Raw genomic sequence first — 72,089 nt, 5'->3', positions numbered from 1 at the left:
CCCCTGGGTGTGGCACACTCTAGTACTGCACCCCACCCCCTGGGTGTGGCACACTCTAGTACTGCACCCCACCCCCTGGGTGTGGCACACTCTAGTACTGCACCCCACCCCCTGGGTGTGGCACACTCTAGTACTGCACCCCACCCCCTGGGTGTGGCACACTCTAGTACTGCACCCCACCCCCTGGGTGTGGCACACTCTAGTACTGCACCCCACCCCCTGGGTGTGGCACACTCTAGTACTGCACCCCACCCCCTGGGTGTGGCACACTCTAGTACTGCACCCCACCCCCTGGGTGTGGCACACTCTAGTACTGCACCCCACCCCCTGGGTGTGGCACACTCTAGTACTGCACCCCACCCCCTGGGTGTGGCACACTCTAGTACTGCACCCCACCCCCTGGGTGTGGCACACTCTAGTACTGCACCCCACCCCCTGGGTGTGGCACACTCTAGTACTGCACCCCACCCCCTGGGTGTGGCACACTCTAGTACTGCACCCCACCCCCTGGGTGTGGCACACTCTAGTACTGCACCCCACCCCCTGGGTGTGGCACACTCTAGTACTGCACCCCACCCCCTGGGTGTGGCACACTCTAGTACTGCACCCCACCCCCTGGGTGTGGCACACTCTAGTACTGCACCCCACCCCCTGGGTGTGGCACACTCTAGTACTGCACCCCACCCCCTGGGTGTGGCACACTCTAGTACTGCACCCCACCCCCTGGGTGTGGCACACTCTACTAAGTACTGCACTACAAAACGATATAGAAAAATATAAATTTCTAAAAAGACACAAACACTCGACCAGACAAGACCCAGTATCGAAGAATGTGCCACACCTAGTGGATGGGTTTAAAACAAGCGTGTATCTTGTTTAAACTCCACCCCCTCGATGTGGAACATGATACTGAGTCTTGTCGGGTCGATTGTTTTGTGTCTTTTAAGAAATTTATATTTTTCTATATCTTTTTGTATAGTCTTGTTTACTACGTGATATGGGACACGCCACGCAGACACACCAACACACACACACACACACACACACTTGATTTTGAAATCATTTTGTATACTGTGATGTATAAAGTGAAGTGGATGTCGTATTTCACGCTATGCACTTTCACAACACACCCGAAATTACAATCCTGAACAAATGATTTTTATTTTCCATTTCATTTTGTATGCCGAGTATATAAGATAAATATATCAAAAGTGCAGAGGGTACAGACCCCAGGGGGTGTGCTGTCACAGTGCCGACTGGGTGGGCACCGTGATAGCATACCCCCTGGGGTCTGTACATTCTGCACTTTGACATATTTTATCTCATATACTCTGCATACAAAATGAGATTGGTAGTGTCACTTTTCAGTCTGGGCACTCTGAAAATAAAGACGAAAACCGGTTCTGAAAATAAACTTTTATTCTAATTTCGTAACATTCTTCTTTATTGCAATCAACTGTACAAGATATCTACAAGAAGTCCATCAATCTGTATTTATACCAAAGATTTGAAGCTTGACCAGGTCTTTTGAGTTATTTTCAAGTTTTAAGATGAAGCTGTCGTTATTAGAGGGTAAGTCGTGTTATTCAGCTAAATGTCTCGAGACAACAGGGAATACTGTTGTACATACGACATACAAAGCATGTCGCCAGCTATTTTGTTGCTTTCTTCGGAAGAGAATTAAAACCAAAAGAAAGGTATAAATTCATTATTGGAGAGCCTCCATGCAGTCTTGTGGTTTAAGATATTAGATTTATATTGTCTGTCAGGAAATACCAAAATGGATTGTGGATCCAAATATTATCTAACCTTACTTGATGTACAAATATTTTTTTAACTGCAGTTTCATCCAAAAGTATATAATTAAAATTGAAATTTGTTCGCAGTCATTTGCCTTCAAAGATTATTCAAATCTTATCATAAAGGAATATTATCATAAAGAAATAAAGTTATCTTGGATTAAGCAAATAGGCCCTACTAGTAAGCAGCCAGTCCCCCAAAAGACAGCCAAGTCACTTAAAGATCAAGATTTTAGATGCATTACCCGGGCGTAAAAGTCGTCCCCACCGTGCTGACCAATGTGAAGTTCGGGAGTGGCGGCCCCGGCCGTCGAAGATGGCTCTATTTGGTCTACTCTAGAATGGGTTGTTTGAGCGTGGATTAGTCTCGTTGGTTGCATGCCCCATAAAGGCGATGGGATGCTCGGCATTCTGGGTCGAAGACTTGACAGGTAACCTGTAGAAGTCTTATTAACTAGAAACATAAAACACAACATCGATAAACTTTTCCGCAATCTACATCTCACTACACTGATCAGAATTGGATTGGTCTCACTGGCTGCACGTCCCCCATAAAGGCTGTTAGGAACACTCGGCATGGTGAGGTTGTCGACTAGCATTCACCTTTGATACGACAGTCATAGAAAATATAAGACCAGTTAATACAGTTTCCACACAAACGATGTTACATAACATAACTTGTAAACATAAAAAACCATTGGATGCACACATTGTGTGTAGTTTTTCCTAAGACAATACATCTTTATAGTCTACAGATATTTCATGAAGCAAATAAATAGATGAATAAATAAATGAATAAATAAATAGAGAGCTAAATGTGTTTTACTTATAATAGCTTTGAATGCCGGTACAAAGGAGCCAGTAGACAGCTGCCCGACTCCTGGGGGAGATGATGTCCACGAAACGGCCGTGTGGTCCTCACCGCTCCTCACCGGCATGATGTCGGATGTCTTGCTGCAGAGGAAAATGACTCGTTCCTCAGCATGCACGACTCCTCCATGAAGCAAAGACTCTCCTTCAGAGGTGATACAGGCTGGTCTCTATCCACGCTGTCCCCTTTAATACTTTTCACCAGGGAGATGGTTCCACCTCCCTGTTTTCACTGAATCTACCCCCTATAGCCAATGACAGGAGTAAAAACTCTCTTCAACGCCCAAATAAGATAATCCCTCGTTTTCATTGGTTCTCACAAAATCAGCAGTTTCTCAATATATCCTGTCACGCCACCCAAAGTGGGTGCGGTTAACATTCTCAGTCAAGGGATTCCAATCATAGAAGTCTAATTTTATTGAAATGCATGCGAATTCCCGCCAACTGATGTTATGTGGGGCAGACTATACTAGGAACAATACAAAAGGGGCAAAATGTCCACTGACTGCTCTATTGACAAAATACCGTGTCTTCATTGGTGCTACGAAAAAAATCAGCTGTTCCTTAGGCTGGGTTCACATAGGAGTACACTATTCGGGTATTTGGTGCACGTTTTCGAGAGCACACGAATAGCTTGAATCGAACGATAGGATTTCCTAATGTTCGAAAATGCCGTACAGCTGCGTATAGCATGGTATAATGGGAATCGTGCTTGTTCGATTTTCATGCAGCGTATACAATCTCGTCTCGTTTATGAAAATGATGAAAATTTTGGTCTGGATTTGCCCTTTAGCAAAAATAAACATGTAGACTGATATTCTGATGCAGTGTTGTGTATCATGATCAAATAATGTTATTAAACCAATTAGAAATAATCAGTTTTAGTTGATTTACCCAAAATGACCCCAGGTTGGAGTTGGATCAGTTTTTTATTCATATACTCAATTTATAGCTTTCTTGTCACAAAAATGGTACGTTCCAATGTAATCTCAGTTTAGAAACTCTTGATAAGATGGTTGTGTAGGAGGAAGTATAGCGAATAGCAAATAAGGAATAGCGAATACCGTATACCGTGTACTCCTTATGTGAACCCAGCCTAAGGCTGCGTTCACATAGAAGTATTCGGTATTCGGTATTCGGTATTCGCTATTCGCTATTCGCTATTCGGTATTCGGGCACCGAATACACCATCACCCGCACCGTCAACTCACCATCCCATGCAGTGAGGATTTCTTCCTCCTACATCCCAGCAAATCTTATTAAAAATTTCTAAACTGCATCAGAATGTCAGTCTACATGCTTATTTTTGCTAAAGGGCAAATCCAGACCAAAAGTGTCATTATTTCATAAACGAGAGACGGTATACGCTGCAAGAAAATCGAACATGTTCGATTCCCACTTTGCTATACTATTCGCAGCTATTCGGTACTTTCGAATAGTGCCCTCTTATGTGAACCGGTGTGAGGAAATCCTATCGTTCGATTCAAGCTATTCGCGTGCCCTCGAAAACGAGCCCCGAATACCCGAATAGTATACTTCTATGTGAACGCAGCCTTAGAGTAGGCCTTACGTATCATGCCTATCACACGAACCAAACTGGGTGCGGTTAACATTCTTAGTCAAATGATTCTTTTCAAAAGCTAAAATATATTCGAATGCATGCGAATTCTCGCTAACTGATGCTGGGTGAGGCAAACTACTACGAACATTACAAAATAGGCAACCTGACCACTCGATCGATGCCTTATCGAGAAAATGCCGTGTTTTCATTGGTGCCAACAAAATCAGCAGTTTCTCAAAGTAGGCGTAGCTTGTCACACGACCCAAATTGGGTACGGTTAACATTCTTAGTCAGTTGATTCCTTTCAAAACCTGAATCGTATTCAAATGCATGCAAATTCCCACCACCTGGTGCTATGTGCGTCAAGCTACTACTAACATCACAAAAGGGGCAACGTGACCACTCCCTGCCCCATTAACAAAATACAGTGTCTTCATCGGTGCTATCGAAATCACGCAGTTTCTATAAAACAAAAACAAAAACAAAACTGGCACAAGGATCAAAACTGGGGGATGTTAACATTAATGTGTTTGCTTTCAAAACCTGAATCGTATTCAAATACATGGAAACTCCCGCCGCCTGATGCTATGTGAGGCAGGCTCCTATCTACGGACGGTACAAAGGGGCAACCTGATCACTCGCTGCCCTAATGACAAAAAAATACCATGTCTTCATCAGTGCTATCGAAATCTGCAGTTTTTCAAAGTCGCCCAAGAATCCAAACTGCGTGCGGTTAACATTTCTAATCATGATCCCTTTCAAAACCTGAATCCTATTCAAATGCATGCAAACTCCCACCACCTGGTGCTATGTGAGGCAAGCTACCACGAACATTACAAAAGGGGCAACTTTATCACTCGCTGCCCTAATGACAAAATACCGTGTCTTCATTAGTGCTGTCGAAATCAGCACTTTCTCAAAGTCACCCAAAGATCCAAACTGGGCGAGGTTATCATTTCTAGTCAAGTGATTCCTTTCGAAATCTGAATCGTATTCAAATGCAGCAAGCTCCCTCCACCTGATGCTATGTGAGGCAAGCCACTATCAACGCATAGCAAGCCACTATCAACAATACAGAAGGAACAAAATGTCCTCTGGGTGTCCTATGGACAATTCCCCGTGTCTTCATTTACGCGCTTCACATCAGCCCGATGTTTCGAAATAGCGCGCTATTTTGCTGACTATTTTCTGCGAAAAATATCTCGAGCTTGGATTTTTATCGGGCTGATGTGAAAACGCCTATTGGTGCCATCGAAATCAGCCGTTCTTGAAAGATGCCTATCACGAAGTCCGTCTGAGAGGTGTTACAGAAAAAAAAAATATATATATATATATTTGAACAATCTCTCCTTTCTTTTTTTATACCCCAGATTGCTCCGTGTCGCTTAGAAGTTACACGCGCTATCGCAGGTATTATACATGTACTGACTTGCTGTGACCATGGACATTCATCACCCGTTAATTACATTAGGCGTTGTCACATCAGCCCGATGTTTCGAAATAGCACGCTGTTTTCTGACGTGGGAAATTAACCCGATCACAAAATAGCGCGCTATTTGATAATGCGAACACAAATTAGCGCACTAAATAGGCGTTTTCACATCAGAACGATAAAAATCCAAGCTCGAGATATTTTTCGCGATTGCGAATTAGCGCGCTTTTTCATTTCTTATTCACATCAGCCCGATGTTTCGAAATAGCGCGCTATTTTGCTGACTATTTTCTGCGAAAAATATCTCGAGCTTGGATTTTTATCGGGCTGATGTGAAAACGCCTAATTAGCCCGATGTTTTTTTTTTCGAGCTAATTCGACAGCTGAGTATGCGAAAAACAGCATCAGTAATGTGTGTGCCCTCTCGAAAATTCCTCATGATTTGTGTGCAGTTTGCCTCGATCGATCGGGTTACACACGCTACGCATGATGGGATGCATCGCGCTAATATCTCGAGTCGTTTTCACATTATCAAGTAGCGCGCTACTATCCCGCTATTTCAGAAATTTCCCGAGTTGGACTCGAGAAATTTTCTCGATCAGAGCGATACAATCAGCACGCTAATTTGTCTTCACATTATCAAATAGCGCGCTATTTCGCTATCGGGATAATTTCCCAAGTCAGAAAATAGCGCGCTATTTCGGAACATCGGGCTGATGTGAAAACGCCTATGGTATCTCTCTGGTCGAGAAAATTTCTCGAGTCCAACTCGGGAAATTTCTGAAATAGCGGGATAATTGGCGAACTAGCGCGCTATTTGATAATGTGAAAACGCCTCAAGAAATTAGCGCGATGCATCCCATCATGCCTAGCGTGTGTGACCCGATCGATCGAGGCAAACTGCACACAAAGCATGAGAAATATTTGAAAGTGCACACATTACTAAAGCTGTTTGCACATGCTCAGCTGTCGAATGAGCTCGAAAAATTTTCGGGCTAATTCTCTTCGGGTGGATGTGAATAAGAAATGAAATAGCGCGCTAATTCACAATCGCGAAAAATATCTCGAGCTTGGATTTTTATCGGGCTGATGTGAAAACGCCTAAATTCTGTCAAAAGCATTACAATAACATTTTAAACATGCTTTCCCACTTGGATCCCATCATAACCGCCGACAACCTGCCTGGATAAAAACAAGGAGGCGTTTAAAGAGCGGTTTGGAACATGGAACACCAAAGCCAGAAGAAATGCTACTTTTTCAATAGTCATGCTATATGGGCTACGCATAAATTTGCAAAAGAGCGAAGAGATATCACTTCTTTTCCAGTAACCACCTGCCTGCGCCACCAAACTGAGTGCAGATAACATTTTCTAGTTAAGTGAATGGTTTCAAAAGCTAAATTTTATTCAAATGCATGCAAACTCTGACTGCCTGTTGCTATGTGAGGCAAGCAACGGCGAGCATTACAAAGGAGGAAAACAAACAAACAAGTCTCTTCCTTCAAGACAAATTCCTCGTCGTCTTCAGTGCTAACAACCAGAGATTCAGCAGATTTCATACACTATATTACGCAATCAAAACAGCTTGTGCTACATAGTATGAACCCTGCAAACTGTGAAAAATTGAATTCTATGATTACTCAAGCAATTATCGGCGCCTGTTACCTTTGAGACCAACTTCTGTAGACATAACCAAAGGAGCAAGCTGTGTAGACCTACTCCCTGCCCTCATGACAAAATCCTTTTCTTCACCGATGCAAATTGAATCAGCAGTCCCCCCTCCCCGCTCCTATTATATTTCATCTAATTAGTCGTAATATTAGCCTTAGCAGCCATATTGGAATTCAAAATGGCGGGCAAACCGCTTGTCAGACAGATTATATTATTCCATTTCCTAACCAAGCGTGTTATGATATTTAGGTGCAACCAATTTCAGCGACATTCGCCATTTAGAACTTAAGATAGGGATTTTCAACATTTTGGTCGAGGCGGCATACTGAAATTCAAAATGGCGGCCATTCGATATGTTTGTCAGACATTTCAAAGCCATCCGTCACATGAATTTGAATTTAGCATGTCCAAAAGCCCTTGTGTACGAAATATTAATGCCACAAGTCATTTAGAAGCCAAGACAAGAATTTTTAAGCCCTAATTGTTTCTTCATTGCGGCCATGATATTGGAATTCAGGATGGCGGCCGACCCAGTGGTCATGTCTTTTGGATCCTGCTATTGTTTTTTAAGGTGCATTCTAATGTCTTTTGTTAATCAAGTAGTTCCTGAATTTGGGAGCTTTGTGAATGTCAGGGGGGCTGGGAAAACAGAGGTAGGCCTACATATGTACTGTATACAACAGTTTCGAAATCAAAACGTCACTCTGTTATAGCGATCGCGTCTAAAATAACAGCTAATGCTCTCCACTACTATACCAAAAAAAAAGTGTTGGAGAAAAAGTGGAGTCTCTTCGCAATTTGTGCGAATAGCATATGGGTTCTATAGCAAGACAAACCCTATGGCTAACCCTTAGCATTTCACTGGCTCTGATGTTCCGTGCTCCACGCCGCTGTTCCATAGGGTTTGGATATGGAGACCAAAGAAGAGGTTCTTGATTTTAAGAATTTTGAACTGTATTTCAGAGGAAATTTTGAAATCTTGTATGCAACTTGGCGGTAATCGTGTATGGAATAATAAGTTTTTTTTTCTTCTTCTTCAAATCTCCTTGTTATTAATACCTTCGGACTGAATATTAATATCTCATAAAAAAGGTAATATTTAACAATCTTGCGTATATCAAGTGCATAATATTGTTTGCCGGGTTTAACACTCAATTATCAAATCTTTCGAATTTAGTACTTGGTAATTGCGTGTTTCTGCCTGTTTAGTCAGTTTTACAGTTAAAGAGGTACATCTTTTTAACTACATTCCTTCGTGTGTCCTATATAAATTTATATTCTTTGCACATTGTGCCAAGGAGGTTTAAGAACCTCCTTGATTGTACGCACAATTGCTGCTGAAAATATTGGACGGGCAGCGCATTGCTGCTGGCTAGGTATGTTGTATTTTAGGAATGATGCATTAAACAGAAGTGCTGTCTTAGGTCAAAGCAATTTATCAACACCTGCGGTAGAGTGCATAACTTCTCGGCAGCATCGGGCATGGGCAAAAGAAAAGATTCTCGTTTCTTCTCCTTCTCTGACACCCCCATGCTACTGTCAAGGACGCGTAATCCCGGCACGTAAAGTAATGCGTAATTTGCCAAAGCGGGTAACGTTTCTTTATTCAAATGAAGCCTTTCGACCGTCGAATATCACGCAAATGCATGTAAAGCTCGGGGCTGTTGCTATGCTGTACAGGGATTCGCAGTGACACGCCGGAGCTGACTTTTATTTTGAACATGTCAAAGAAAAAAAAAAACACCTGCTCCAGCGTATCTCTGCGAAACTAGCTACTGGAAACAAAGAACGTCAAACTTGGTGATTGTTATGAACTATTCTTAAGCATTAGCAACGGATCCGAACGCATCTCCATTTTTGTTTAATTCGTTCGGGAATTCGTTGTCTCGATAGGCCTTTAGAGAAGGAGCGAAATCTCTTCGCACTTTGTGCAAATTTTTCGTAGATTCATTGCATGACAATTCTTGAATGCTTACAGACATTCCACACTGTCTTTGGCAATGACAGTGCTCTAAGCCGCTCTTTTACAGAGTTTGAATATATCACGGAGACCTCCGGTCAGAAGAAATGTGGAAATCCTGTGTGGGACTTGGGGGTAATATGGCGGCGAACAAATCCCTTCAGTTTTTCTTCATAAAAAATCGATCAACTACCTTGCGCACAAAATGGCTTCGTTGGGGAAGTTTAGAACTTGAATGTGAAATATTTCTAATTATGAAATGTAATTGGCTAAAGCAGGGCCCTACTTTTGTGTATACTTAAGTATCATGTTACAGTTAACGATCCGAAGTATGCCTACATTTTTTTAACTGATTTTTGTTCACGTGTCCTGTTCTCTATACACATTGCTGCCGAAAGTATTGAAAGGGGCATCGAACTGCTGCTCGTTCGGTTTACTGTGATTGAGGAACTACGCATACTTAAACAGGAACGCTGTGTTTCGTCAAAGCAACTCATCAACACCTGCGATAGATCTCATCAATTCTTCCCTGCACGGAGCAACATTCGTCATTTAGAACTTAAGATAGGGATTTTCAACTTTTCGTCGAGGCGGCACACTGAAATTCAAAATGGCGGCCATTCGATATGTTTGTCAGACATTTCAAATCCATCCGTCACATGAATTTGAATTTAGCATGTCCAAAAGTCCTTGTGTACGAAATATTATTGCCATTAGTCATTTAGAAGCCAAGACAAGAATTTTTAAGCCCTATAATTGTTTCTTCATGGCGGCCATGATATTGGAATTCAGGATAGGGGCCGACCCAGTGGTCATGTCTTTTGGATCCGGCAATTTTTTTTTTCTTTTTAGCGCCCCCAAAATACCTCTGAGAAAAAAAAAATCATACTCTCCGCCGATGCATCATCTCGACCAATCTTTATAGCTACATTATCTGCGCCACTACCAGTCTTATTATATACATACCAACAGCATGCATGAATTCCTGAATCTATAATGCCTAATACATCTAACAAGCATGCTATGTTTGGTACTTTTCCAGACATGAGGAGTCTGCAATAAACATTTGAATCGAGCACACCATTTCTAATTGTCCATTTTGCTACTCGTCCATCTATTTCCATTTGCTTTTCATCCATTTATACTACCGTGTATAAGGTTTGGAAGAAATCGTTCCATAGTATAGAAGTGACTAATTACTGTACTTGCTTCATTCAAATAGCTAACAAATCAGAGATTCCGTTAGATTTTACATTACTCAGCTCAAACTGCCCGTATTATGGTATAACCCCCTGTCAGATAAACCCTTGCAATGTCGAATGTCATAAAAGATTCTATACTGAGAATAGATTCTTTGATATCATGCGAAATCAATGCTCACTCATTCTCGGTTGCCAGTATATGAGGCACTTGTATAGACCAATTCGGTTTGGGTACTGTTTTTATGCTAATTTCTAACCAGGGGCTTCAAGTATACTGATAAATAATTCATGCACTGACATTGCAACGCCCTGACTCATCTCATAACCCATTGAAAGTGTTTTTGTTCTTCTTTTGAAGCCCCCAGTTATGGCTGGCTGCCATAAGCTATACAGTGCTCTGAAGTCAGATTTATCTATAGGGCGGCTTGCCCTCGGGAGTGCTGACATCGCTACACACTATCTGTAAAGGGGGTATCTCACTGAGCGGCGAACGTTTGCGAACGTAGCGAATTTGGGATTTTGCCAGGGTTCGTAAAGGGTTGCAAAAGGTTCGTTAACATTCGCAAGAAAGTTCGCAAACGGTTTTTATTGTCGCAAACAGTTTTTCTTGTCGCAAAGAAATTTTGAACATGTTCAAAATTTCTTTGCGAATTTGTATTTTCGCTAACAGTTGCAAACATTCGCAAAACACTCGTAAGGATTCGCAAACGGTCGTAATACGGTTCGCTAAAGGGGGTATCTCACTGAGCGGCGAACGTTTGCGAACGTAGCGAATTTGGGAATTCGCCAGGGTTCGTAAACGGTTGCAAAAGGTTCGTTAACATTCGCAAGAAAGTTCGCAAACGGTTTTTATTGTCGCAAACAGTTTTTCGTCGCAAAGAAATTTTGAACATGTTCTTTCTTTGCGAACCTTTGCGAATTTGTATTTTCGCTATCGCAAACATTCGCAAACATTCGCAAAACACTCGTAAGAATTCGCAAACGGTCGTAATACGGTGTCGCTAACATTTTTATATGATTCGCCACTGCTAGCGAACAAGTAACCACATGGTTCCTATATAAAAGCTTCTGAAACAGACAAGGTTCCACTCTAAGAAAGTTCTTGAAGCTCTTGATATCTCCATCATGATTGTAATTGCTTCAAATCTTTTCATATTGACTAAAGTCTGTCCTCTGCAACAAGCACTTTCTGACTCTCTTTCTTTTCTTCTTCCTTTCTTGTTTTTCTTTATTTTATTTCTCTTATGCTGCACAGCTCTCTAAAAAAGAAAGAGTGAAAATGTTCACTCTTGAAGGAGTGAATTACAGAAAAGAGTGAGTTTTGAGTGAAATTGGAGTGAATTTTGAGTGAGAATGAACATTTTCACTCCAAAATCACTCTAATTTCACTTGAAACTCACTCTTTTCTGTTATTCACTTCTTCAAGAGTGAACATTTTCATTCTTTCTTCTTTAGAGAGAATAGCTGTAGCAGCAGCCTGACAAAGCAGCTCTTCAAGGATAGCAACACCTTGAGCCTCTTCTTGGCAGAAATTTATTTCCATATCCTGGAAATCCATCTTGAACGGTTGTCACAAGAGATCTGAATTCAGTGGAAGGTTTTATGTCGTTTTATGGGTCTTACTATACACAGTCGCCTGGTACTTTTCTAGGTCTAAGAACATTCGCAAAATTGTCGCAAAGGATTTGCAAACAGTTGCTAATATTTGCAAAACTGTCGCTAACATTTGCAAAATTGTCGCTAACATTTGCAAAATTGTCGCTAACATTTGCTAACATTCGCTAATAGTCGCCACCTGTGTTCGCAAACACTTTCGCAAACATTCGCTAAAGTGTTGCTAATTGTCGCTAAACATCGCTAAAAGTCGCTAACTGTCGCTAATGGCAGAAGCGAACTTTGATTTTTCGCAAACATTCGTCAGAAAAGTTGGCGAATCTCAAATTCGCTACGTTCGCAAACGTTCGCCGCTCAGTGAGATACCAGCTTAATTCGTGTGCTACTGTCACGCATAGTCCCTCATCGTGCTTTTGCCAAGGTGGACCGATCTCGAAAGAACCCTAAACGAAGCACCACGATGACTAAATATGACTTGCGCATAGAAACGAAGATACTATGACAAACGTATTTTCGCTTGCCATCTTCTATGCGAGGGGAAACTAAGATTGACTTTTACTAAATTTGAAAGGCGATGCATACACGAAGGCAAGTCTAAGAGATACTATGACAAACTATGGATTGCGAAGTGATACGAATACGAGCGAATGACCTGACGAAAAAATTGGCGAATGCTGAGCTGCTCTCTGTGACCAGCCACTCGCCACGCTGCTCATATATAAACATTCCACCTGAAAGTTTCAAAGTTTCTTCAGAAAAATGGAAGATGCAGCCCGCCTCAGAGTCCAGTATTTACTGGCAATGGCTCAGAATGATATTATACATGAGCAGCTGAACCTACATCAGTTCATCAGAGGCCGATTCAGATGGAGACGAGGCTTCAGACGACGTCGTATCTGGAGAAGGACGTGACTGAACCCTGCCAGAAGAAGGGCTTTTGGAATCTACGACCAGCTGTTGGTTGAGCTCAGAAGAGAAGACCCTTCGACTTTCAAGAAATTTCTCTGCATGCCCCCTGAACTCTACGATTAAATCCTTGGAGAGGGTCTGAGGAAGAATCAGGAGGCAGTATACCTGGTACAGGGAGCCGCTGGAAGAAGGTCTCAAGTTGGCAGCTACTCTCCGTCATCTTGTGTCTGGCACCAAGTACTCCGACATGCAGTATGGGTGGAGGGTGCCTGAAAACACCCTATCTGTAGTGGCAAGGGAAGTGTGTCAGGCCATAATATTATGTGACGAGTATGCAGATGAAGTCATGACAGCCCCTTCAACCCCTGATGGATGGAAACAACTTGCTGGTGGATTCTACAAGCGGTGGAATTTTCCCCACTGTGTGGCAGCTATTGATGGCAAGCATGTGGCCATCAGAAAGCCTCCTCTGTCCGGCTCGCTATGCTGCAACTACAAGGGCTTTTTTAGTATAATCCTGTTGGCTATTATAGTGGACAGTGACTACAAATTTATCTGGTGCGATGTTGGTGGTAGGTATGATACAATAGGGGAAAGAGGGTAGGTCGAGTCAATTTAGGGGTACGTCAGATTTGTTATCACCTCACCTCCATTGTTACTGTTTCAATATTTATTTTTTTTTTGCTAAAATGATAGCAATTGGGGCAATTCATCTCAGTTTTTGCTTGATACCCTTTTTCTTCTTCAAAAACGTGCTTTAAGAATAATTAGTAATATTGGATATTTATTTCACACAAAATGATCTTTTGTGTAGAAGCAAAAATCTGAAATTGATTGATTTGTTTCATTATAATGTTGGTATTTTTATGTATAAAATGTACATTTTTGCACATATGTTCACAAGAAATAACTCTTCATATCTACCCAACTCGTCATCGTGATGACTATCACCTTCCACGTACTCGCACAATTTTTGCGAAAAAAACATTCATGTTTACAGTGCCAAAAATACTGGAATCTTCCGGCTGATTCTACTGTTTATCTTTGTCGTCCTTTAAATGTTAATGTTGCGCGGATGATTTCTCTGGCCGCACTGAAATCTGGACGGACCTGGTCGCTTTTATACTCCCCGAGGAGCGCACACACACGTACGAGAACGCCTGATCTATTCTTTCGTCTTCGTTTCCAATCGCACGTTATATCAAACCATTGCTCATTGTTCGTTCGTCTTATCTGGTCATATCAACCCTTCGCTCGCCTTCGGCCGCAATTTACTCAGAGAAGTGAACCGAAAAATCGTTATCCTTCGCATGTCATATCTATCCTTCTTTTACCGTTCGTTAATCATATTTGACTTTAGTTTATAATCGGATGATTTGAAGGCAATTTTATTTGAAATCGTTGAATTCGCGCGCATTTCGTGCGTTTTTCCCATTCGTCCCCCTTCGTCCCCCTACATTCGCTCCGTTTTATTCAATTCGCCACTGCTAGCGAACAAGTAACCATACGGTTCTTATGTAAAAGCTCCTGAAACAGGCAAGGTTTCTTGAAGCTCTTGACATCTCCATCATGTAATTGCTGCAAAAGCTTTTCATTGTAATTACCAAAGTCTGTCCTCTGCAACAACCACTCTTTGATCCAAACAGTCTTTCTTTTCTTCTTCCTTTCTTGTTTTTCTTCACCTTCTTTCTCTTCTTTCAATAGGGGAGAACAACTTTTTCTACTAACACGCATAACTCAATTAGAAAGAATATCGATATTTTTATGTATATCCAAAAAATGGGCCCTTTCGGGCATTTATCCCCTATTGGCCAGAGTCAAACCTTGGTTATCAACAGATATGAGTTATATTATATGATTATACCAATATGAAACTGGCCAATAGGGGATAGCAGCAACATTTACAAGCGATATTCCTCTATTATGGAAAATACATAAATTTCCAAATATATCCCAAAATAGGCCTATTTGGGCATTTATCCCCTATTGGCTATGGTCAAACCTTGTTTATTAACATTTATGAGTTATTTGACGTCAGTTATAGTAATGTAAACCTTGCCAAAAGGGCAAAACAGCTTTTTCTACTAACACATATAACTCAAGTACAAATAATATCGATATTTTCATGTATATCACAAAAAGGGAACTTTCGGGCATTTATCCCCTATTGGCCAGAGTCAAACCTTGGTTATCAACAGATATGAGTTATATAATATAATTATACCAATATGAAACTGGCCAATAGGGGATAGCAGCAACAATTACAAGCGATATTCCTCTATTATGGAAAATACACAAATTTCCAAATACATCCCCAAATAGGCCGTTTTGGGCATTTATCCCCTATTGGCTATGGTCAAACCTTGTTTATTAACATTTATGAGTTATTTGACGTCAGTTATACTAATGTAAACCTTGCCAAAAGGGGAAAACAGCTTTTTCTACTAACACATATAACTCAAGTACAAAAAATATCGATATTTTCATGTATATCACAAAAAAGGGAACTTTCGGGCATTTATCCCCTATTGGCCAGGGTCAAACCTTGGTTATCAACAGATATGAGTGGTTATATTATGTCAATTATACCAATATGAAACTGGCCAATAGGGGATAGCAGCAACATCTATAAGCGATATTCCTCTATTATGGAAAATACATTTATCCAAATATATCCCCAAATAGGCCGTTTTGGGCATTTATCCCCTATTGGCCAGGGTCAAACCTTGTATATTAACAGGTATAAGTTATTTGATGTCAATTATAACTATGTAAACCTGGCCAATAGGGGAAAACAGCACTTTCTACTAACACATATAACTCAAGTACAAAGAATATCGATATTTTCATGTATATCACAAAATGGGCCCTTTCGCACTTTTGTCCCTTATTGGCCAGGGTCAAATCTTGGTTATCAACAGAATGATATGAGTTATATTATGTGAAATATACCAATATATGAAACTGGCCAAACGGGGATAGGAGCGACATCAATAAGCGATATTCGTCTATTATGGAATATACACAAATTTCCGAATATATCACAAAATAGGCCCTTTATTTGGGCATTTATTGGCCAGGGTCAAAGCTTGTTTACTAACAGGTATGATTTATTTGATGTCATACCAATATAAACCTGGCCAATAGGGGAAAACAGCTTTTTCTACTAACTGATATAACTCAATTACAAAGAATAGCGATATTTTCATAAATGAGCCCTTTAGGGCATTTATCCCCTTTTTCCCAGGGTCAAACCTTGGTTATCAGGTTATCTTGGTTATCGATATATAGCTGTAGCAGCAGCCAGGCAAAGCAGCTCTTCAAGGATAGCAGCACATTGAGCCTCTTCTTGGCAGAAATTCATTTCCATATTCTGGAAATCCATCTTGAACGGTGCATGGTCACAAAAGATCTAAATGCAGTGGAAGATTGTATAACGTTCGTTTTATGGGTCTTACTGTACATAATCGCCTTGTACTTTTCCAGGTCCCAAAACATTCGCAAATTGTCGCAAGGGAATTGCAAACAGTTGCTAATATTTGCAAAACTGTCGCTAACAATAAATTTGCTAACAGTCGCTAATAGTCGCCACCTGTGTTTCGCAAACACTTTCACAAACATTCGCTCAAGTGTTGCTAATTGTCGCTGAACATCGCGAAAAGTCGCTAACTGTCGCTAATGGCAGAAGCGAACCCTGAGTTTTCGCAAACATTCGTCAGAAAAGTTGGCGAATCTCAAATTCGCTACGTTGGCAAACGTTCGCCGCTCAGTGAGATACCAGCTTTACGAATAATGTGGTATTGTTAGGCAGAGCAGTGAGGCCAATCAAGCAGATATTGGTAGAAGCTGAATCTAGAAATTAAAGAATGGAAAGCTTTTAACTATCGAAGATTATCGAAGGTTTAATTTGGAAATGGATAATTTTATGGAAGTATGGAATTTAGTAGATATTTGGAGGAAGAGAAATCCAACAAAAAAGCAATTTACAGATAGACAGAAAGTACCATTTATGCAAAGTCGATTGGATTATTGGATAATTTCAGAAGATTTAGTAGACTTTGTTTTTAAATGTGAAATCATGTCTTCAATTGCCCCGGACCATTCTGCAATAGGGTTAGGGTTTTGGATATCCGGGAAAACCAAATAAGAAATAGAAGTTCTTATTGGAAATTTTATAACAGTTTATGTAATGCTATGGTTTATGTTCAGCAAATGAAGGAAGAAATTTTGAAATTAAAGAGAGATTTACAGGAAGAGATTCAGGATAAAAGAGTATTTTGGGATTTTTTGAAATGGAAAATTCGTCAGTTTACACAAACGTACTCTAAGAAAATGTCTAAAAATAGAAAGGAAAGTAGAGAAAAATTGAAAAGAGAGATAGCAGAGTTGGAGGATAGTTTGATATCTCAGCCAAATCAAGAAGTATGTACGAGACTCGAAAAAAAAAGGGAATTACAGGTTAGTTATGATTATGATAAGGAAGGAGTCAAGATTCGCCCCCGCGCCTCTTGGTATGAAGGAGGAGAAAGAGATGTGAAATATTTTACGCAATTAATGACTCAAATAGAAGAAAAACTAATATACAAAAATTGATTGATGAAAAGGGTGATATTATTTATAACGAAACTGGTATAATTAATGAAATTAAGGATTTTTATTGTAGATTGTATGCTAAATCAGATGTAATTTTGAATTTAGATAATTTGTTTTTTTCTGAGGACTTGCCCAGGTTATCTGAGGAGTCCAAGGATTATTTTGAATGGTTAATTGTAGAAAGGGAGTGTATACAGGTTTTGGAAAAAATGAAACTGAATAAATCACCAGGGAATAATGGGTTGACGGTTGAATTTTATAGAATATTTTGGCCGGTTATCGGACAATTAGTAGTAGATGCTTTAAACGAAGCGTATATCATAATGAGGAATTATCGGCTTCCCAAAGACAAGCAATGATTATTTTAATTGCAAAAGAAGGTAAAGATGTTTTGCAGATTAAGAATTATAGACCTATTTCTTTACTAAATGTGGATTATAAAGTTCTTTACTAAAGTTTTAACAATGAGAATTACAGAGGTTTTAAAGGAAATTGTAATGGAAGATCAATCGGGGTTTTTGAAAGGTAGATATATAGGTGAAGCGATATGTATTATTGATGATATGATTTTCCATATTTCCCACTTTAAGTTACCGGGTTATTTGGTTGCAATTGATTTCGAAAACGCTTTTGATTCCGTTGCTCATAGTTTTTTTTTTTTTACAACAGGCCCTGTTACATTTTGGTTTTGGACCTGTATTCCGAAAATGGATTTCTACTCTTTATAATAATGCTCGTAGTTGTGTTTTTAACGGGGGTAAATCGACAGGGTATTTTAAGGTAGAAAAGGGGGTTCGACAAGGGGATCCACTGTCACCCTATCTGTTTATTTTATGTATAATATAGAAGTGTTAGCGCACTCGATAAGAAAAGATTAGGAGATTTCAGGGTTTTGTTTTGGAGGGAATGAAGTTAGACAAGTGCTTTAGCGGATGATATTACATTTTAGTACAAGATTTTGAGTCAATTAGAGGAATTCATTTTTGTTTTCAACAGGTCTCTGGACTTAAACTTAATAAAGATAAGATAAAAGTGTTAGAATTGGGAAGTAGTAAAGATAGTGCTTATGATTTTTCTTTTGGACAAAAAGTGACGGAGTTAAAGATTTTAGGGGTATATTTCACTTTGATCCAGAGGTGAAAGAAAAATTGAATTATAAAGAAATACTTAATAAAATAAAGAAATTATTGATATGGTGGAAGCAACGAGGTTTGACATTAGTTGGTAAAATTCAATTATTGAAGACTTTTATTTATTCTAAGTTGATTTTTGTGGGGTCTCTTACCCCTTTGCCAGAATGGGTATATAATGAATTGGAATCGGTTGTTTCGGGAATTTATTTGGCAAGGGGAACCAAAAATAAAAAAAAAACTGTGTTGGTATTAGATTATAAACACGGGGGAGTAAAGTTGATGCATTTTCCATCATTGATAAACGCTCAAAGAGTAATGTGGGTTAAAGGGCTATTTAATGGTAAACAAGAAATGAAATGGAAACAATATTTTCAGTTTGCTACTAAACATATTGGAGGTAAATTCATATTTTGTTGTAATTATTTTATTTATCTTTTGAATTTGTCTATACCAGAATTTTACAGGGATCTGTTGAAAACATGGGTGAAAACAAGGGAATTTAGGGGTAATTATAATCAAATAAGGAAGGAAGTATTTCTTAATAATAAAATGATTCGTATTGAGGGAAAATGTAGTTTTGATGAAAATTTGTTTTTGAAAAAAATGTTTTAGATTGGAACATAATGGATAGGAATGGAAAATTATTTTCTGTGGAATATTTTTATAATAAAGGATTTAATTATTTAAATATTTTGAGTATTCAGAAGATATATGAAGCGCTTCCAATTGGTTGGAAAAGGAATATAGAGAACACAGAGGTAGAGAAGGATATAAGTGTTGACGAGATGATTCTTATAAGAAATGGGAAGAAAATTCCTTTGGAAAAGATTACCTCCAAAGATATTTATGTTGAATTAGTGAAGAAAATAAGTGATGATTCTTTGGTGATAGAAAAAATGAGAAATTTATATTTTTGTGATTTTTCTAATAAAGATATAAAATGTATTTTTTAGTAGGATAAGAAGTAGCACTTTGAGTTCTGTTTTGAGGGATTTTCGATATAGATTATTGCATGGAATAGTGTACACAAATCATCATTTATTTCAGTTTAAGTTAGTAAATGATAATTTATGTTCCTTTTGTCATAAAGAGGAAGAGACGTATAAACATATATTTCATACATGTGAATTTGCTAGGAATGTTTGGGGAAAATGTAGTACTTTTTTTTTGAATATGTTGATTTGCAACAGTTGAGTTGGGAAGAGTTTTTTTTTTTTTTTTTTTTTGGTATAGAGCAACCAGATAAAGGAAAAGTTCGGTTAGTTAACCATGTTATAATTTTGGTGAAGAAATTCCTCTTTTAAGGAAGGAAAAGTAAGACACCCCCAACGGAATATTTCATTAAAAGGTCTGTAGAGCAGGATAAGTTAGAAGAAGAAAAGTTAGGAGTTATACGTAATACGTTGTCAATACATTTGCAAAAGTGGGAAAACTGGAAAAAGAATTGAGAATTTGTTTTGCTTTTATTTAATAGAGTAGGGTCTGCTGCACATCCACCAGGAAATGCCTTTCCACGTACTCGAATTGAAATATGTGTTGTAAATTATGTATGTCAGGACACACAGGTTCAGTTGCCTTTGAGGTTTTGTTGTGAGGGGGGTTTTGGAAGGGGGAGGAAGAATGGGGTAGGGTAGTATAAGAGGGAGAATGGACGGGGGTATAGGCTGGTGGGGGGTTTGCGTGTGTGTTTTTTGTTTTGTTTTGTTTTTTAACAATAAACTTCAATCAGTGGATATTGATATTTTAAGTTGGATTGAATGAATGTTGAAAAGAAATTATTTTTTGGGTTAGTGACTTAGTTAATAAAATTTGTAATACAATGAAGGAATAAAATTAAAAAGAGAATGAGGGATTAGTAGTGTAAAAATAGAAAAGAAGAGATGTGTACATGGATTGTGCATATGGATTGTGAAAAAAAATGTATCAGAGTGTATCAAAATGTATTAGATTGATGTTAAGTTTTGGTATAAATTTTGTATCCATTGACGAAAATGATCATGAAATTGGTCCAGAGAATTTTGTATAAATTTGTTTGTATATTATGTTTCCCATTGATGAAGAATAAAATATTCTTTAAAACAAAAACAAAAATTAAAAATCCAAAACTTCAATGGCCGTCACAAGCACATTAGTATTATGTGACAAGGACATTGTCATTGCCTCACAATTGATATCTGACTTGTATGTTCATTAAAAAAAAAGAGAGATCTAATAAAAGTGTTTTTTTTTTCTCAATATGGACAGGGAGGTGTTACCTCCCTGTCCATATTCACAAACAACATTGTAAAGCCGAATGCCCCGTCCTACTAATTGACGCAAACTAATGTAAACTGATGCAAACTGATGCAAACTAATGAAAGCAGCTTAGCTCAATGCAAACTACTAGTTAATGCAAACTAACGCAAACTACTAATTAATGCAAACTAATACAAATCGTTAGCGGCGAAAATTAGAGTGAATTACAGCACCTGGACCTGGCTCTTCGTAGGCCACTTAGTCGTCTCGAGACAGATATCGATCAAGTAAATCCATCCTATCGAAGACTGACTAAAGTCACGTTTACTTCAGTACATGTACTTCAAGCATCTCACCTCAACAGTCAACTAAAACGCGGAAAATCATTTGTATTGAAATATTGAAATATTTTTTTTTTACAAAATAGATGTCTGGTAGATTTTATTTTGTTTTTAAAGTGTAGAAAATGTAGAACAGAATGATTAATGATTACTTTGAAGGCCGAAATAATAATGCAAACTCAACACAAACTCCAAAGACACAATGCTATCCTAAGTGAAAACAACGTAATATCGATTTCAAATATCAAAAATTGACACTCCGAAATACTAATTAATGCAAACTCAACACAAACTCCAAGACACAACACTATCCTATTGAAAACCACCTAAATCGATTCTAAATATCAGAAAATGACACCCCGAGTCCAAGAGACAACGTTATCCTATATGAAACTGACCTAAATCGATTACAAATATCGGAAAATGACACCCCGAAATCTTAATTAATGCAAACTCCAAGACACAATGTTACCCTATGTAAAAACGACCTGATTCGATTACAAATATCGGAAAGTAACACCCCAAAATATTTATTTAAAAAATCTAGATATTTGACAACCTAGGTCTAACGGAAAGTTGGTACAACCAAGCATCAAATCTCACTGTAGCAGAAGCAAAAGTTTAGTTAGCGCCAGATTAAATGAAAATTATAAGGAAGAGTGGCGCAGTGATGTGTAGGGGAATATAGAGCCGATTGTTACCGCTGTTTATTTCCAAAAGTAAAGGCAAACACTCCGACTTTTTTTTTTTTTTTGGGGGGGGGGATTTTGGTAGCCCGACGTGCGTTTTTGGTGGCCCCCGGCCCACCGGGCCACCGTTAGTGTTGAGCCCCGCATAAGGTATGTTCATATAGTTGTTGTTGTTGTTGTTGTTGTTGTTGTTGTTGTTGTTGTTGTTCTTCTTCTTCTTCTTCTTCTTCTTCTTCTTCTTCTTCTTCTGATCAAGTCTGCCTCCTTCATAGGCTGACGATTCTTGCAGACTGTGCTATTTACATTATAATATAGTTTATTTACAGATATTTACAAGCACAAAAAGAAAATTTGAAGAAAATAACTAGCCACTGTAGTTGTTCTTCCATGCCTTCGCAGTGATTTCTTTTATTATGTTTAATTCCCTAGAAGTTTTATTCAAAATGCTCTATACATGGTAAACGCGACTTTTATACTTGGGAGGGGGTGAGGGAAGGCGTGGGCGGCGGGGGTCTAGTGCCTCCGGATACTAGGAGAGGGTGGGAGTGGTGCACAAAGGAACTCTTACTTTTGGTACATGGTTGACCGTCCGTGTACCCATATCGCATTTACCTGTTGTGCTGCTGTATGTAGCCAGCTCCTGTATGCATATCGAAATTAGGTAAGTTCCACGCCAAGTTCGATTATTTGCTTAGTATAACCATGATGATACAATTCATGTAAACGTTGGCAAGTACCCTCCGTGATTCCTTTCGGACTTTTTCTGCTGCTAGTGCTACTGCTACAGTTACAGCTACAGCTTTATTTATCGTGAATGGTGTGGATTTTCCGGCCCCACACGTTAGAAATTGTGTTGGCTACCGTCGCATTGCTTTCTCACTCACCTTTCGTAAGGAGGTTCCCCCTAACAATGTTTATAAGTAGGACACATCTAGCGTTTGCTCTGTGTTAATTGCTGTTCTAGTTATTTTTAAACACAGCAGCAATACATGCAGGTTGCTTTCTCGGCCTGACTGTTGATTTAAAAAGCCCCTTGGCCTTGTCTATCCTATATCCTCACGAGTCATAGACCACCTAGATTTATAGTCATGGTTTAAAATTTAAAGTGTGATCTTGTCCTGTCATTCATTCATCCAAACGTATGGCACAGTATGTGCCTGGTTGATACCGTTTGCTGACTATTGCTAGTCACCCGGGGCAAACCATGAGGGGTCGGCATCATTTGCCCGTTTTCTTGTGCGGGTTGGAGTGGGGACCACTTCACATGGTTGGCACCCTGCTCTTTTTGCAATGAATGAATAAAGTGGGTTCTTGAGCGTGCATGTGATGTGGCTTACACATAGACACAGGACCTCCATTTATCCGAGGGGCAGAGTGTTTTTGCCTCTTATACTAGAGGGGACGGAATGCTTAATTACACACAACATTGCTTCATTGCTCAGTGAGACTCGGGGACTCGAACCCAATACTCTTGGATGTGAAGTTCAACGTGCTACAGACTGAGCCATATTCCCGCCCTTGCCTCCAAAGTAGCTGGATTAAGTTTACAGGTGCACGCCACAACTACTGGATCTTGTCCTGTGAACTGCATTGTCGACTGTATTGTGACATTATGAGACAAACACATGCACAAATATCGATCTAGAGTCTAGTGTTGTGTAATGATACATGATATCAGACTACCCCTCCCATTCCACTATGATGACTGGATATGTCACTTCACCTTAACAGGCAGTCAATGACCCCAACCAATACTCTCCACATATAGTGATGTGAATCACAAACCTTCAGCATCCCTTGAGTATACCAACACTGCAACAGAGTGCTGAAGGGCAATTCCACGGTAACTCGCGTTACAAATAATGGGTACATTTATGGGATAATGTGCCAATATCTTTGTAATTGGTAGGATCTACAAGTTACTTTTTATGCCTCCGCAACGAAGTGGCCGGAGGCATTATGTTTTCGGGTCGTCCGTCCGTCCGTCCGTCCGTCCGTCCGTACGTCCGTACGTCCGTCCGTACGTCCGTACGTCCGTCCGTACGCCCGTCCGTCCCGTTTTGTTTTTGTCGATATCTCAAGAACCGTGTGGTGGTTTTACATCAAACTTGGTATGAGGGTATATCCTTGGGGGATAATACTTTGTGTGGATTTTAGGGTCACAGGGTCAAAGGTCAAAGGTCACAGGTTATTTTGTGAAAAAAAAAATGAAATTTCATGTTTTTCTCCATATCTCGCAAATGGTTCAAGGTATCTTCATGGAACGTAGTATATATGCTTGTACCGATGGACAGTGATTATCTAGGGAAGTTGGGGGTCATCGGTCAAAGGTCAGGGGGGTCAAAGGTCAAGGTCAACTCCTCAAAATATCACTACTTTCCTTAAAATGCAATATGCCTGAAGGTTGTTTTTTTTTCAAAACTTGATGTATGGCATGTATTACCCAATATATATATTTTGGGGAAGTTTCTTGCCAAAAGGTCAAAGGTCAAAATGTAAAAGGTCAAGTGAAAGTGCGAAATTGCACTTTTTCCTCCATATCTCGAAAGTAACTCAAGGTATCATCATGAAACTTACATATTTATGCATGTTCAACCTAACAGTGATTCTCTTTGGAACTGTGAGGTCAAAGGTCAAAGGCCAGGTTTAGATAATGCTATTTTCCCATTTGATACTGAAATTATACTTTTTCTCATTACTCAATGCATAAACTTATAAAAGGGTCAAAAGTCAAGTAAAAATCATCAGTCCCCCAAATACCTGCACTCTGACATTTTAATCATTCATCCAATTGAACCTAGTTCTAGGAAAGTGAACATTCAGCACATTTGTGTCAAATATCTACAAGATGTAGATGATTTATGTGTATTAAGTGCATTGTAAGTTTCAGAGTGTAAAGATGAAAAATGTTGAAAGTCTTTTTAAAACAAAACATAAAAGTATCAAACCCTATCTACAAGTTTACAAGAAAGCTTACAATCTTTCAAAAATTCAAATCCTATCTTTGTGAGGAGTGAAAACTAGTACATTTCTTTGCGACTGATTGACAAAAAGACCAGTTCGTAATTCCACTTTGTGCGTGAACAAAAAAAGGTCATTTGTACCAACAGGCATTTTGGTTTGTAAATTCACTGAGATAAGCATCTGTGATGCGATGATTATTCATGCGATCCTTATAAACTGTATCTAAATGATGCTTGCCAGCACATCCACCTCACAGCAAGAATGGTACATTCTGTATTTTGCAATATAAAAGGAAATAAGCTGTTACTGCATTCAATACAAAACAATGAAATGGATGCCTGCTAAATTATATAATGATGGGAGTATTCTGATCCCCTGATCTAAATGCAAGTTCGTTCTTTTTTTGAACATACATGGGTAAAAGTTCCATAAATCGTTATGTCGTGCAAGCTTATGCATTATGCTGCTTTGAAAACAAGTGAAGTGCCGAACCAACTGAGAAAAAAGAAAGGTCATTTGTACCAATGTGTACATGAGCTACAGTGTAATTACAAACTGGCTTATTACCCTACATCGACGTAAATAAGCACTGAATTGATCAGTGTTTTAGTACTAGTAGCCATGATATAAAAAGTACATACTCGAGCAGTATTCGAACTTACGACCTCCTGATCACCGGACAGGCGTCATCTCTACTAGACCACTGTGCTTTCGCCCGACAGCAAGTGCTGGTTCTAATCCTTATAGCATGCAGTGGGTACTGCGTAATTATTCAAATTCATGAAATTCTTCCGTTGAGATGTTTTCATTGCAACTGATTGACAAATTGCCCTACATCATCTTTAATAAGCTCCCTGAATTGATCAGTGTTTTTATTAGTAGCCATGATAAAAAATCATGGGCATACATACTCGAGCAGGATTCGAACCCACAACCTCCTGATCTCGGGACAGGTGTCATCTTCAGTAGACCACCGAACAAGGATTAGAACCAACACTTGCTGTGCTTTATAGCATTCTGTAATAAAAATTCTGTAATACTGATGCAGGAAATTCAAAAGATAAATTGAATGGTCTCATTCACTGGGGGATACATTGTACACATGCAGTGAAAGCCTGGCTAGACTCTTCAATGTGGCATGTGATCAGTGGCCTTGATGCTAATCACAGTTTATTAGGCTGCCCTCCTTTGTTTCAGTCCAGCATAGTGTGTATAACACTGCATTTGATTGTTTTCACCACAATCTAGCTCAATTAAGTGCTAAAATTTGCTTATGTTGGGGGAAACTTGTGTTTATAGTTGGTAACTCGCGTTACATGCCGGTAACTCGCATTACATGGTAACTGGCGTTACACTTTTCATTGACATTCTTTAAGGTGATAACAGTGTTTATTCAAGTCAGCATCCTGTGTACAGTATCAGGGTGTGATAAATTTAGAAAATTATGATTCCCAACAAATTACCTCCACTGCTTCCTTCAGAATGAAAAATATTTCTTGTTTCGGTAACTCGCGTTACATGGCTCAAGGGCTGAACTTTCATGTGGTGATTAGAATTTTTTGAAGGTGGCATAAAAATTTCCTCATGGGAGACTGAAGTAGAACCAATTTGCTTCTTTGAAATAAATTAATTGAAGTGCTAGCAGAATTTTTCTGTTAAAAAAATTTATATTAAGTTAAGCATGCATTTTAGCAATTTGGATGACTGAAAAATTGTCTTCAACATTTGTAGCTGTTTCTCGGGAAATATTTGACCGATTGATATAATTCTTTGAGTTTCTTTAACTTCAATATATGGGTAATACATAATGAGTAATTCTTTTGCATTATGATAAAGTTGAAATTTTAGTGCCATGTCCACATTCCCATGGAATTGCCCTGAAGGTTGTTGTAGCTCCATTCAACTTCAAGTTTATGACCAGGTTTGAGCCCAACCCAAACATCCTACCGTGTTACCCTTCCCCCATTGATTACTTAGAATTATTGTTGAATGCACATCCGAGGATGACTACCTCCTTTCTAAAACTAGTCCTGCCCATTGAACTGAAAAACCTTTCATTAACAAGACTTTACCCCCATTCACCCATTTCCATTCAATGTATGAAGAGAATTGTATTGTTGAGGAAAGACTTGCAATCTGAAGCTCGAGGAGAGGGGACACTCCCAAACACAGCTCTCAAATAAAATGCTCTCCAAAAATAAGCTCAACTGTGTGTTGCAAATCATTCATTGAGCGTGCCTCGCACCTCTATAAAAGAAACCGATCTCAACACAGCACTAGAGATCTAACCATTAGATCTACACTTCATGACTTGTACTTGTGGTTGTAGACGAATTAATTTAGTAAACTGCTATTAAAATAGTTGCACAATGAGGTCACACTACTTATAGTCTAACTAGGGTTACTAGCCAAACTAACTTCTTGTAGAGACCATTGTTATCATAATAAGGTATGTATGTTTTAAGAGACCTGTACCTATCATATTCACAGTATCAATTTAACAAATCAACAACATGTCATTGTTATTCTGATGTCTTGTGAAATCATCGAAATTCAATTAGATTTGTCTCTTTGTTTATTTGCTACCACTGCAATGTATTGCAAGAAATTCACTTTGGGGAAAAGATTTAAAAACTAGGAATCTGTTTCTTCAGTTTTTCTTTGTCTCCTGGTTGTCAGGTAACCTATTTATGAGAGGGTGTGTGTGTTTGTTTGTTTGTTTGTTTCCCTCCCTCCATCATTCGAATTGATTCTTCAGAGGAGTCATCTACATACATGCCAAGTTATCAAAGTAATCCAGGCATCCAAGGGTTTTGACAGAGTGCAAAAGCATTGCTTTGTTTGACCTTAAAAATGCCATATGTATGAAGAGGATGATTTTCATCACTGGTTAATGGCCATGGCAGAGTAATATAAAGGAATTTTGAGTCCTGGTAGCATGATTGTGAATGTAAGCAGGGATGACTGCTCATGCTATGCTCTTTTTGTTTTTGCAGTGAGGTGCTTTTACAGTAGAACACCACTCCATGTTGGCATTTATAAGAAATCTATGGAATTATAGAGCTTTACATGTTTTTGTTTAAAAAAAAAAATGGTGTTTCTAGAATAAATCAGATGTTATCACCCTACATTTGACCTACAATGTGTACACAAAACATACGCCAAATTTCTTCTTTTTTTTTTAAGTACATGGAGAAGAATATTCTTTGGCATCACACCACTTAATCCTAACTAGGCCGGGGGGGGGGGGCCTCCGAGGCCCCCCCTCGACGTTCCGCGCGATGTATCGCAATCGCAAAAAGCTATCGCCGCGACGTTTCATGACTTTTTTCTTTCGAGTCTCCCGCATCTTTTGACACCAAATTTGCGACGCCCGGGTGCGCGGTTCCGAAGTTACGCATAAATATGTACATGCATGTCAGACCAAAAATTGCTCAAAAATGTGAATTCGTGTACAATTTCAATGCAAACTGTGCTTGCAGGCAAATTTCATAAAAGCATGATTATTTTGGTGTTTTATTGATTAAAATCAATGAATAACATATTTTCTTGTTCGCAGCGATGTCGCGAAGAAATTCCATCGAAAAAACAATGGAAAACATTAAGTCGAAAAAACAGAAATACATAAGAAATTCAAAAAAACAATAAAATACTTAAGAATTTTTTCTGATATCACAATTTTTTTTATTACACTTGCTAAGGACACTAAAAAGAATATTTACACAAAAAATGTGCCTGTTTTGAGCTTTATTTGTGATTTACACCAAATAGTCTGATTTCATGCCCCATTATGCATAAATTAGCATAATTTAGCATAAATGATAATTTTTTGAAAAATTAACTTCATGGTATTTTAGATTACATCATAGGCAATGTGTGTGCTATGTATAGATTTGTGGAAATTATTGTGGTCCTTGAGGCATTGAACAAATACTCTGAAAAATCTTAAACAAGTTACACTGAACAGTATACTTAGGAGCCTCACATACTACAATGTAGTATTTCAGAATGTACAAAGGTTGTAGCTGTGTAATTCCATTACGATACCACTTTACCTGTGTAGAATGTATGCATTCCTTCTTCTTTTATTCTACTTCCTTGAGCCCCAACTCATGCATTCTTATGGTGAGGCTGCCATGTCATCCTTTTTCATTTCAATTTGCTATAAATTTTGAAAACATTCTTATTCCTCAACCCAGTCACTATAAATTCTGAAACTCTGTACTCGATATAACTGTTCAATAGTTGTGCAAATATAAAAGTCTGAAAATTATCTGGAGGTCTCCTGTAAGCATTTAAATAACTTTGCAAAGATGATTATGAATGGGAATAGACTTTCGGTTGCTGTTTAAATCTTATTGACCAAAATATGATTTTTATAATTTGTCATGTCACAATGAGTGAGGAGAGTTGTGAGGTGACATCACCTTATTTAATTTGCATTTTTAAATCTACTTTGCAAGTGATATAAATTTTCTTGGAATTATGCTAGACATCAAATTCCATAACTTTCTTATTTCATCTTTAATTCTATGGAAACGTTTACTCTTCGTTATGAACAGTAGATTTCACAAGATATGATTTGTCAAGTCTAACATGGGCTGCCCTTTCACTTTGAATTTAGTGGATGTCCAAAGCCTGACGGGAACTGGTTGCTTAGTTGTTTAGGTAGAAATGTCCCTTTTTATAATGGATGTGTACCTTTTTGTGATAATTTTCTACATAGAACACTGTGCCTAGAAAGCTACCCATTACCTGTCTTGGTTATAGGCCACTGCTGATCTTCCATAGGGTCCAGTTGAAAGATATAAACTGAAAAAGATGTTATTGGAAGCAAAATTATCCTTTAGATAACAAATATGGAAATTCATTTTAATCTTAAAAGAGAACAAACAAAAACACTTTCAAAGCAATGAAATCATTCATAAAGACATAACATAATTCAACATATCTGGTACATCTTTTTCAAATTCTCTATCTTCAAAAGTTGTTGATATAACATCTTCTAGAGCCAATTAATTTGTTGAGTTGACCTGTGGTTCCTTCAGGTGAATGATAATGATGAATTAGAATTAAAATAGGATAGGCTGAATTCCCTGGTATCTATGATTGTTGACCTTATCTGTTTACTCAACAACTATATGCTACTTTGGAAAGAATCTGAATTTGACAGTGATCTCTTTCAACAGGCATCTGGTTTTAAATTCAGCTACACCTCATCATACATGTAGCATGACTTTTAAAAATCTTGAGAGTGAGTTTAAAAAAAAAAAAATCAGAGATGTGAACCAATATATGGGTGGAATGTATGCAACACCTACCGTAACTTTTTCTTCACAAATTTTTTATGTCAGCCATTTTATTTTTGACTGTGTATGGGAAAGAACTCATGGAAAGATAAGTGTGCTCGCATAGCGGGAATCAGTGTGTATAAAGTTCAAAGCAAATATTGCATTAGCGGCTGGGATCATATGGCTGACAGCTCTATTTGTAGTTCCTTCTGTCCTTTGATAACAGCTCAAAGCAAACATGTCCATGACTTTGTTGTGACATTCAAAACAGGTATTGTTAAACAAGTTCAAGTCCAGAGATAAATCTTTGTGTGCAGGACATTTTCAAAGCAATTACATATTTTCTGTTGCATCATTTTGATTGCCTTTGTTCTACCTTTGTTCTCTCTTTTTATAGACATTGTGTCTTTTGACTGAAATGGAAAAGAACATGGATTCCAGGGATACAGAGGCTGGATCTAATTGGCTGGCATCCACTGTCTGTGTGGGACTGGGAGCAATTTACACTGCATATTACCTCAGATATGTTGTGCAGGTAATATTACAACTGTACATGTATATATGGCTTCTTTTGGTGAAAAGGCATGAATGGGAGGATATGTATAACATGTTGGTGATAGATTATGCTATTCTTTGAGAGTTGAAAGGGAATACATGCATTATGCATATAATGTAATGTATACGTATACGTATACGTATACATACATACTCATATGATCATGAGTTTTTTAACGTAATTTGATAGTATGTGTTTATGAGTGCATTCAATTGCATGGATTTTTTTTTCATGGATTCTTTTATTGGTCATCAGCACTACTGCTTTACATTTTATTTTACTATAAACATTCATTATAGTTGTTGGCCTGTTTCAAAGATTTTCACATTGAAATGAAAATGCATCTGTTCAGAACATTGGTGTGACCAAGATATTTTATTAGGAAAGGATGTCAATATGGCTAATTATATGTCTCGGCTGGTCAATACATTAATCTGCTTACAAGACTTGAGGCTGAACTTGTCATTCTGTGTGTTACAAATATCTATGTTATAGAGCAAAGGGAAAGAATTTGAATGATCATTAAATACCAAGATTTAACATCAGCAGTCCGTGGTATATATTCTCATAACTCTACATGTGTTCATTAGCAACTAAAGGTGACTGAACTAAAGTTATCACGATTTACTCTATGTAAGTGCATGTGACATGTCAGTCAACATTCATATAAGTCAACAGAGTTTCTCTGGTCCAGCAGTATGTCAACCTGCACAAGGTTTACTCTAATTGAATTTTAATTGTACAATAATACAGTGGCTCAATGTACAGTAGTGAGGGAATATGTAGTTCCTTCTTGACTGAAGAGCCTTCTGACATCGATATAAATATATATTTACACATAAGGTGATCACATGAAAGCAAAGTGCCTTTTGTGTTTGTGAGTGTGTGTGTGTGTGTGCGTGCATTTATGTGTGAACAGGGGATTCAGATTATTTATTCAGCATACAGTCACACTGTGTAGTATCATACGTACCTGTTTGTACGTACCTGTTTGTGATCCTACAACCATGTCTCGGCAGGTTCAACATGATGCCAATATTATTATGTACATTGCACATAATGCAATGACTCAAAATATCTATGAAGATGAAAATATTATGCACAATAACCAGTCTAAATATAGTGTTACATATCAGTGGCGGATCCAGGGGGGGGGGGGGGGCGCCCCCTCTTCATTTGTTGTTATAACAAAAGAAATAAAAAGAAAAATGAGATGAAACCCAAAAGTAGCACGACAAATATTGTTTGCCCCCCCCCCCCCCTTCCCTTTACGAAATTCCTGGATTCGCCCCTGCATATTATTAATTCTCCATGACAACTGCACACATTCTGATGAAGGCAGTGAAAAATGGCAGTGGACATTGATCTACAAACAAAAGAAGCAGAGATGAGACAATGTATGGTTTTGGTCATTTAAACAGATGCATTTACCCAGCTTCTATAATACTAACTTTTTTGTGTGTGATTACTCAGTCCTGTAATTACCTGTTAGGATATTCTGTGAATGATAAGATTTCAGCTAAAAAAGTGTGACAGATCATGATGTTTTCATTGATCACATACATGTAACAGTGGTGATAAGATATTACTTAGATCAAAACAAAGTGCTCATCCTCTTCAAAGGCAACTAACTTTAAAATGGTTGTTGAATGAATTTCAGTACAAATGTGCTTGCTTTGCTATTTATCAGCCTACCACCACCCCATGCCAGTGGTTTTACCAGAGATGAGTGAATGTTTAAAATTATTTTGACTCTGCAATGACAGTAGTGGGCAGTAATGATTTAACAGACTTAACTTGGCTTTTGATGTTTTAAAGGGGAGATGGCTAATACAATACGTGTACTGTGTACATAGCTACATAGTGTACATTTTCATCCTTATTGTCTTTTGATAGTGTACATTTTCATCCTTATTGTCTTTTGATGTTTTTCTGCAGAAACCAGTGCTTGCGTGTGGAAACCCCAAATTGAAAAGCTTCTTGACGACACACCTTCCACTTCTCTCACATAGCTACTGGCCAACTTTCTGGGCTTTTGACACCCACTTGCAGACAGTCATACACAGCTTATTTCAGTATTTTACACCAAAGCACAATTATCGAAGGTTCGTATGGTTTTGGAAGAAACAATGAGTTTTGTCAGCCACTGGAATACACTGAATACAATTATTATGAAGAAATAAATGTTCTTCGACAGTGACATTATGATACATATATCTGAAGTACATGCTTTAGTAGCTTACACCACATGGATACATTAGTAAATTTGATGCATGTATAAATCTTTGCTGCTTTTTATCTCTGTTTTGGGAGTTAGGAAACATATTTTTTGTAACTGTCAATCTACTGCTACTCCCTGGTTTTTGCATTCATTTTTTTTTAAGAGAGAGATAAGATTAAAAGTCAAGTCAAGCCTTACTCCTGCATTGCGACATTGTAATTTTCTTACCTCTGCCTCAAACTTTATGTAGGCTGGTCATTTAGGCCTCGGATTACCAGTCCCTGATGCTACCATCGATGTATCATATGTGACCCTGCACCATAAAACAAACAAAAAGTTGCCAGACATGGATTCTTAGTTATGGGCAGATTCTAAAAGAGCAGACTCTAAGCTTTAGAATGATGTATAACTCAATTCAAATGGACTCTCCTAACCTATCTAAATGTTGGAAAGAAAGCATACACTCTAGAAAAGTGTGAACTGAGAAAAGAGGCTCTGAAGTAAAGACCTATTCAAGCGGTTAATCTTTTCCAAGCCACGCTAGCTTTGCCATGAATGGGACAAAAATAAATCAAAACAGGGTGTTAATCACCGGAGCAATAATAATGAAGGGATTATCAGATTAAGCTGAAATTAGGCATGCTTTATCAAAACATTTTGTCCTTGATTAATGACAACTTCCAAGGCAGTAGCATTATCCTTTCAAAAGTTATTAGAGTTGCAAGTGAAGAGTGTGTACAGGGTTTTTAGGAAATGAAAAGGGGACTCTATTAGAAACATCTAATCACTCTGCTCTACAATAAAGTGTTTGAGAAAAACTGCAAAAAACACAGTTTTCTGTTTGGCATAATGATCCCAAACTTTAACATAATGTAGAAGAAGACTTGCTCTTTCAGAAAATATGAAAAACTCATATTGGCTAGGTTGCCCCATTACACCTACAATCGTATTTTCAGTCCTCACACAAAATCACTGCGTTTGACTTTTTGTTCGTTTTGTGATGCACGGTCACATATACCTGTGAGATGTTTTGATATGTAGAGAATATTTTCCCCAAACCAACAGGATTTGAAAGGTATGCGACTTTGTACTGTGTGTCACGTATGTATGGATCTCTATGCTGATGTACCTGTCATTCATTCAATGCAGTGAAAAGCTGAGCACACCTGACGGGGGTGAAATCATGCTCCACTGGGAGGACAGTGGGGCCAGAGATGGTAGAACCACACCCATCGTCATCATCCTCCCTGGACTCACTGGTTAGTACCCATCTTTACTTGATACACACTCCCTTATAACAGACTCTAGGTATGTTGCCAGCTTGCTGTGTTTGCCTATACTATTACTAAGGTTTACAATGAAATAAGCAAGACATTGATCAGTAGCAATGGCTACTGTTGATGAAACATGCAACGGCATTATATAAATTGTTACTGTTTATATTCTTTATCAAAGACCTGATAATTACATTTTCCAGAGGGCACTCTGTGCAGTTGTATTATGATATCTATTTAGTGTTTTGTCAGTTAGTAACATTTAAACAATCATATGGTTATTTTGGTTGTTAAAATTGACACTTCGGTCTGTACGTGTGCATGTTTTAGGAAGTGATTTATTCTTATTAATTTTCATTGAGTCGTAGGTATCTGCCGTGTGATTATGTGATTATATCATGAAAATCAGGTACTGTGATGGTTTTGCTAAGAGACTCCCTGGGCACTTCATCAGCTTTTATCTGTTGTACTTCATTATAATGACAGTATAATGTGTCATATGTGTTGTCACATGGAATTAGATTCACGTCTGGCAAAATATTAGCCATGCAGCTGACAGCCTAATCTTATTCAATACCTGCTTTTCCTTTATGACATACAGAAATGCATCGTCTAGTAGATTGGTCAATGTCTTTGTAACAGTGCAACTGTTTTACAAACTACCCTACATTGATGTAAATAAGCATCAAATTAATTAGTTTTTAGTAGTAGCCATGATAAAAAATCATGGGCATACATACTCGCACAGGATTCAAACTTAAACCTCCTGATCACTGGACAAGTGTCTTATCCACTAGATCATCAAGCCCCCCCCCCCCCCCCCCCCCCAACAGACAGTGCTGGTTCTAATCCTTAGAACTTTTAGTCTTTGCAGTATGCTTCATTGACTAATGTCAAAACAGTATCATAATAGACCATATATTTCCTGATTACAGGTGACAGCCATAGCATCTATGTGAAGCACATGGTGGATGACATCATGAAAGTGGGATTTCGACCTGTTGTTTTCAACCAGAGGGGCTTCGGTGGTGCAGAGCTCAAGGTCAGAATTTATAACAGAACAGAGAAAAAACCAAACAAAAAAACATTGCTGTGAATAAGTAAGCCATGTTGATCATTCCAAAAAGAGAATAAAAACAGAAACAAGAACAAAATATTGACAAGTGCATGTGTGCCTCTGTAGCTAACTAGGATTGGTGATATAGCAGGTTTTTTTTACCAACCATGCTGTATGAGCCATTCTGTTACCAGTTCTGGTCCTTTACTGGAATGAGGTGTTTAGGTTCCTGTATAGTTTCCAGTCTGTTTGCCTTCTTTAGTTGCTCTCCTGTATTTTCTGTCTGTCTGCTAGGCTAGGTAATTGTGGATAGGTAAAGTACATCGACCACACCCCACCTTGGAAAGGACACAAGTCTATATTGATTCATCCCGATAGAAGGGGTCTTTTATCCCCTTGTTATTCATTTAAGTGCTGATTAATGCAATTGGCTTAAACCAGTTGCTCCTAGTTACACAGCATCAAGCATGGTTTAAAGAAAGTCAAAATGTATGTAAGAGTATTGAGATCTGGCTGGTGGATATATAATGGACATCGTAAACAGCAGAGTCTGTCAAACCCTGTACTAACAGTGCGTGGCATAAAGCCATTTTGAATGGCACACATAATTTTCAGTGGTCATGCTATACAGGCATCAGTGAGAGAGTGATACATTTCTGTGTCAGGGAGTGTCTGTGTATCTGTCAACATCTCATCATAGTCTTCATATCTCTGTCAGGAACCTTAGGGTTCAAAGGTACATGTGCAAAGTTTCCAGCTTCTCTATGTATTAGTGTCTTCTCACTTTGCTTGTCAAGACACCAAGGACATTCTGTGCTGGGAGAACGGATGATATCCATTTTGTCCTGAGTCATATACACCAGTCCTACCCGGAAGCTAAGCTGCTGGCTGCTGGTGCCTCCATTGGAGGGTGAGTTCTGGTACCTGCCTTGTCTTGATAACAAGCTCCTTCTCAGAGGGTGCTTTTCTGGTTACAAGAAAAGACTTTGTAATGTGTTGCATAATCACATTGACATGTTGGTGATATGCTTTAATATACTTGTATGTTTATCATATTAGTCTCAGCTTGTAGGGCAGTAGTGATTTGCTGTTGTAGAGACCAGCCAGAGTGCTTGGAAATACAATGATAGTAGATTAATGAGGTAATTTCAAATATAGGATTAACAAGATGAAGTGCATGCAGCCCCTTGTGTGATGCGCATGTTACCCAAAGCCAGTTCGCCACCTTCAAGCAAACTTTGATGAAAACTTGGAGGATTTGCAAATCATCTATACTAGATCGGATAAAAGCTATGGCACATAATTATCATGATTCATCAACCAAGTATTGAGTGTGGTAAACTGTGTATGATTTAAATGATAATACTGGTGCTAGAATTATAATCATAACTGCTTTGAGGTTTTTGTTTTATTGTTGTTTTCTCTTATATTGATCACAATCAGTAGAAGTAGAAGTAGTAGTAGTAGTAGTAGTAGTAGTAGTAGTAGTAGTAGTAGTAGTAGTTGTTGTTGTTGTTGTTGTTGTAGCAGTAGTTATGTAGTAGTAGTAGTAGTAGTAGTGGTAGTAATAGTATGTACAATAGTTGTAATAGTAATAGTAGTGGTAATAGTAGTAGTAGTAGTAGTAGTAGTAGTAGTAGTAGTAGTAGTAGTAGAAGTAGTAGTAGTAGTAGTAGTAGTAGTAGTGGTGGTAGGAGGAGGGAGAAGTTCTACAGTAACACAACTGTCACCATTCCTACACAGGATCATGTTGCTGAACTACCTGGCTGAGTATGGTAGTGACTGTGTGCCCTTGTCTGGAGCCATGATGGTCTCAGTGGCCTGGGACCTTGTGGAGTCCTGCAAGTCCCTTGAGCAGCCAGTCAACAGTTTCCTCTACAACAGAACACTCACCAGCATGCTTATCCATCTCGTTAAGACGTAAGTGATGGAAAACATTTACTGTACATGCCAAACATTTTGCAAGGCTTTTATCTTCGTGAATTTTGTGAGTCGAGTGCTATTTGCAAATTCAAAATGACACAGAAATATTTACCCCAATCTGGACATGAATGGACAAGCACACATACTTTTCTCTGCTCAGTACTGTACTCAGTGATTACAAATTTAAACATCCACTCTTGACATTGTCGTGAAGTTCCGATTTGCGCGAACAGTTAGACTCACTAAATATATGGCATCTACAGTATATTAACTCACCGAAGGGAACATGATGGTCAGAGAAAGTGATTACCCACATAAAAAAAGACAATGATATGCTAGAACAAGCATATTTGCACACAAAAGGTTCATCAAGTACTCATTACTACACCTGTACATAAAGTTTGAATTTTTTAGCAGCTGCTACTCCAGCTTGTTACAGTCAATATCCAAGTCTGTTCTAGATCAGGAAGCTCTTAGCCCAATTTATGGAATGTAATATGGACACGAGTGTCTGCATTGGTGGCCGAAATTCATGTTTATTCACGTTATGCTGACCAGAAAAATGGTTTAAATCGAAATACATGTATTAGAATTTCTTTTGTCAACATTTGTTCTGTATCAAAACTGCAATTATATTTGGCTAAGTTACCTTTTCCAACAAAGAAGTGCAGTTGAATTGCTATAACATTGTATGAAGATGTACGTGGCAATCGAGGCTGAGCCTGCTGCATTACGGGACTGCACTGTTTAGGTGACTGGCAGTGTTAAAGGGAATTGTTTGTGTAGAAAGTTCTCATTTTTGTTCTAATTGTAGTCCTTCATCATGTCCATATTGCATACTGCTCTTCATTTTCATGTTGAAAGTATACAGTGGACTCCCATTATAACAAAGTCCTTGGGACCGGCAGTTCTCTTTCATCATATTTCATATATTGAAGTTTCATAATACAACTGAACAAATAAACAATAAAAGACATAGAGCGGATAATGTTGCAGCCTGAATTTTTACTTTGTTGTAGCCGGAATTTCGTTGTAACTGTGTTATAATGGGAGTGCACTGTAGGATGTCATTGACATCAAGCTGTCTTACACAATCTCACGTCTCTCATCATATGACTAGGAGTCTGCCATAGATATGTATCAATGAGAATGATTACCTTGTATGTCAAAGCGAATCATCATTGCTGTAGTAATGTTTACTGTTCATTTGATTTATTGTAGGAAAGGAGTTGCCTTCAGAGAACACTATGACATCAACTCTGTGTCCAAGGTAAGAGTCAAAGACAAGAGGTTCATATTTATCATACACACTTCTTATCTGTGATGTTGGCAAGAGTTACTGTGGAAGCAGTGTGAAATGGCATTTACAGATTCTGCGTTACACTGTATTTATAAAAGCTCTCTTCGTGCTATGACTGTTGATCCAGTCGTGGCAAATGATGTATAATCAGCTCATCTATTTGCCAAGAAATGGACCCAACTCTCTACATTAATCTTTGATATGCACATTGTTTCTTCTTGTTGAAGGACAAGTTGACCTTAATGTACATGTGGACTGTGAATGCGGGAATATCAGTTGTATTAGTGAACGATTGAGGAAAATCAGACGATCCGTTCAGAATTAATGAATTTCTGAAGTTTCTGTGCAGTCACTTCTGGATGAGAAGACTTCTACCAGGGGCGGATCCAGGAATTCCGTAAAGGGGGGCACCTTTACTAAATTAAAGGGGAGCACGTGCCCCCCCCCCTCCATTTTCTTTTTCTTTTTTTATTTTAACAAGAAATAAAGGGGGGTGCGCGTCCGGTGCACCCCCACCTAGATCCACCACTGACTACAGTTTATGATGTCACATGTGTTGAATGACATAAGGATGATATAAAGAGAATTCCACAACATTTCATTTACTTTTTAATGTGCACATTCCCTCGACTTGTTACTGAAATTTGTTAAGAGTAATGATATTCTCCCTGCCTTCTTGAGAGAGGCAAGTCAAGTGCTCCTTTATTATGAGAGAAAAGTAAAAATATGCTGAATTTTCTGTATATTTTCTAGATATTGTTCTATGCATGTGACATCACAAGCTGTAGTAGTCTTGTCATCCAGTGATGGTGGCATTTGAACTTCAAAAATTCATACCTGTCAAACCGATTGTCAGATTTTCTTCAAACTTTCATTTGATGTGTTCTAATGATATTGCTGCTTCTCTCAATCCATGTGTATATTAACCCTATTTTTACTGGGGGCTCAAATTGACCCTCCCCTCGACATTTCGCTCCACAATTCCTTAACGCACAAAGATTTTGCCGCGTTTTTTCTCGACTTTTTTCATTGAAGTCTCCTGCATATTTTGAGACAAAATTTGCGACGTCCGGGTACACCGTTCTGAAGTTACGCAATGTTTTGCATATGCATGTCAACCCGAAAACAGCTCAAATTCATGATTTCGTGTGCAAATCCAATACAAATTGTGTTTTTTTGTTTAATTGATATAAATCAGATTATTTCAACTTTTGAACATTGAGATTAATCAATTCTAATGTACATAAGCTTGAAAAAGTGCCTGCAACAAATTTTGGCAAAAAAACAATAGAAAACAAAAGGTCGAAAAAACAATAAAATACATAAGAAATAAATAAAACAATATAAAACAAAAGAAACTGATTTTGATTGCGCTATTTTTTTACAAGAAAATTGTTTGATGTGTCTTGAGGAACTCTGACACAAAAATTTAGCAATTCTTCATTCTTTTTGATGGAGTTATAGACGAAAATATGATTTCATGCGTAAATTTGCATAATTAATTTATTAAAAAATATAAGATCAACATTTTTATGCCTCCGCAACGAAGTGGCCGGAGGCATTATGTTTTCGGGTCGTCCGTCCGTCCGTCCGTCCGTCCGTCCGTACGTCCGTACGTCCGTACGTCCGTCCGTCCCGTTTTGTTTTTGTCGATATCTCAAGAACCGTGTGATGGTTTTACATCAAACTTGGTATGAGGGTATATCCTTGGGGGATAATACTTTGTGTGGATTTTAGGGTCACAGGGTCAAAGGTCAAAGGTCACAGGTTATTTTGTGAAAAAAAAATTGAAATTTCATGTTTTTCTCCATATCTCGCAAATGGTTCAAGGTATCTTCATGGAACTTAGTATATATGCTTGTACTGATGGGCAGTGATTATCTAGGGAAGTTGGGGTCGTGGGTCAAAGGTCAGGGGGTCAAAGGTCAAGGTCAACTCCTCAAAATATCACTACTTTCCTTAGAATGCAATATGCCTGAAGGTTTTTTTTTTTTAAACTTGATGTATGGCATGTATTACCCAATATATATTTTTGGGGAAGTTTCTTGCCAAAAGGTCAAAGGTCAAAGGTCAAAGGTCAAGTGAAAGTGCTAAATTGCACTTTTTCCTCCATATCTCGAAAGTAACTCCAGGTATCATCATGAAACTTACATATTTATGCATGTTCAACCTAACAGTGATTCTCTTTGGAACTGTGAGGTCAAAGGTCAAAGGCCAGGTTTAGATAATGCTATTTTCCCATTTGATACTGAAATTATACTTTTCCTCAATACCTTGAAAATTACTCAATGCATAAACTTATAAAAGGGTCAAAAGTCAAGTAAAAATCATCAGTTCCCCAAATACCTGCACTCTGACATTTTAATCATTCATCCAATTGAACCTAGTTCTAGGAAAGTGAACATTCAGCACATTTGTGTCAAACCTGTCCTTTTAATATTTTGCCAGTTGTGTGAAACTGTCATCACACATTGTCAAGACATTGTACTATAGACCTATTAGGAGAACCATGCATTATGGCGGAGGCATATCAGTAGCCGTAGCGATATGTCTAGTTCTATTGTATGACCATGTAATCTTGTAGTTGACATCCGGCTCTATGTTCAGGCAAAATTTTGCGGAGATCTGAAGGGGGGGGGGGGGGGTCAAATTGACCCCCCCCCCCCCCCCCAGTAAAAACTTTGTCTCAAATAGCCCAGATAAAATAGGGTTAAGGTGAAATTGTCCTTCAAGTTTAATCCAATAAGAGTTTACACATGTTACATTTGGAAAGAGAGCATGTAGAGAAAAAAACAATGTACAGGAAACAAAAGTTCTTTCCCTTTCTCCTTCTGAGGGGAATGTATCATTCATTGCCTGAATATTGATACAAAAGTCACAAATGTATATTCCAAGGGTGTAAATAAAAGCCTCCCCATGATCCTTTGCTTCGTTGTTTCCACAGTCTCGAACCCTGCGAGAATTTGACTCCCAGCTGACCGTGAAACTGTTTGGTTATCGAGATGTCCAACACTATTACACCAGCTCCAGTCCAAAGGGCAAACTGGGCAAGGTTCTGGTGCCTACACTGTGCCTCAATGCAGCTGATGATGCTTTCTCACCACTATACAGTAAGCCATGATGTAGAAATAAGCATTGAGCTGATATTACAAACATATTGCAACTGCATCTTTAGACTGATTTTAGCTGGTATTGTGATCATTGCATAGACAGTGAGCTCTTATATTTATGACAATATGTGTACCGGTATATGCAGGAGGGTGTACAACAAACAGAAAGTAGACAGGTAGATAGTTGGACAGAGTGATCAAAAGTTAGATATTAAGGATTAAAGGTACAAATATAGATAAATGGATTAATAAAACTGATTGATAAATAGATAGTAAATGGATAGAAAGATACACTGTATAAGTAGATAGATAGATAGATAGGTAGATAGATGGATGGATGGATAAAAAAAATGAGTAGAAATAGAACATAACAGAAAGGTGCACCATTAATCTGGGCATTAGTGATGAACAGGAGTCAGGACTTGGCTTACTGCACTGATGACCCAAACCTCAGAATGCATCATACCATGTCCAGAGGTGGACAGAACTCACACAATCAGGATTGGGATGTGTGGGTATCCGCTATATCTCTTCAAGTCCTGCCATTTGTAATCATGTCTTTATTGATAAGTAAAAACAAAGTACATGTTGACATGTATACCAGGTCCATGGTCCTGTTCTGGACACATGGCAGGTAATGACATACTTGCAAATACTTTCACAGCGAATAAATAACAATATAGCTGTATCGCAACAAATTTGTGAGGATGACAACAATTGCACAAAATCAATTAATCATCGTACATTTCCCCACGCAGTACACATACACTGTATTACCAATGACTCATTTTGTTATTTTGTCCAGGATGCTCCATCACATTTTCTAACTGATCAAGTGAAATTCCAATAAATCATTATGTCCGCTATAAATGCATTTCAAATATTCGCTTGGCAATCCAATTTTACTAATCTATACACTCTATTGGATAAGTGCCAAATGTCATTCCAGTAAATCATTACATGTATCCAATTAATGTAAGAAATCTACATAATTACTACATTATTACTAAGTGCCTTTCATTCTTACATGTTACTTTCTAAGTGATTAACATCCCCCAGTTCTGTTCTGTATGCAGATGTATATTTGAGCCTGTTATATTTTATATTCTGATATTTCTAAATGCCATGAAGATCATGATCAGATTTTATACTGACATTTTCAAGAACAACATGCTAAAATTTTAGCTCAATATGAAGAACATGGCAATCTCCACAAAAGCGTGACTAGAAAGAGAAGTCTTCAAATTTAATCAGGAGATTTGATTCGTCCGTGACATAGAGTGTATTGACTCTGGAAAAGTCCAAATTTGACATATGCTAAGGAAGCTGTAAACTAGTTCCTCTACATAACACATCCCACATCCTTTATTCTAAATTGTGTGGATACCTTTGAGGTTTGGTTTGAAGGAATGTTCCTGTACATTAAACTCACATTGATTATCACTCGACAGCAATCCCCCTCGAGGAGGCCGAGCAGTCCAAAAATGTCGCGATTGTTGTGACAGCACGGGGTGGCCATGTTGGATTCATGGAAGGCTTCCTACCCCATGGTGGCAAGACTTACATGAGTAAACTCTTCTCACAGTACGTCACTGCCATCTTCAAGGAAGGACAAGAACTTCTTGCCCATTGATGATAGCTGTCAGTGTGATTGAAAGGCTTACTGGCAGCACATAGATATTCACATTCTCCCAATTTATGCTTGATATCTACAGGTGGTAGATGTTTGTGATTGGTGTGATTTTATAGCTCTCAGGTGATATTAATGTCCCTAATACAGGAAGAATGGGAGTTGTAGGTGGGGTTGGTCACAGATGGTAACTTAAGGCTGTTTGATTGACAATCTCCTCATATTGTCATGTATTTTTATGTCTTTATACAAATTGATAGGTATCAACATGCATTAATGAGATGAAGTTTTAAACAGTACTGGAATGTATATATGCCTTTAGTGACAAGTTTGCACAATAATTGTTTTGAATTATATGTACCTGCACAGAACACTTCTTGTCCTAGGTAGATTGATGCCTTTGTGAGCAGTGGAAGTCTAAGTAGAAATTGGCCATACTCTGGTTGAAATGTATATATCAACTTCTGATTACTTCTTATTATGTTTATAATGTGATCAGATCATGATGACGGATCAAGACTATAAATAACAATAATCTGGCAAAACTGCATAATAAAATTCTTTCGAAAGTTTCAAAGTTTTGACAGATCAGTATCATGTTGAGTTTCCTGCATTTTTCTGGAAACACTATAAATCTTTGTATAAACTGCAAAATGTCTTTAAATACATGATGATGAATTTATTTTTTGATTATATGAAAAGCAACACTTCAAATTGTGAAAATAGATATATTTATTTTCACAATTTGAAGTGTGATCATATTATGATAAACTGCGAGCATTTTGATTTTAAAGATAAATATTACAAAATCTGCAGAAACAAGATACAGTTTTGCGAGATCACGCATGTAATGAAGTGATTTCTTTTTTTTTGAGTTGTTTATATTGCCAGAGAGATGTGATTATATGGACGTAGATATGTTTTTATCATTGTGAAAAATCACTATAAGTTTTGCATTATCTAGTGTTGTAGGAAGTTGTGCAATGATTTGACTCGAAGTCGAAGAGAGAAAAGAAAAAGGACATAAGTGTTAAGAGATTTGCTTGCCAAGATGTCTGTTGTTGAAGTGAAAGACTTCATTGTCTGTTCTATTGAAATGGACAATTGTTATACCTCAGCTGCATGTTACTTGTTACAATCAGATGCTATTTATTGTTCGTCATGGAAAATGAATATCTGTTATTTAATTAATGTACTTAAAGCATGTATGTGGCTCTACCTTGTGTATTAACATATGCATTTTTTATACAAGAGAGATAACTATACAATTAATTATCTAGGTGTTCATGGTACATGTACAAGTACTATTGAGAGCAATTCATTGTGAAGAGTTATTTGTGAATGCTCAGAGTAGTTAAAGAGGCTTCTACTGGAGAAAGAAAGTTGATTGGTTCTTTTGATATGTAGGTGCTTCTCATGTCCAATAAATGAACAGTGCACTCCCATTATAACGAAATGCTCGGGACCGGCAGTTTTCTTTCGTTATAACTGAACGAATACAATGTATAACGAAAACAAGGAAGCCGCGTATATATATCATATCCTGTTTGCTGAATACTCATCATACACTGGAAAGCTATGTGAAATGTGATGGGATAACTGTATTACAATAATAAACGCAAGTTCCCCTCAGAAACTGTGCATGACACTATGAGCGAGCTCACAGTGGTGTGAAGCATTCACCCATGCAGATACGCTATATGCTTGTTCCGCTGCGTATTTTCGACAGCAATTCGCATTTCGTTATAATGGAGCACATTACTTTTGTTTTTCTTTGTCTGTGGCGCTCGCAAAAGACTTTGTTATAACAGAATTTCGCTATAACTGTGTTCGTTATAAGCAAATTTTGTACCATAGACCTTAATGGTGATAATTTTGGGACCAGAACTTTAATGGTGATAATTTTGTGACCAGAAGATTTACTTCGTTATAACAAAATTTCGTAATAACCGTGTTCGTTGTAACGGAAGTGCACAGTACTAGTTTCAGGAGATATCTGAGGGTAGAGGTGGGGGGGGGGGGGGGTAGTTGTAGATGTGAAGGCAGAATATGTGAGGCAAAATACTGTGAAAATTCTAACTGACAAGATTTACCTTGCAAGTCACCTCTTTTTGTTCATTAACACAGAATCAGCTGTATGATTGTATAAGCTTGCATGACATTGACTTTGCTGAAATTGTAACTCTTTAATTAACCCTAACTGCACTGGGGGGGGGGGGGCCTGGAGGCCCCCCCCCCCCCATACTTTTGGCGATTGCATCACGACCGCTAGGAATTTTGGATTTTCGCTTCATGACTTTTTCCCCTGAAGTCTTGCGCACGTTTTGATGTCACATTTGTCCATATCGGACTTACCTAGGGGGTGTTATGGGCCAATTAGTATGCGCATGTCATTAAAACGGCTAATCGCTGCATATATTTGTGTACAGTTACATACTGTCAATAGACCATGGCTTGCATTACTTTATAAATTTTGCTCAGGAATTGGTTTTCCACTTGGTTCATGCTTCTATATTGTTCTGAAATAAATTGGGCAAAGTTTAGAAACATTGATATACATAAGGAATATAGAACAATAGAAAACATAAGAAATAATTTTTTTTTTCTCTGATTTATTTCACATTTGGGAAGCATTATTTTTCATTATTACACAGTTTTCATGTAATTTTGTACTTGTTTAGGCTGAAATTATGAAAATATCCCCCAAATGCATAAAATAGGCATTATGAATAATTAATTAGCTAATTATGCATAATAATAAATAATAATAAATAAATTACACCATCAGATTCAGCATGCGAAGATCTATCAGCATGCAAATTTTCAAGTTCATCGGACATTGCATTCCGAGATCAATGGGGGGGCCTCCGAGCCCCCCCCCCCCCCCCCAGTATTTTCATGGAGCCAAATAGCCCAGTACAGTAAGGGTTAAGTTGTATGATCTTTTTACTTCCTTCCCTGTACACCATAATGACAAAGAAGTTTTGAATAAGTTAAAAGTCAATTTTAGCCAAGTTAATTTTGTATGTGAATTGATATTCTAACAGGCTAAAACATATAAACAGCTACATAAACATCCGTTCTGAATAACATGGTTTTAATAGATGTGTTGAACCAATGCAGTTTTGTCCTTTGTGAAAACCTGAGAAACAAGCAATCATCGATTTGTAATGCATGATTTGAATGAATTCTGCATTGGCATTGACATATCCACACTGCATTTCTCATGTTTAGGGGCTGAGGGATCATCAGCACAAAGACCTGAGAAAGTTTTTTGACATATTCAAAATGTCACACTTTTAGCATTTTTTTTTTTTGCTGTGTTTCCACATCATTTTTCTGCATCAAACCAGCATGGCACTGAAATGGGGTAGGAATGCATGAGAAACACATTTATTTCAAAAATTGATAAATGAACCGACATCAAAATGAAAAGCTTTAGTGCAACCCAGTTATAACAAAAGAAAAAAAAAAAAGAATATTCTGCATTTTGTTGAACATGCCTTCATCATCTTTCTGTGTTTTCCATCAAATTCCAGCTTTGCTTTGAGAACTTCCCTTTCCTTTCCTTTCCTTTTGAGAAACTTTCCTTTCCAGAGACTTGATGGCTTCCTCCTGTTCTTTAGCTTCTTTTCCTTTCAGAATTTACAAACGTGTATCTGTAATTTTCTCCTTTTTTTTTTCTCCTTCAGTTCAGATGTTGTCTGCACTGATTATCATATCATGGGCTTGGCCATGTCCAATGACTCTGACGTCTTTAGTTGTCCTCGGTGCATTGATTGACTCACCTGAAAGCAGAGTCATGCCTTTAGTGACAGTTCTCATTTTCAGACAGGGAACTCTTTACCTAGCCATGAGCTGGGTAAAGGGATGCTTTAACGAGTTTAGTGAAGACTGTGATATTTGTGTGGTACAAATATGCTAGAAATACATGATCTGACTCAGGAACTGTTTAGGGGTTTGGTGGCATCGTTTATTGAGTGTCATGTTGTATGGTGTCCTTCAATCACACCGTATACAATCAAGTGGTAGTATGTACATGAATGGTAGCTTTGAGTACACAATCAGTGTCTAAAGACTTTCGCTATTGAAGGGCAGACCATTGTCGGCGCGAACTTTTTCGGGCACATGGAAGAGGGAAAAGATCCGATCGAGCGCTGGAATCACTGCTTGGCTAGAGGTGGAAGTGACTATTTCGACTACTGGAAACCTGCTGTAGTCGTCAATGTCCAGTAAGAGATAGCCACCAGATGGAATGTCGCAAAAATTGATGCTAACTTCATGCCACGGTTTCGCAAGAAGCTCTGACATGATCAATGGCTCATGATGAGTATGTACTGTGCGTTCTCGGAGGCATGTCGGTATCACAATTCAATGATCGTGTAGAATGACTGTATATCTATAGCACTATTCGTCCCATTGGTGCTTTATAGTAGTGTTTTTGTAGCTGGATGGGATGTTGATCTATCACTATGAGCAAATCCTGCATGGCCATCTCTTTCTCTTGGTTTTTGTAGATGTTCGATTTGCAAATGTTCAGTCTTGTTGAGTCCTTTTACAAACTTTCTGCTTTACCGTTGTCTTATGTGATCTCCTGATAAACAAATCCTTCCTCTCTGGCAAAGTTTTCAAACTCACTGGAATAGACAGGTGGTCCATAGATACTCTCCACTCTGATTAGTATCCCATGAGGAGCAAATGTCTTCTTCAGTTTGCTTTTCATGGCCTTAGGAGCAATGAATAGTTTTATCTTGACTTTAGGGCAACCTGTCCTTTGATTGTATCTATGGCAACAATGTTGTAATGCCCATCTGGGTATGGTCCTCTTAAGTCTATGGAGACAACAGCCCAGGGTTTTATGGTGTTGGTGTCATTTTGATTGGCTGCTCTGTGTGCTGTTTGGTTGTGGCTTGACATTTGTAGCATTGGCCAACCAGTATCTCTGTCAGCTTGTTCATTTCAGGGAACCAATATTTCTCTCTTAGGACCTGTTATGTCTTAATAATGCCGAGGTGTCCCATTTTGTGGGAGGTGTGGATGACTTTTCATTGCAAAGTGCTTGGTGTCATCACAATGCATTTCAGTTTGTTTCAAATGTCCTCTCTGATATACTTCTTCTGTCTTGTGGGATAGAATGGTGTGATGCCTATATCTTTCCTGATATCTGCCCAGTCATTTTGCAAGATTCTCTGTTTCACTTTGTTCAGCTGCAGGTCTTGCTTTCCAATCCAATCACTGTTCTTTTTCTTAAATTTACTCTTACTCTAAATTCACCTTGCTCTTCCTCAAGGTGAAATTAAAACAATTCTACTTCTCCAAAATCACAATACGTGTAAAAGAAACTACTTAATCTGAAAATATTATACCTGATATTTTTATTCTGTAATTTTCTCCAGAAGAGTGATTTGCTTGCCCGCAAACGACTATGTGATGTCATCACAAGTGCAGCAGTCTTCTATGAAATACTCCCTGATTAAATCTTTTCTCTGGTTTTTGTAGGCAAAAAACCTTATCTATGAATTTACACTACAAAAATCCCTTTTACATTTTGTGCATGCACCGTAGGAAAATGTTCAATTCGGAAAATCTTAATCTGCCATAATAACTTACAAAAATTGGATTTACTTAGTCACCTATTTCATCTTGTCAATTTTACATTTCCCCACACATTCCCCGCTTATGGTGGTTTACACCACGGAAACAACTCCTGATAAATGATTCTTAAGCGTTAATACCTGCGTATTAGTTAACTGGGGAGGCCTGTTATCACTGATCATGACAACCTAGCTGAGTTTGAATGCACCCCTTTGTTGCTCCTTGCAGACCTCCTTAGTACTTTGTCCGTTGCAAGTGGTGCATCACCCATATCTGGCAGATGCTGGAAAATGCAAAGTTTGTTGACCTCAGAGTCACTTAGTTTAAGTCCGTACTCCACCTGGTCCTGGACCTCATCGCATTCTTTGTCATGTCCCCACTCTGCTTCGGTGTTTTCACAGGGATGATCAATAATTGCTGCCTCACCCAGTTGGCATCTTCCCTGCGCACAGGCCATATTTCATACACATCCTCCTCCTTGTTCTTGCCCATGACTATGAATGGCAAATGGTAGAACTTATTCATGAGCTTCTGTTGGTCTTTGAAGTCGAATCGGCACAGTGGGACTCTGACCAATGGGAATGGTCAGGGTTGACATCCTTGATTGATGATGCCACTCCTCTTCCTCTGCTACCTTCCTTAGTTGGTTCAACACTACTGTGTGTACCCTCTTCAGTAATTTGGCTTAGGTCCTAGAATAACCCTCATTCCAATCTCTGTCAGTGTTCAAGATCAGTCGGTCCATTGGAAGGACTGGCTCCCTTACAAATATCAGCAGATACAGAGTGATTCCTGTTACTTAACACATTCCTGAGCAGAGCGTCCAATTGAAGCGTTCCACCTGACCATTCCTGGAAAGATGATAGGGTGTCGTTCTGGATTTCTTTTCTCCATACAGCTGACAGATCTCTTTGACCAATGTGCTCTCGAAATTCCTCCCTTGATCCGAGCAGATCCTAGGTGGGAGTCTGTAGCTAGCAAACCAGTTGCTCACGAAGGGCAGCAGCCACCACCTACGCTGTCTGGTCTGTCAGGTGTCTCAAAGGGGGCCTAATAGTTGGCACAGGTGTTTTTGATGTCACACAGCAAAAAAACAGCCCTTCACATGCGCTTTTACCTGATGGTGCATACCTGGCCAAAAACATCACTTTTGAAGAATGCTGGTTGTCCTTCCTACACCCTGATGACACCATTCGTCATGTACCTCCTCGAGCATCATCTTCTGCAGGTGCAATGGGACCAACGGCTGCCCCTCTTTCCCGGAGATGACTTCCCAGTACAGGACTCTTATGTTGAGTTATCCGAGGCCACTCCCTAAGCCGACTCTTTAGTCCTGAAATATCCTGTCTGTAGTCATCTCCAGGTTGCCATGCTCTCTTAGACAATTCCTTCACCTCCCTCAATGCAGGATGTGCATGTTGGGCCTCCGCTATTTCTGCATGAATGAAGGATGGCAGTACACTCAGCCAAATTCCTTGGAGTGTTGGAGTGTAGGGGCTGATGTAACTCCTTTCCTTCTGCCCACCTCCCGTCCAACAGCAAGACACACACCCACTTCTCGTATTGCCGCTTTAGTGTCCTGTCGTCATTTGCTGGATTACGAGTTCACATACTGAGAGCATCTGTGTGCTTCCTGCCAGTACAGTGTTTGATTTCCAGATAATAAGGTGCAATTTGTGAGACCCACATCATCTCTCTTGCTCAAGCTTTGCTGTCTTCAAGTGGGCCAGTGGGTTGTGATCAGTGTAAACCATACACTGAGACCCAAGCATTAAAAGACCAAACTTCACCATCACTGCCTTCTTGAGCCCAAGCAGCTCAACCTTAAAACTTTGCAAATCCAGATGATTCTCTGCCCCATGCAGGATGCAGCTTGCATATGAAATAGGATGCACTTCCCATCATCATCAGCTTGGAAAAGGCATGCTGCTAGATCACCATAGGAGGCATAATCCACCTCTATAACAAAGGGGCGATCAAACTGAGGGTAGGCCAGAACAGGCATCTGAGCGAGAGTAGTTTTCAGTGCAACAAAAGCTTCCTGTTGCTCTGAACCCCACTGAAATTTCTTCCCAGCTGCACTCATCTTACCTCCAGTGACATTATGCAGTGGTGCGGCAATATGTAAGAACTGCAGCATGGGTGACTTAATTGATGAACCGTTGGAATGTGTTCGCTGCATTTCGCAGTCCTAAAGGCATGCGGATGAACTCGAAAAGACCGAACGAAGTCGTGATCACGATCTTCTTTATGTCAGATGGTTCAAGCAGTATCTGGTGATATGCACGAATAAGGTCAATTTTTGAGAAAACTGTCTTACTGTGTAGTGTCGACGTGAAATCATGAATGTGGGTGATCGGGTAGCAACAGGAACAGTGATGTTGTTGAGGGCCTGATAATTCCCACACAGTCATCAATCCCCCTCCGTGCGTTTCGGGACCATGTGGAGAGGTGACAACCAGTTGCTCTCGGATGGGCGTATGATGCCGAGGTCGAGCATGTGGTCAAACTCCGCTCGTGCGATTGCGAGTTTGTCGGCAGCGAGGCGTCGTGGGTGCGCGACCACCAGCTGACCTTTGGTCGTAATGTGGTGTGTGGTCAAGTGTCGAACAGGTGCGTCGGGGTCTGCTAAGTTTGTCCGTGTAATGGATGTATACTCCGTGAGGAGGTTGGTGAAATGGCGGTCAGCTTTGGGCTTCGCAAGGAATAGTCAGGGAGATAGGACGGCGGAGGCAATGCCATCGATACTCATTGTTGTCGATGGATCAACGAGCTTGCGACGTTGTATGTCCACGAGTAGACCAAAGTGACGAAGAAAATCAGCACCCTGTATTGGGGATGAAATGTCGGCAATCACGAGAACCCACTTGAAACATCGCCGTAATCCAACATTAAGAGTTAATGATTTCTCCCCAAAGGTCGCAATGGGGCTGGCATTCACCGCACAGAGCTGGGGACCGGGACGGGGTTAAAGTCCCTCCGTACGAGTGGATGGTGTAACTGACACTTCTGCCCCCGTGTTGACTAGGAACTGACACCCTCTGCGGCCATCGATGATATAAAATAAGCGACAGTCCAATGTCATGCTAACCAAATGCGTCGCTCCTATTCTCTGGCGTTCGCGTTTCCCAGAGTTGTCGAAGACGTCGCACCAGTTTCATATCAATGTCACAAGTTCAAGCGATCGGGTGGTTTTGCTGATTCTCCCACTCCTGACACCATGCTGTATTGTGATATTTGTGTTCATGCTGGACTCATGAAGGTATGCCGAGGCAATAATCTTGCAGCTCACTTTGCTGGCTTTTTCAACAGGTAGCCATCTTCGCAGTCTGTAGTCTTGTTTCAGACTCTACATCTGGGCCCCATTTCATAAAAAGTTGATATGATAGCAACTCTTTCTGGAATGGCAATTGTCATAGTAACGACAAGAATCCAGCTTCCTGATTGGCTGTTGCTATTGGAAGTTGCCATTCCAGCAAGAGTTGCCATCCTAACATCTTTTATGAAATGGGGCCCTGCTAGTCTTGTTTCAGACTCTAAATTTGTATCTCATATCAACACAGTCTGGTCATTGAGCTGGCTGTAATCCTCACAAAGCGATCTGGTGCCAAAGTGCCATTATTGTCTGTGTCATTTTTATCATTTTCTCCTTTGCACTTTTGATATCCACTTCCTCACAAACTTCAGCATAGATGATGTCACTCTTATTGTACTAATATTCTCCTTCTGGAAAACCTTTGACAGTCGATAGCTTCTCCTGAGTCTGTCACAGTTAAGGCTAACTGCTCTTACCATCTTTCCTTTTCCACATCCTTCATTTACTTTGGCTTCTTCTGGCCACTCTGATCTTGGTTTGTGAAGGAAATCAGGTCCATGGCTTTAATCTGATATTTCAGCATCCCAGTCTACACATTCTTCCCCCAGTTTTTGCAGTCCTACGTATATTAGCCTTTTGCATAGGCAGCTGCAAGTCCAGTTGGGTCAAATATGCAAGATACTTGACTCAGGATGCTTTCCATTGTTATTTTGTTAATGTAGGCTGCATCATCCTGTAGTTTTACTTCGTATGAGAAACCCAAATGCTACCATCTCCCTCACAGACACATATGGTTTCTGATCTTGCTTCATGTTTCTCCACAGGAAACGATGATCCTGTTGATCCACCCAGGAATCATTTCTCTGTGGTACATGTTTTAGATGTCAGCACCCCAAACAGGTTGTTGAATAGGTGTGGTCCCTTGATCAGTTAGTCATTCAGTGACTGTCCTTGACAAGTTGCTTAGGATTTGAATAAAATTCTGATTGATGCACTTTTCTTCTCTGGTCTAACAATGGCATGACGAGATATGTATAGGACCTGTGTATAAGGTAAAACGAGGAATGTTCGTGTGCATTTTAATTTTGCGAATTTTGCGAGCGCCAAGATGTGCGAAATTAATATGCACGCGAAAGTTCTTGTCTACACTATATGCATTGAATGCCAGTGGCAATTCGCGAAAATTTCATGCCACGAAAAAGGTCATCGGCTCCAATTCGCGAAAATTTCATGTTTTGCAGTAGCTTCATTTCATTCTCAGATAGCTTCTGGGCAAAGTTCATTTCTACCATTTCCTTTCTTGCTTGTCCGAGGCCTCTGCATGTTTTTGATTTCTTGCCAGTTTCTTTTCTGTTGCATACAAAATCCTATCAGCTTGGTATTTGTTATCTGGAATCACTGTTGGAAAACATTCTGTCTTTCAAAGCCATGTGACTTTTCATAGAAACGTTTATGCTAAACATGAGGTGAGCACAGTTGTAGAGAAAATTCTAAGCTTTGCTGTTATGTAAATCTTATGATATGACTGTGATTATTTTTCTTGCAAATGGCCAGTAGCCATGTAATTGTCCAGGTCTGTGAGGCATGACTTTTGAACACATGTGCACAACCACGACAGAAAATTAGAATTTTCTTGCAAAAACTTTTTGGAACTCCGCTATTCAATCATCATGCAATGCAAGCTATCTGTGAGAAATGGAATCACAAATGAAGCTTTCATTGTAGGGCCTACTGTGGTATTTGGCAATTTATCAATTGGTTTGGACAGGTTTGAGCATTTGAGCAAAATATGCAAACTTGGCATGGCTGAGTCAGGTGTGCGAATGTGGTAAACAAAGAGTTAAAGACATCACATGGCAACCTCTCTCATCAGCATTCAGTAATTCACCCAAACTGATACAAGGCAGTAAAAACAGGATATTCCATGTTGGGACCAAGAAACCATATCTACCTTGGCAATTTGTCAACATTTCAATGTTGATTTACACAGAGAAAAATCATGAATTTGTCAATTTATGAGCTGTCAACTTATGTAAGGATTACTGTGTGGTTGTTTCTGTTTTTAGTGCCAGGACAAAATTGATGAAGAATTGCACAAAGACATGTGTCATCTAAATTAGCAGCATAGCTTTAATATCATGTAATTCCATTATTTACAATTAATATAATGTACACATTTTATCAGAATCAACTATGTAAACATACTCATAATTTGCAAATAAAGGTACACCACATACAAGAGATACATTCTGTATAATGCATCAGTATCTTTCAAAATGGAACAGGTTATGAGCAGTGTGAATTGCAATGGACAGTTTCATGAAGGATTTTACAAACAGTGAACTCAAAGACAAAAACTACATGCTCACAAATACATTTTCAGTCATTTTTCCAAAACATTGCTAACAACTAAATTGATTAAGTGACAAATGCATCACTGAAAATGCTCATTAGCATGCATTTCAAGGTGTTTATTAAAGCACACACATATTCATTATGAATACCCAGTACTAGTGAATTGTCCCAATCATATTTGAAGAGAGGAAATAAATGGAGCGAATGTATTACTATTTATTGTACTCGGCGCAATGTCATGTACTGAAACTTCATGTATCAAGGTGTTCAAATTTTTAACAAAAAAAAAAAAACTGTCATTCAGGATACGTATATAGATGAATCTGACTTCAGAGCACTCTAACTTTTGGCAGCCATTACGGGGGTGAGGGGTCCAAATAAGATTATAAACACTTTCAATGGGTTATGCGATGAGCCAGGTGCATCGCTACATGTATGTCAGTGCATACATTATCTTTTGTTGGGCATACTTGAAGACCCCCAGTTACAAATTACCATAAAAACAGTACCTGTACCAAAACCCAGATTGGTCTATATCTTGCTCTTTCACTTCATTTCCAATCTAATGAATTGGTACAAATGTGTATTTTGTCAGACAAAATGAAGCCATAATCATTGAAATAATGATATAATCAATAATGATAGAAATCATGCTAGTGATCATAACAAACAGCAAAGAGTTTACATTAAGTTTATCAACATGAAGTGTTTGAGCATTGATGAGACACCACCTATCCCTTAAGATTATTAATTTTGTGGAAATAATCTCCTGATACAAAGTACCTGCTGAACAAGGATGCATATTGTCAGTTCCCAGCTATTTTTCATCTGGTAGCCCCTTTACTGATTTGATGCTCATGACGTCACAGTTCTGTGCTTTATGGAGATGCATAAGCACAATCTCTGCATAGATGCCTAATGACATACATGTACATGTTAGTGACCTCTTACATACCAGAGTGAGATGCTCCTTACACAATGTTCACAACCAGTAAATCAACATGCACTGCTGCCAATGTAGTTGGTATAATAACAAGTGCCACAATGAAATAGAATTATGACAATATGGAGTCTGCCTTGACAAAACAATGCATGCGCAGATCACATACTTGGGTATGTAAAGTACTTGCTTTTGTTCTGAAGACAAGTTTCATGCATATTATCTTAATGACCCATAGATCAAACCATCGCATTCAAGCGTTGTAATTCCTCACAGTGATAATACTTGGTGCACTCAGTTCCCAAACCCGATTGAGAATGTAAATTTTTATTGAGATTATCCTAACACTTATTGGCATATTTTCATAGCCCTATTTTGGGCATTTATGCAGAGGTGTGAGAACAGTATAAGTATATATGAAACATTGTGACAAATAAATTGTGTACCACTGCTGTAACAATTGCAGTCACTATGCCCATGGCAAAGCAAATTATAATCAATGAGCATTATAACTTGCTGTCCTAGCTGCTTCTGTGAATTACAATAAATACAAGTTTTCAACAAACCAGGGTCTACCATAGTTTTCTATGAATTATTGTATTTAGCACATTTATTTCTCATCACATTAAACTTATATTCTTTCTGATTCTTAATTTTCTATGCAAATACCTACTGGTTATCACAAAGCATGTGTTTTGTGATTTTTTTTCTGTGTCACCAATAGAGAGCTACTGGTGCAACTTGACTTACTGAATAGATTTACAAGAAGCTCTATACAGCCAGGATCGTACCTATATGACAGGTATTTTCATTGCTAGTCTGGCAGAATAGAAGTGAGAGAAAAAATGCAATCAGTAATAAGATATGCTACCTTAGTTGTGAAGGATGTTACATTGTAAGTGAAAATGTCCATGGGACCAAGTACCAGAACGGAGTGCAAACACTGTGACCAGAATGTGATTATTGAAAGTTGATATGCAAATTGTGTAAAAAGAGTGTACTGAAATCATGTGCATAGAACAGGTGTCAGTTAAACTGAAATGTATATTCAGTTTATAGTTATTCAGTTATTCATTTGTGTCACTGGCTGAAAAGAAGATGAAATTACCCCATGATATTGCTGGATGTGAAGTGTTAGAATATAGACACTTTGTCAATGGCATACTTTCAACCAGAATCCCAGAATATTGTATTGATTACTAATATCACACCACTATCTGCACCTCTTGCACACATACTTTTCTATCATGGCTTTCTACATAGTAATATTGCACTACATCTGACTACAAACTCAGATTCACAGATGATGTCTTTGTCATTAAAAGCCTTAGTTTCTTACTTCACAATGGAGATTGCATGATTGTTGTCATTTTCTTATCTTTTTTTCTTTTATCCTTTCCCTAAATGTGTGGCATTCAGGAAATGATGGGGGGAAAAATCTGTTACAGTGTGAAAAAAAATCATTTCAAATAAAAATGACTTGTGTCATCTGACAAGTACTAATAAAAACAGCTCTCCTTATAAAGACAATGTTGTTCACAATAGCCTTTAGTATAATTCTTGGATGACCAGTTAGCCACTCAGTAATTAAAACAATAATTTCAGTAATCAAAACAATAATGTGAAATTGTGAATAAAATGGTGCCAATGATTCAACACCCAGCCAGTTTAAATACAAATTACTGCCTTATCAAAAGCAAATTTTGTTCCTAATTTTCTGCATGTTTTCATTCTGCCCACAGAAATTTTTATTAACAACCAGTATTCAACAATGCCAGCCTGTCTATCAAAATTTATGAGTACAATATTTATGCATTTGTATAGAGAGAACAAAAGCATGAATGTGCAAGCTTGTGTCAGCATGTCATTCTGTGTTGTATGTGTATGAGTTTGTTTTGAGAATATATTGTGTTTAAGACAGCAGAGTTACAATCACACCTGATACAGCAAAATGCATCATTTATTGCAAGGCACAGACTCGCTGTGCTTGTACTGTTGATAGAGAGAAAGAGACATAGTACTCATATCTGGTTTCAGTCCAGGTACGCCCGTCTGGTCCCACACTCACAGCAGAATTTGGCATTGCTCACTGGATACTTGGTGCCACACTCATGGCAAAACTTTGGCAGCTTGCGGCCATTAATGACATCAGCACTTGTTCTCCGGCTGCTGCTATTTGAGGATGGTCTAGATGAGGGAGGTGTTGGTGTTCGACTGTTGGACAGTGCAAAGTCACTGTTAAAAAACAAAGATGATTCCATAGGTTGGTACAGGAGAAATGAACAAAGCATTGTTGGCAAATGTGTGAACTTCCTTGATGGGGGTAAGGTAATGTAGAGAAAATTGATTTTCATACTAATAAAGTCATTCAATTTGCAAGTTTTCTACAAAGTTCTGCATATCAATTTAAGTGGAAACACTAATCATAAATGCACTGAACATGTACATGACATACTACTGTATTTGAATACACATTACATGCAGTATTAAGAGGAACTTACAAATAGCTAAATGTGACTTTGCATCACAAATCCAACCAAAATTTGTCACATGAGATTTCAAAAAGTCAAATTTGAACAATGGGATTCTACAATTAACAATGGCATATAGCTCATCAAAACGGTATTGTCCTAACTTGCCACAAGATGTGACAGAAAATCAATTATGTATAAATGCTTCTGTCAAGTAAAGGGGCTTTGAATCTACAGGTCTCTTCAAATATGTTGTAGTCACTGTTATCAAAGCTACTGCTTGTGTGTAGAACAAAAAGGGGAATTAAAACTCTGTGGAAGCCAATGTAGAGAGATTTTTAGATTAACTTAGAACACTCATCGACTGCAGCATTCTATTCAAGACTTTACTAAAGTACGTGTACATGTATCAGTGCTACTGCATGCTCTTTTTTCAGATTCTGTACATGTTTCATGCACATGTCCGCAAACCTTATGTAGAAAGCAAAAATAAATAACTGCAGAAAGAAAAATATAGTGAGGCAAAACCTGTTTGAATCTGATTCTGTAATCATACGTATACTTTTTATGTCCACATTTTTTTTTTAAATGTCTATAGAAAGAGGGTAACATTGTCAGGAAATACCCAAAACCTCAATCATCCCAAACAGCCCATTTCAAAGTGTACAAGAAAATCAGCCATTGTTACGTTTTGTGGGTTTTGTGATGAAGGGTTTGACATGGTCACTGCTTAGCTACCTGTCATCTGAGAGAGCCTTCAGTCGATTGTGAGGAAGGGTGTGGTTCTTGGATATTGGTTGAAGCTTCCTCCCTGCTGAACCCCGTCTGGAATCAGGATAATCCTCACTGTAGCCATAGTCATCATAGTCATCATGAGGCTCTGTATATCTGTTATCACCTGAATGGTAATTCCTGCCATTGTATGATGGTTCTTGTCTGATGTAGCACAACAATAAAAGAGAATAAAAGAACTTTTCTTTTAGATTTACTTAGCATTTGTGGGGAAGAAATATTACAAAATATGTGACTGATAAACATTCATCTTCAGTCACTTTAGTGATTTGTGTCACTATAAAAAATTGGAGTGTCTGGAAACTGGATTGTTGCATTTCACCCATAAAGGCATGAAACATGACTGACTGCCCTACTAAACATTGGTCTGTTTTGTCCCCTGGAATTTGAAGCAGCCAAGGTGTTCTTTTTTCTGTTTCTTGCAAACAAATCTTTTAAACTCCGGAAAAAAAAAAAATACTGGCATCAATATTCAAAGCACAAGCACATTCTTCGATCCCAAAGAATTACAAAATTAATACATATATGCTGCTTCCAGACATGCAGTCTTGACCAAATCTTGTATAACTTCAAACTACTTCTCTCTATGATTCTATTTCATCAAACTTAAAGTTATGATCTATATCTTAAAGTTGGACGATCGTCACCCCTAATGGTGCATTATTTCGTAATCTCCCAAACGACCGAAGTTTGTGCATGCAATTGCGCAATGCCAGACTCAGTGCTATATCCATAAACGTGTGGACAATGCTGCCACTGAGACGTGTGCGTGTGTGTGTACGCATCATACACACAAACATTGTGACCGTGAGCTGCGGTGATTGGAGGAGAGAGGCCAGAAGACGTGTGGCTCTTTGGCCTCTCTTCATACGCACACGCACTGAGAGTGTGCGTCCATTCGCAAGCTCTCGTGGCTCGGGCAGCCATTTTGGGTCAGGAGATTTGTAGTCTAAAGTGTTGTTCGCTGACCATTGAGCCAGGGCTATTCTCATTCGGTGTCACTACATTTGGTACAGAATGGGTGAGGCAGCATGTTGCGTTCGTCTGCGTGCCACACAAACTACTCGCCACGATTGTAAGGCTTTAAACTCAGCAGTATGATAGAAGCAGAAAGATTAATAGTGACCATCCCTGGACTTCTCACCTTCTCCCTCTCACAGAGTCTCCACTGGAGCTACGAGACATTGAGTTGGATGTGGCCTTTGGAGATGGTCTCTCCAGGCTTGCACTTCTTGCTTTCGAGCCAGTGTCTGACAAGGAAAAAAGTAGCAACAAACCTCTAGGATATATGGTACGTGCTGTTCTACAAATGACATTAATCTGATTTCTAGACAGCATTATAGCTTAAGATATGCCACTTGTTTACACAAGGGTGGACCTTCCTTTGAAACAATAAAGCCTGTAATCTATGGTGACAACAATCAAAATGATACACATTCCATTTTTCCAGGGGAAAAAATGGTATTGCTAAATCCCACTTGTTTCATGGTGGGCAACTGCATCAGGATAAGATATGCTGACAGGAAACTTTTCTTTCTTTGTCAGCGTTCCAGTGGTGTGACAGTGTATATCATCACATTAAAACTTGCTCTGGTGTTGTTTGATTGAAACAAAACAATTTGTAAGGCAATCTTCACATTTGACAACTTACCAGGTCAAAAGTATGGATTGATATCATATGGTAACACCTTCAACTATCAAAAAGAAAAAAAGCTAATTTCTATCAAAACAAGTTCTTCTTCTCATCTCATGGCTTGTCCCTGGTATATGAGAAGAAGATTGCAAGATGTTCCCAAAGATTGAGATAAAAACTTTGGAATATATTCACTTGAATTGGGCAAAGCTATGAGAAGACTAAGTCAAAATTCTCACAGGATTTGTTTCTGGCGGTGGTCCTGTTTCCTATTCTCATTCCTCCATTCATACGGGACTCCAGGTCTGACATGTCATCACCAGTGCCTCTCTGTGACATGGCTCTACTCTGTGGTGTCCTGCTGGCTGGAGATGCCTGCTTCTTTTTGCTCCCTGGCAATGGAGGCTTGTACTGGAGAAACATGAAAAATTGCAAACAATCAACAAGTGTCTCTGATGCTGCAAACCAAACCAACCAAACCAACCAGTATAATTCACTCATTTTGATATTGTCTATTTAAGACTGAAACTTGTTGAACACACACAATAGTTTCACTCTACAAAACGACTCTGAAAGTATGAATAGCAAACTTGTTATTGATACTCATCCAAATGCTGCACTATAAAGTTGTTTACCCACATTTCTCTCTCATTTTCTTTTTCTTTTTTAACGGGGTGGGGATATTTCAGAAACCTGTACAAATGATCACCTTTGTATTCCTCAAGAATTGAAGGTTTGTATTTGTATACAAACCATACATGATGCAGTATAAAGGAAATTACATAGTGGGAGACATACATGTAGCTAACCCTATGCCATGCAGTAGATTCATGTCTCAGCACAATGCATGCTCCAGCAGGCTACTTCCCCATGGGTGTGCAGTGAGATACAGTCAACTGCACGCACCAATCTGATTAGAAATGGTGGATATAATGGCCAACAATATGCTCCCAACATACTTGTTATGATGCATGGTCAAATATTGGAAAATTTGAGGATGTCCACAACTAAAGTTTATTTCCCTATTGCAAGATATGAATGATCTACACAGCAAACATTTTTATACATCTTCTTTATTCTGCTGGCTATAGCAAAGTGAACAAAATATTTGTACGTACATATAAGCACAGGGATGACCACAATGGATGTGATCACAAGCAGGCAAGGACAGTTTACACTTACCTTTTGACGAAACAACAAAATATTTCATCTCCTTCAAACAGCCCTGTATCTATTAGACAATCCTGCAAGTACCTCAGATGACTGTGTGACATACATGTACAAGCAATATCACTCCACACTTGTAATACAAAGTCTGTTCTCTGAGTCACACATTAACAAGATTCTTTGCAATTATGAACATCTACAAACTCTGTCACTTCTGCAGAGGGTTCTAAGGAGACTTGGGATGACTAAAAAGCTCACTGGCCAAAGGATTACCTGTGTTCTTGCATTGAGCTTATTTTTGTTTGCTGCACTTGGAGTACGCTTGTCCATCCGCTTGTTTTTCTCTTTGCAAAAGGCTATATGCCTCTCAGCTGCAGTTTCACTGAAGTGCCTTTCACATGATGGACATTGCACATAATCTGGGTATCATTAAAACAAGTGAAAACATTGATGTACAAAGGTGTTCATAAAACAAAACAGCAAAAATGTCAATCACTGCTACTCACATATCAGTATCATTGAAGAAAAAAAAAATCATACTCTTGGATGGATTGTCATTACATCACTTTCCTTGTTTCTTAAAAAATTAACAGTGACACAAGTACACCATGTAAGATCTAATATCATAGAGTAATATTTTTTTTTTTCTTTTTTGCACCTGCATAAATCCACTGGTACATGGTAGGAGTTGCCTACCAAATAAGTCTCAATCGACAATGTCTTTCACAAACAGAACTGGGCCCTGATGCATAAAAGTTGACATCAAACATACTGTAAGTCAGAATGTCTAACATAAGTCTCTAAATACTCAATTCACATTGGTTAACACCTGACTTACATTTTATTTTCTGACTTATCTTTAATGGCATCATCGATGTAACGTGGCATAGCAGATCATTTAACACTTGCTAACAAAGCTAATCACAAGAGAAAAATCACACTGAATATTCTTCATCCCCAAGTATTTCATTGACAGTACACAAAAGATAAATAAGTAAACCTGGAGGTGACTGAAAATGAGAAAGTTATTTTACGTTGAGGGGTGACACGACATTTGCTCCTGCGACAATTGCTTCAGTGTTATTCCCTCCAAGGACTTGGGGTTATGGTTTAGGGTTTTAGGTTGAGTTTGATGTGAGGATTAGGGTTAGGGTTATGTTTGTGGGTAGAATTTATGTTTGGCTTACACTGTAGCATGCAGATATTTCATGGGAGCAATTGTCACAGGAGCAAACATACTGTATTTATAATGGAACCATGTTGAGGCAGCTGCGTGAGTGAACATTTCTATCACATAGATGCAGAAGTGCTCACCTGGGTTAACTCTCTTTTGTGATGGGGGTGGGGGTAGAGGCGCTCCTGTCTTGATGGCATGGGATACACCCTTTGCTGATCGCATGGCGTCAATGAAATCTTCATGCTTCCTCCGCCAGTTGTTCTTTTTCTATGACACCAAATATCAAACATGGCAGTGTATATACTCATGCAACATCACAACTCAATCTGGATGGTATCATTCACATCAGACTTTATCATTTCTACCTGAAGAAGACTCCTTAATGCCTTCAGAATGTATTCATATTATGATGAAATGAAGTATTCTACATAATATATGTGTAACATTAAGTCTTATGGCTAGAATATGATTTAAAAGTTTGACATCTCTCATATTCTCCACAATAACAACTATTTCTATTCATACTTCTTTTGGGGAAGGGAGGGAAAGCGAGCTCAACCACAACTAGCTTCTTTCTGCAAGCCATTAAAAAAGAATAGTTCCTTATAAATTAGCAATTATGGCTTAAATTTGGCTAGACATATCATAAAATCACTCTCTGTTTCACATTATCCATGATGGAAAGGCTGCAGATGCTCTCCCAGCATTTACAGTAGCATCTAGTTTGATAAGAAGAGTGACAAGTTTACAAGCTTCCAGTATTTTTTAGCCATAAATATCCATCCAGACAAGCTAAGGGATGATCATATTTGCAAAAATCCAAATTTACTTCGCCTTGACTGATTCCTTCCTTTTGTTTGTAGAACATAGCTCAAGAGGAAAACATGTCACAATCCTCTGTCATAAAACTGTACATAATTTGAAATGTGACATTGTTTGTACTATAGTAACACAGAGTGCACTGTAGTCATCACTGTGCAATCGCACAGAGCTTATACTGACAATTCTGGAATGAACCGGTGGTACATACTGATGGTGGCAGCTTCACTTCAGCACGAGGAACAGAGTTGATGTCGGTGCCTTCAGCTCGTTGCTTGGAAGAGTTAAACACTTTGCGCTTCTTGTTCTGACTCTTCTCACAGATCCTCTCATGACGAGCCTTAGAGGTTAAAAAGAAAGAGTGCCATTCTATATGATCCACTACGAGCTTCTTTGAACTATTCTAATGGCTAAGAAATGACTGTTTCATGAATCACTATAAAATGATGATTTGGGATAGATGTGGATAGTATATATATACACAGTACTCTTCAGAGTCTCGACACCTGACAGCCTACAGATGAGGTGAAAACGGTATATCAAAATATAGTGTATGTACATGTACACTGTAGTGTGAGCTTTCAATGAAATCCGAATAGCTCGTGCAAAGTGAGTGCAACATAGTCCTAATCAAAAGTAATTCTATTCTTCATGAAAATGAAAGACAGCTACGTGAATATGTCATCACCATCATTAATGTTTCCTCATGTCAGGCAAATATAGAAGTTTGAGCATCGATAACCAACACCACATTTCTCTTAACAGCACCTGTAAGAGAATGATTGCAGTTACACGTATGTAAACATGTACACTGTATTAACATACACAATATCACATAAACAAGAAAAATGAAAATTATACTTATCAATCACCCGAGTCAATGTTCCACAGGTTAAAAAAAATCTGGTTGATTGTGATGCAGTATCTTGGAATTTGAGTTCACTGTAGTATTCGTGAAGGTCAACTGCCCAACTTATCAAAGTTAATGTACAGTGTAGATTTACACAAAATTTGTTACAGAGTACATGATAGCTGATGAGTATCCCTTCAAGCAGTTACTGCAGAAAATTACAATGAGACAACATGGTAACTAAACACTAAACATAAACTTCATACTTATCACAATGTTAAGCACACACGTTTGATGTGATCTCTTACCAGGGAGTCTGGCAGAAATGTTCTCCCACAAATGTTGCATGGTGTCATGTCATATGATGTATCTGCAGGCATGAAAAATAGGATACTGTACTTTATTTGTTAAAAATGGCAAGATCTGCTATCACTGCAGGCCACTGTCATTGCACTATGCAATCAGGCTGCAATTAACCTACATTGCGGGTTCTTGAGAACTGAAAATCACAAGGAATATAATTTCAGATGAAATCAGGTTTAAAAAAAAGACAAAGTGAGTATCACTTCACATACATGCATCATGTTCAATATAATACAATGTGGAATGTCAATCAATCGATATTGTAAACAGTATATTTGTTTTCTTCAACAACTGCTTGTTTTCTAATAACTGCTGAGTACCCTATTACATCTGGTGTGTCAATCAGTAACACACAGGATGCACTCTTTGTAAGTAAAGTTGTTTGCACACATGTTAATATGTTGACAATGTCCACAAGTTTAAATCAAGGTGTGTATCATGGGACAAGGTTGGTCTACAAGTTTATGTTATGTAAATTTCGGCTGATGATAGACAAAACATTGGACTACAAAATTATGCCAAAAACAGAAATTAAATGGTTTTTGACCGATTTTGATGATCTGACTTCAAACTTGATTTTCTTAGCAGTACGAAATCAGACTCAACTTTCAAATTCTCAGTTTTAATTAAGGCCGCCTTTAATTATTTCAAAGTGAAAATAGGAAATGAAAAACTTATTGGTTCAACACCAAATTTCTGCAGCTACAACTGTAGGTCTCTGGTAGTTATAGCTATGGGTGTAATATGGGTAACTATAGGTGATCATGTGCGCAAAGATATGATTCAAAGTTTGCCAAGGTGCCAAAATTACCACTCACCAGTCCCGTGCTTACTGGTACTCCTTTTTTTTATATACATAACTAGACTCTGTCCACATTAAAACTATTATCAATGCTGAAGACACATTAGACAAGATAAAATCATAGAGTCATGAATTACAAACTTTTTTCATTCACGGACAGTCACATGTGATTTTATCTTTTTTTACGACTGAACATCCACCCTGCACTGCTTCATACATCATGTATCTTGACTGTCCCCAAGCTACAAGTGTACAGGGTCAATATGATGGGGGCAATGGGGGCTTGGGCCCAAGTTGGGGCGAGCTTAACTGCGACCAGCAGCCCCATTCGCACAGCGTAATGGGGCTGCGCACTGTAGCATTCACGATCATGACAAGCGAGTATCATGGATAAATGTTAACTTAAAATCAAACAATTCTTTCAATTTGAAGACTCACCAGTAAAGTTGAAGTATTGACAACAGGCTTCAGGCAACGTTTGGTTCTGCTAATAGTCCCTTTCTGTTCGAATTGATGTCTTAATGTGACTCGGTCAATAGGAACCTGGGAGAGCTACATTGAATTGACAGCCAGCGCATGCGCACACAAACGTATCTTAATCCGGTCATGGATTTCATGTGATGCGTGCGCATGCGCTGGCCGTCAATTCAGCGTATTTCTCCCAGGTTCATCTCGACCGAGTCACATTAAGTCATCAATTTGAACAGAAAGGGACCATTGGCAGAATCAAACGTTACCCGAAGCCTGTTGTCAATACTTCAACTTTACTGGTAAGTCTTCACATTGAAAAAATTGTTCAATTTTTAAGTTGATATTTATCCGCGATATTCGCTTGTCATGATCATGAATGCTCAATGCGCAGCTCCATTACGCTATTCGTATGGGGCTGCTGGTCGTAGTTAGGGCTAGCTTTGACCGAAAGATCGGTCTGTATCTGTCCGTCGGGGAATGTTCCGCGGAGACTGCGTCTGGCTTCACGGATCCCCTCCGTATACAGACCGAAGTCAATGATTGCGGCTCCTGTGTGGAGCAGTCGCGCACAGATCAAACGTTACGATAAACCAAATTTCAGACAGCTTTTTTACATTCAAACAAGTTTGACATGACATGACACATTATGCAGCAATATTTGGGATAAATTTCTCAATTGTGCAATCGAAATACTCACATAAACTCGGTTATAACGCAGACATTTTATCGATATCGCAACATAGCCGTTCGCAAGCTGGAAGTCGCCATTTTGAATCTGTAAGCAATCACATGCGAGGTACGTGTTTTAGTAAAACAAACACGTAGAAACTACCTCGCATGTGATTGGCTAATAGATTCTTAGTGTATGTTTCTGCAGTTTGAACGTGACGACGTGACAGGCTGTGTTTTACGTTGAAAATTCTACTAAAATTTTGGATTATTCATTTATCTGGTGAGTTTAATGTATTCTTAAAAAGCTAATTTCACTATACAAGCTTAAATTTGCCAACCTAGGGCCGTGAATTAGACGCAATCGAGAAGGGTGAGGTACAATAGTGTACCTCACCCAATTGTCCAGCCAATCGGCCAGCGCATGCGCACGCATCACATGAAATCCATGACCGGATTAAGATACGTTTGTGTGCGCATGCGCTGGCTGTCAATTCAGCGTATTTCTCCCAGGTTCATCTCGACCGAGTCACATTAAGTCATCAATTTGAACAGAAAGGGACCATTGGCAGAATCAAACGTTACCCGAAGCCTGTTGTCAATACTTCAACTTTACTGGTAAGTCTTCACATTGAAAAAATTGTTCAATTTTTAAGTTGATATTTATCCGCGATATTCGCTTGTCATGATCATGAATGCTCAATGCGCAGCTCCATTACGCTATTCGTATGGGGCTGCTGGTCGTAGTTAGGGCTAGCTTTGACCGAAAGATCGGTCTGTATCTGTCCGTCGGGGAATGTTCCGCGGAGACTGCGTCTGGCTTCACGGATCCCCTCCGTATACAGACCGAAGTCAATGATTGCGGCTCCTGTGTGGAGCAGTCGCGCACAGATCAAACGTTACGATAAACCAAATTTCAGACAGCTTTTTTACATTCAAACAAGTTTGACATGACATGACACATTATGCAGCAATATTTGGGATAAATTTCTCAATTGTGCAATCGAAATACTCACATAAACTCGGTTATAACGCAGACATTTTATCGATATCGCAACATAGCCGTTCGCAAGCTGGAAGTCGCCATTTTGAATCTGTAAGCAATCACATGCGAGGTACGTGTTTTAGTAAAACAAACACGTAGAAACTACCTCGCATGTGATTGGCTAATAGATTCTTAGTGTATGTTTCTGCAGTTTGAACGTGACGACGTGACAGGCTGTGTTTTACGTTGAAAATTCTACTAAAATTTTGGATTATTCATTTATCTGGTGAGTTTAATGTATTCTTAAAAAGCTAATTTCACTATACAAGCTTAAATTTGCCAACCTAGGGCCGTGAATTAGACGCAATCGAGAAGGGTGAGGTACAATAGTGTACCTCACCCAATTGTCCATAGAGACAGTGGTTAAGAACATCCACACAGCAATGGGTACTGCAACCTTCCGTCTGTCTACGGAGGACAGCGTTAATGGCAAAATATAAAAAGAGTCCTCCGGACAGACGGATCTTTCTGTCTAGGGCTAGCTCTGCTACTTGAAACCAGACATCGCGCATATGCGCGCATGCACACATTCGATGACCACAGCTGGAAGCTATCAATTATACTCCACAGTCATTTTCCCCTCCAATTCTTGTTCCCGGACCCGACTTAGCTTGCTTCACAGGGACAAGGCCACGGAAAGGGGACAAGTCCCAGGTTCACATTTTGACATTTTTGTGTTACGCCTTTACTCAGTAGTTTTCGGGGAGAAAGTCCCATTTATAAGTCTATAGGGCCATAGTGCAGGACTTTCACTGCATCGCTGGGACTAATGTGAACGCGGGGACTGCTGATGGACAAAGTATGTATAACCTTGGAGAAATACTTATAGACAGGTGAATAAAATTGAGCAATTTCTCAGGGCGACCCCCCCCCCCCCAAAAAAAAAAAAACACTGACAGAGCAATGAATATATGGGACTACACACCAGGGCTCTGATCATAATGCCCCCTTCCCTTGTTTACAATCTCACCACGCCCCAAAGCCATTGATTATGCTATTATTTAGCAATATTCTGTCAAAGTCGGACTTCAAACCACAAGTGTCATTATGTATACCTGTATAGAAAGTCAACTTACCCGCATATTCAGGTATGTCGTCCATTTCTGTCCCTTCGGCTTCGCGTTATCACGCTCCGACTGTTCATCCGAGCGAACGCAGTGTATCGATTTTGTTGATGGCAACCTATTTGTACGCAACGCACGAACAGTTCGCAAGAGGACGCTATTCAAGTGTGATGCGGCAGTGTGGTTCCTACCCATAGAGCTGCATTTATCTACCACAGTGATCTGATTTTTTTTTTCTTTAATCTGACAGCTGGAAAATGCATCATTTGCATCTTAACACAATCGTTGATATGTGGAATTGGCTGCATTTTTTAATGATAAAACAGAAACTGACGGGGTAAACGACTGCTGCTACGTAGCAATCTTCCAGTATCTTTTTAAAGGTAAAGGTAAATAATTTATCTTGCATGATGTCACCAGGCTTATACAATTTTTACTCTATGCACAACATAAGGGAAAGACTGAATACATCAATTTTTAGCCCTGGCATCATTGAAAATAACTGAAAAAGATTTACACATTTCAGCAGGTTCCTCACGACAACCCGTGTCAGGGTAAGGAAGAATCAAAGCTTTTAGCAAAGCATCAAAGAAGCTTGTAGGAATTGCAATCTACTCCGAAAAATGAAGAAAACAAAAACATGGTAATTGACAGGGTTAGATTCGAGTAAGGGAAAAAAAAAGGATTTCACTCAAGATCGGGGGGAAAAGGTTGAGGAAGTAGTGCCGTTGCAGGACTTTGTTACTTGTTGTCATGGAAACAATGAAAGTCCGCGCAGCTCTAAAATCAGGAGGAAATCAGGCTTTATTTGCTATGGCAAAGGGTGCAGTGCAGAAAATGCAAACCATAGGTCAATGTGTAGGTTGGAGAAGCAAAGGCATCAGCATTCAGCTAGAAGTACAAATTTTACCGACCGTCCCATTGCATGACAGTACATATGGCGGGGACATAATAGATGTGAGACTTGAGTGATAAAACATTCAGGCTGATCGTATGAGGTTGAATGCATTTCAAATTTGGTGTAAGAAGCACACAAAGCAAGTGATAGAGAGTAATATAAGAGAAAAATTGGATAAGGACTACAGTCATTTTCGTAAAATAAAATAGTCATTCGAAACCTCCGGTTGAAAGATATTTTATGAAAAGAAATTGTATGGAAAAGACTCTTATTCGAGGGAAAGTGGAAGGGAAAAGAAGGCGAGGGAGACCAATTATAGATTGGACTGATAACATTTAAAAAAAAAAGTACAGTGGACTTAATTGCTCGGCTGCGTCTCATCATCCGGCAACAGAAAGGGAAGGCTGACGTGAACTCATCCATGTCACAGTCTAGCGCATTGTGAATACTGAGATGATGATGATGATGATGATGATGATGATGATGATGATGATGATGATGATGATGTGTGAGCGTATGAGTATGAAATAAACAAACGATATATGCTAAATGATATATGCCTATAAAATACATTCTAACGAAAATGCGGACAATGAGATGAAAACAAGAAGATGATGTAATGTTATAGGCCTACACACAAGAAAATTGACGTACTTTGGAAATCCATGGAAAACAGATAATAAGAATACCAAAGAAAGCACAAAGAGCATAATTTCCTAGAATTCATGAACCATAGGCCTAATTCATAGGCCTATAATGTTAGCAAATCTTCTTGTTTGTAGTCTCTGATCTTTCATCTCTCTTCCTGTATGCAGTAAAGACTGCATCTTTCAGCCAGGACCTGGCGGCAGGAGTGAGGCTACATGATAATCACATGTGTGATTGGGATACGTGAGTGTGTGAGTGTCTTGATTAACTTCTGAGCAAACTTTGAGCAAATCAAATTTGGTGGTAAGATCTAAGCGATGTTTTAGGAGAGAATGCTATATAGTCATCCTTCAAAGAAACCATGAGAATGGCAGAAAAAAACGAAGATGAACATTACATTCAAAATCATTTGAAAAATGATTGTACATGTATCATCACGCGCTAGAGGACGTATGGAAGAGAACACCGACTTTAACATAACTCGTCATCAAGGCCAGAAACCGAGAGAGAACTACACACTTGAACTAGATGAAATTTTTAGACCTCTTACAGTGATAATTATACCTGCTTCATTCTCTTAAAGTGTGCTTTGGAACCACATTCAACTCAGCTTTGATGAATTTCACAACAAAATCAAACCAATTATTTATTGTGTGAAAGAGTTTTTAACCAGCAGTGAATCTTGAAGAAAGATACATAATCTTCAAGTTTGATATAAAATTTTCACGAAACGTTTAATATTATATCAACCAATTTGATAAAGTATAGTGATGTCATGGTCTTACAATCCTGTCTACCCACATTTCTTCATTAATATGCACTCTTTGACATGAAATCAGAAGGAAGGAAACCTTCTATCAGTCTTATTAGGTTTTGTTATGCTGTAATAAGTCTGCAACGTTTAATGTGAGCGGAAGATTTGATGGTTTGCAAATTAATTAACGACCAAGAAACATTATTTTTGTTCTTTCGCACGATGAGAGACTTGATTGATTTCATCATCATATCAACTAATTTACTATGCAGTAAGGGACAATTCACACTGTTTCATAACCTTTGTTTATTTTATGCCCGAATTGGATGAAGCGTGTATACCTTTCTGTCCATATCAAGAGACTTAATCTATTAATATCGACTTGAACCTATAGTGAAGGTAGCTCAGGGAAAAGGTCTGAAACATTGGCGAAGAACATAATGAGCCACGAAATCGCTATAAAGTTTTATTCTCTTGTTCCTAATAGACCAAACTAAATGAAAGTAATTAAAGAAAGAAAGAAAGAAAGAAAGAAACAAACAAACACAATACTGTGCGGGTTTCTTTCCCGAAAACACCCACTAAAGGGGAAGGCCCTTTATGACTTCTAAAACTTGACAGGTTGATGTGAGAAGCGCTGCGAGAATTCACACCAAGACATGGGTGTTCGACAGCAAGGTAATGAAGCTTTACTTCAAAAAACAGTGAGAAGTCTCCTTCAGAGGGAAAGCACCTCGAGGTATGTATTCAGTAAAATGCTAAATTATGCACGCATGTCATGAACAGTGGGATAGGGTTACCCCAGTCGCCTGGCAGGCTCCAGGAGAAGTTGCCATGAGTCATACAGCGGTGAATTCAACACAACATTCGCCTGATTGCGAGAACTTGTCGACGTATTGCTGGCTGGCGAATGAAACAACCGCCTA

At 38.7% G+C, this 72,089-nt stretch overlaps 2 protein-coding genes across 2 annotated transcripts; one reads left to right on the top strand and one right to left on the bottom strand.

Annotated features, from left to right (window-relative positions):
* The first annotated feature begins 22,628 nt into the window (after positions 1-22,628).
* Positions 22,629-43,662, top strand: LOC139727840 (protein ABHD1-like). Its single transcript, XM_071638812.1, has 10 exons — positions 22,629-22,669; positions 30,661-30,798; positions 32,758-32,924; positions 34,190-34,299; positions 35,250-35,356; positions 36,169-36,281; positions 37,115-37,291; positions 38,516-38,564; positions 41,539-41,704; positions 43,156-43,662. Exons 2-10 carry the CDS (start codon positions 30,682-30,684, stop codon positions 43,335-43,337), a joined length of 1,188 nt encoding a protein of 395 aa, XP_071494913.1. The 5' UTR covers positions 22,629-22,669; positions 30,661-30,681; the 3' UTR covers positions 43,338-43,662.
* An 11,259-nt stretch (positions 43,663-54,921) lies between these two features.
* Positions 54,922-68,948, bottom strand: LOC139727839 (zinc finger C2HC domain-containing protein 1A-like). The gene is made up of 9 exons (XM_071638811.1): positions 68,876-68,948; positions 64,758-64,819; positions 63,811-63,939; positions 62,918-63,047; positions 61,877-62,022; positions 60,676-60,847; positions 59,948-60,053; positions 58,750-58,947; positions 54,922-57,775 (listed from the first exon to the last, which is right to left on the bottom strand). Exons 1-9 carry the CDS (start codon positions 68,898-68,900, stop codon positions 57,574-57,576), a joined length of 1,170 nt encoding a protein of 389 aa, XP_071494912.1. The 5' UTR covers positions 68,901-68,948; the 3' UTR covers positions 54,922-57,573.
* Positions 68,949-72,089: the final 3,141 nt, after the last annotated feature.

Source organism: Diadema antillarum, unplaced genomic scaffold (genome assembly GCF_040938485.1).
Source record: "Diadema antillarum isolate AM-2024a unplaced genomic scaffold, OU_Dant_1.0 seq00000156_RagTag, whole genome shotgun sequence".
In the NCBI taxonomy this organism is placed as follows: Eukaryota; Metazoa; Echinodermata; class Echinoidea; order Diadematoida; family Diadematidae; genus Diadema; species Diadema antillarum.
The sequence above is the reverse complement of the archived record's forward strand: the minus strand, read 5'-3'. Positions and strand labels throughout refer to the sequence as shown.

Excerpts from the sequence above, each read along its gene's own strand:
- LOC139727840 (XM_071638812.1), top strand. The coding sequence starts at position 30,682 with ATGGAAAAGAACATGGATTCCAGGGATACAGAGGCTGGATCTAATTGG. Across the intron at positions 30,799-32,757 it reads ACCTCAGATATGTTGTGCAG|AAACCAGTGCTTGCGTGTGG; the intron begins GTAATATTACAA and ends GTTTTTCTGCAG. Across the intron at positions 32,925-34,189 it reads CCAAAGCACAATTATCGAAG|TGAAAAGCTGAGCACACCTG; the intron begins GTTCGTATGGTT and ends CATTCAATGCAG.
- LOC139727839 (XM_071638811.1), bottom strand. The coding sequence starts at position 68,900 with ATGGACGACATACCTGAATATGCGG. Across the intron at positions 63,940-64,757 it reads CATTTCTGCCAGACTCCCTG|GCTCGTCATGAGAGGATCTG; the intron begins GTAAGAGATCAC and ends TTAACCTCTAAG. Across the intron at positions 60,054-60,675 it reads CACCGCCAGAAACAAATCCT|ACACTGGCTCGAAAGCAAGA; the intron begins GTGAGAATTTTG and ends TTTCCTTGTCAG.